Genomic DNA, 72,089 nt, shown 5'->3' on the forward strand with positions numbered 1-72,089 from the left:
ATATATTCTACCTTGGCGTTATAAGCTCGGGGTTTCATTATAGCCCTTCATAGGCACGTATGAGTATAACAGCCCATAGGCACCTTTAGCATCATTATTATCACCATCATCGTTACTATCATTATCGTTATTGTTACTTCTATATCGTAGTCTTACTCGTCACCTGAGGTGCGTAGCGCATTCGTAGTACCAATCAAGGATAGTGAGCTTATGAGCTCGGAATGTGAAACATTTGTAGTCAACATACTCATATAGAGGGATTAGGAGTTTGGCCAAAGAACCATGCCTTATGAAAGAAAGGTTAGCCTTACATACCTCTTTGTCGAATTATTCTACACTTGCACGTACTCCTTCGATGCTCACGTTTCTACCTTCATTAAGGCCATACTATCATTAGTATCGATAACTAGTGCACATGGCTAGAACTAGAGAAAATTGGACAGCATCTCCTTTATCTATACAACATTTGTCCATATCATAATTCAACCCCAAACGTCAACAACACATTTATAATATCATTTCCATGGCCATTAATTATCTACATTATCCACCTTCTCAATTCACTTCCATTTGTCCCTATTTATGGTCACAACACCCAACTTCGTTCATCCATATACAATGTTTATTTCATGATCTTAACGTCATTTATAACACACTCATATCACAATACAACAACAATCATGATTCAATTCAAACTATGTCTCAAAAACGTCACTATTCATCATTCATGTCCTAGTGGACCATGTTTTCTACAATCCATGCATTTTAATTCTCCAATACCGTAAACATCATATAAAAATCATGAATCTTACCTTAGAAGTTGTAGGGACAAGCTTTTGTTGATAATACTCCACTTTGAGTAAAACCCTAGTTTTTCTCCATTTGGGTTTCTTGACCTTAGATGATCCTTGATGGGTTTCTACCTTGGATTTACTTGTTTAATGTAGTTAATGGATTAATACCCTTGAAAACTTGTACAAAAGTTGTAGAGAGATGTTTTAGAGAGAGAGAGGAAATGTGGAAATGATTTTCATGAACTTGGTCTTTATTTATTAAATCATCACCGAACTGTCGGGTTTCATTATACGGTCCATTATACGGTCCGTATAATGGTTATAAGGTCCGTATAATAGACCGTGAAATGGGTCTGCCCAGCACCCCTTCACTGTGACTACTTGACGGTCCGTTATACGGTCCGTAAAACAGTTTTACGGTCCGTATAACTGACCGTAAAACGATACCAGTGAGCAACCTTTCACTGTGACCATTCGACGGTTCGTTATACGGTCCGTATAAATTTTATACGGTCCGTATAACTGACCGTAAAATTCCACCAGCAACCAACCTTCACTGTGATGGTTTTACGGTCCACTATACGGTCCGTATAACATTATACGGTCCGTATAATGAGCCGTAGAACTCATCAGTCACTGAACTTAGTTTCGCCACTTCGTTTGATCTCCGATCCTCATGGAACCTTCTTAACACTTGTTTAACACTTCAATACTAATCTAAGGGACGTTATAACTCTTTCCCAAAATGTCCTTAAGTCATCATTAACCCGATACTCGTATTTCGCTAGTCCATTCACTTGCGTACCAACGGAAGATTTTTCCGAGGTGTAACACTTAGCCCATTGTCCAGGGTGGTCTTTAATTTTTGGGAAAAGGACATACAATGGCTAATAGGCCAAAGTAATCCCACATTTGGGCCTAATACCATGAGATGGCGGGCCGGCCCAAACTATTCCCAAGAGCTGGCAGGCCTAGCAGCCCAAACGCCTTATATAAAAAAAAAAGACTTTCTGTGGCGACTTTGTCGCCACTAAAGATCAAATTTTTTTTTTTTAAGTGGCAATTCAAAAAGTCTCCACTAAAGGTTAAAATTCATATTGAGCCTTCCACAAATGTTTCAAACCATGTATAATATATGTATACTTATACAGTGATTGAACTTTCAAAAAATATTTCAAAACATGTATGGGCGTATATTTATATGTTGATTGAGCCTTCAACAAATATCTCAAAACACTTTTGTGGCGACTTTTAAAGTCACCGCTAAAGGTTCGCTGCAAACTTCCGTTTATTTTTCTATCTTCTACAAGGGATTAAAAAAGAAGAACTAAATAAATAAACTAATGTAACCATCATCTAGAACTTAACAAACTGAAATATATCAACTACAAACTAATAAATTTAGTAAGTATACATTTATTAAACATAAATTATACGTTAATTATACATATATTATACATTAGTTATATGTTAATTATACACATGTCATACAATAATGATACATTTTCGATACGTATGATACATTTTCTATACATAACAGTAGTGATACATATCTATGCAACAATGATACGGTTTCTATACGTACATGTATGATATATTTTTTATACGTATGATACAGTTTCTATACAGGAATGATACAGTTTATATACATATGCTGGAACTATATATACACAAGTCTCACAAATGTTGCACCCCGGCAGCAAAGCCGGTATTTGACGAAGATCTTTCTATCTGTCAGCGAAAGAAGTGGCGAGGGCAGAAGAAAGGGTTTTCAATTCAAGGTTCCCGCTCCTGAAAATGGGAGGTAACACGATGTATAGAGTCTGACACCTGCCCGGTGCTGGAAGGTCGGAAGGAGAAGTGTTATAAGCTTTGAATGGAAGCCCCGGTAAACGGCGAAGGAATGATACAATTTATATACATATGCTGGAATTATATATACACTTTTTATACAAGAATGATTCAGTTTATATACACTTTCTATACAAAAATGATGGAAAAACTCCTGTTCGTTGTAAGATTATTGAAGGAAAGGTTGGTCATAAATTTGGAGAGTTTGCTTCTACACGGAACCGAAGACCTTCGAGAACAAATATTGGACCGGGAAGAAAAAGGGGGAAAAAGTAAAGTCTAAGCGCATATGGCACGAAAAGGAAATCCTATTTCGATAAGACTTGATCTGAATCGTAGTTCAGATTAAAGTTGGTTTAGTGAGGGCGACCGCGAAAGTCGCAGGAAAGGGAGGGAAACGGATACTCAATTTAAAGTGAGTAAACAGAATTTCATACTCGATCTCATAGATACATATAGAATTCTGCGGAAAGCCGTATTCGATGAAAGTCGTATGTACAGCTTGGAGGGAGATATTTCATATCTTTCGAGATCCACCCTACAATATGGGGTAAAAAAGCCAAAATAAGTGATTTTAGCCCTCATAAAAAGAAAATTGATTCTTGAACCCCTTTCACGCTCATGTCACGTCGAGGTACTACAGAAAAAAAAAACAGCAAAATTCGAATTTTTGCTTTGAGTTGGGACAACGAGCTTAAGTAGTTCCGGTGATAAGGGGTAAAAGAGGCATAGACCCACGTTATAGCTCTCGTAACTCGGTCATGGATTTCTTTTTAGTTACCCCGACCGGAAGTTCAAATGAGTTAGGAACCTTTACTTGAAGCCTTACTTTTCCCCTTTTCTCTTTCTTGTCTAGCGCAGAAAAAAAAGATGGTTTCGCTGATGGCGCAATCAGACCACAAGTTGCTTAGGTCAGCTGTTCCCCCTCAAGGTACAGTTATATATATTGCATATGCATGATACATTGTCTAGACGTATGATACACTTTCTATACAAGAATGATACAGTTTATACATAAATTATACAAAAATGATATATTTTCTATACTTTTGTATGGAATACGTATAATATGTGAATCATTAGTGTATAATCAATGTCTAACTAATGTATAATATGTGTATGATCAATGAATATACGTTGATGATACATTTATTATACACAACTTCCACAACAATGATACAAACCTGTGATACATTTTCTATAGATATACATTTTCGATACATATGTGAATCATTAGTGTATAATCAATGTAAAATGTACATACTAATGTATAATATATGTATGATTAGTGATTATACGTTGATGATACACATTATGTATGGAATATGTGAATCATTAGTGTATAATCAATGTATAATTTACACACTAATGCATAATATATGTATGATTACTGAGCATACGTTGATGATACATTTCTTATACACAAATTACACAACAATTATAAAAACCTATGATACATTTCCTATATATATAGGTAGGGATACATATTCTTACAACAATGAAATTTTTTTATATGTATAATACATTTCCTATACATAGTTGATCTTCGGTGGCTTTTAAAAATAAATAAATAAATAAATTGATCTTTAGTGCCGACTAAAGCCGCCACAAATAGTCCTTTTTTGTTGCAGCGGACTTTTAGTGGCGACCAAAGTCGCCACAAAAGGTGGCGCTGACTACACTTTGGGTTTGGAGAAACATGGGCCACCCGGAGGAAATAGTTTGGGCCAGATGACCCTTTATGTCCTTTTCCCTTAATTTTTTGTCCCTCAAATTGGCGGTCTTTAATTTTTACGCTTCGCTTAATTCCCTGAGGTCCTGCGTTCGAATCCAGGCTCAGTAAAAAAAAATAAAAAATCGCAAGGCATAAGTTGGACCCAACTTATACCTTAAGGTAGAGGTTTGCCTTAGGGCAAATTTTTAACAAAAATTAGGCCTTATGGCAAACCTCTTCCTTAAGGCCGAACTTTTACCCAAAGTTAGGCCTTAAGGCAGAGGTTTGTAAAATTCCAGTAAAGTTTTTTTTTTTTTTTGGCCTTAAGGCAAAGTTTGAAACTCTTGCTTAATGCAGAGTTTGAAACTCTTGCTTAATTCAAAGTTTGAAACTCTTACTTAATGCCTTAAGTTGAGGTTCAACTTATGGCTTGCTAATCCAAATTATACCTTGCGTTTTTTTTTAAAAATTTTTTTTTTGACTGAGCGGGGGTTCGAACCCAGAACCAAGGGGCTTTTAGCGAAGGACAAAAATTAAAGACCACCAATTTGAGGGGAAAAAATTAAAGACCAATCCTTTTGAAGGACATTTCGCGAAACAAAAAGTTGTCTTGACGTTGAAAAGAAAAAGGGTCATTTGCATGATTGTCCTTCAAAGGCGCTGGTCATTAATTTTTGCCCTTCGCCTAATATCCCGAGGTTCTGGGTTAGAATCCCGGATCAGTAAAAAAAAAAAAAGGAATTTCACAAGGCAGAAGTTTGTAGCAAAATTAGGCTTATTCGGGCAAAAGTTAAGCCTTAAGGCAGAGCAAACTTTTACCCAAAATTGGACCTTAAGGAAATCTCTGCCTTAAGGCCCAACTTTGCCCAAAATTAAGCTTATTCAGGCAACAACTGGGACTTAAGACAGAGGTTTGCCTTAAGACAAACTTTTGTCCAAACTTTGCCTTATAAGGTGCAAACTCTACTTAAAGGTAGAGCTTGAATCCAAAACTCTGGCTTGCGAATTTTTTCAAAATTTTAACTGAGCGAGGGTTCGAACCCGAAACTCATGGGTTTTTAGGTGAAGGGAAAAAATTGAAGACCAACAATTTGAGGGCAAAAATTAAAGACCAGTGCCTTTGCCAAAAAAAAAAAAAAAAAATTGAAAAAAAGAAGAAGTAAACTTGGGTCATTTGCACTTTGTCTTAACCTTCTAAAGAAATATTTGAGACAACTTTTTATGGAAATCACCACAGATAATGGAGACGGAGAGAGTAATTTATATCACTCCCCCCGTCTCAAAATATTTGTCGCATTTTTTATTTACACGCTCATTAAGAAAGCATTTATAAGGGTAGCATTTTGATTATTTTACCCTTTATCCTTTACCCTTTAACATATTTCATCATGTTCTCTCTCTTTGATAAATATTTACTCCATTAATGATGAAACTTCTTAAATGTATGTGAACTCACAAACTCAGCTCATTGATGTAATTAATACAAGGGTAAAATGGAAAAAAAATCCTTAATTTTATCTTGCGTAAATAAAACTATAAATATTTTGAGACAAGTATATTTAATAAGGACGACAAATAAATTGAGATGGAGGGAATACTAAAATTATACTTATTTTAGAAGATCCAGCCAAGCACAAACTAAATGAAAGTGTTAATCTGTGTTCATATTACGCATTTTGTTACAAATTTAATGCAATCTAGGGGAAATTACAACGCTCAATGCTGTAACAAATTCTTGACTAACTTTAATCAATAATGGGAATTCGTGCTAAAATTAAATTTGAAGGTCGTATAACATGCGTGATGTGAAATACTGTGAAAAATTGTGAAAATCATATGACATGTTGCTTTATTGGATCATAATTTCAAAAGTAAAAGGTTTGCCATGCTGTAAATTCGCATGGACTATTTGAGAGGTAGTCCAAAATCAGTTCGATAAGCAGACAAATCCACAACCAAAATCCAAAATCAAAGTCGAATCTCGATGCTTGTATCTGCATGGTGTAACATGTGTCTGCATGTGAGGGTTTGTAACATTTGTTCTATTTGGTTGTTGAAACAAACACCAGTAGTTGAGGTTTTTTTTTTTTTATTTTTTTATATATATATATATTAAAAAACTAATGACTTTATATGGTTATTCAAAACATATCATACAATGTGGAGATACACTAGTACTAGTTAACAACTCACAATCTACGTAGACGAAAATAAACATTCAATTATACTACATACCTCCGTCTCATTTTAATTAACTGTTATTTTATCTCTTTTAAATTAACTAAAAAAGTAATAAATAGTGGGCTCAGTTGTTTCTATTTAATAAAAGTACATTGATCTCTTCTTAATTACTTTGATGTTAGTTGAGAGTAATTGTCAACTTTAGTTATGAATGCTTAAAGTAACAATTATTCTGGGACAATTCTGAGATGGAGGAATTACTTACGTGATCAAATTTTGATTTATTCATAATTCCAATTTATGTAACATAGTTTAACTTCAATTTTGATTCAAATCTTGATTTGGTGACAATTACATTTCACAACTGATTTTCTGTCCTTTTTCTTCTAAAAAGAGGTTAAATGAATCACAATCTAATTCGTAATTGTAGTTTGTTCAAGCAAAAAAAAATAAGTCCGAAAACAATTCAATGCTTTGTGCACAAAAATGGAGTGATGGTTGAGATTTCTTTGCACCGGCAACAGGTGTCAAACCTGCTTTGCATGTAATACGCTTGTTTAAGGCTAATCAAGTTTCTCTTACAATTTTGGCTTTGTTTCTTATAGAGTTTGACATATTAGAACAAAATTGAAGTGGAAACAATAGGAATATTGTTTGTATCTTCTGTCTTTTACTCTGTAAATTGTCCGCTCTTTCAAAAATATAATTAAGCTCCAGCTAATTTTTTCTACTGATTTAGTCATTAAAGAATATGCAGTTAAAATAAATAGTTATTAATCTAAAGGATTAAAAAGAAATAATAAATTAGTACTTCATTACAGGGGCGGGCGCTCAACGGATCTCGTGGCCTAAGGGCAACCATATTGAGATGCCCTTTAATTTATTTAAAAAAATTTGTACCTAACCAAAAAAAAAAAAAAAACTTTCTAAAGAACAAATTAATCATTTAGGACAAAAAATCGCAATTTAAAAAAAAAAATTAAGAAGAAGATCACAAAATATAAAGTGGTGGATTATCAGATGTTAGGTCCATAACTCAAAGTAAGAATTTGATTTGGCTATCATCACAAACAAGAAAAATAAAGAACGTGCATAATGTAATAGTTTAAGTTTTAAGCATTGACAATGCAAAAATATTTACACCTTTTGATCAATTTAAACAATAATTATAGCTCATTCTGTTAAGTAACACTCATTGATGAATATCTAAAATAAATTGTAAAAAACCTAATATAATATGTTGAATTACACTAAAAGAAAACCGGTGCATGAATGCTTAGGTGTCCATGCAGTTTCAGAGAAAATTGTAAAAGAAATTTGTTATGTTGTTGATGTATATAACTTAATTCCTATATAAAAGAATAAAATTAAAATTAAAGGGTGAAGCAAATATACTAATTAACGACTGAAGAAAATTATCAAAATCTATGAACTTCTTGGTATAAAATAACCTCAATCAAATAAAAAAAATATAATGTTACACTGTCATTTATAATAATTATTTACATAAATTATATAATATATATATATATATATATATATGACTTTAGCTGAAATAATGGACTGCGGCTCTAAGGCTAGGCCAGTGAGGCCATTGCCTTAGGCCCTCAAAATTTGAAGGCCCAAATTTATTTTAAGGCCCAAAATTTGAAGGCCCGCAGTCCATTATTTCAGCTAAAACTTTTTTATTAGGCTAGAATGATGGAAGTCGAATAGTCATTGCATCTAAAGAAAAAAAAAAGGGAAAGTCACACAATTATAACTTTTTCAAATGGTATTTAAAAATATTATAATTACTTTAAAAAAATTACATAAGTACAACTTATTCAAAATTTTAACTTCTTAATTACAAGAATACAACTTTTTACATTCTTAAAATATTAATAGTACTTAATTTTAGGGGTTACTAGTTATTACCGTTAAAGCATATTCACTTTTTACTTTTTTTTTTTTTCAAAATCATTAGAATGTAATTTTCCAAATAAACATAACAAAATAAACTTCAAATCCCATATTCCATCTACTGTTTTAAAAAGATTTTTTTTTTTCGTTTCCTCCTTTTTATTCTTCCTTTTTTTAGTTTCATTTGATGATGATTCTATTATTGTTTTGTGACTAAAAGAAATTATTTGAATATATTAATATTACGAAAAGTACATGAAAATATATGGTATATGGAAACATGGTATAAGAAATGTACATGAAAACATACCTCAAAAAGTATATGGTATATTTAAATTGGTATATTTAACTGAAAAGATGATAACAAAATATTTGTGAATATAATAGTAGAAATTAGTATATTTATATTTGTATATTATGTATAGTATATAATATAATAATGTTATTTGTGTATATAGTATGTAATATTACGATATACCCAATCTATGAATATACTACTCTATGTGCCAACCGATTGTACTCTACAATAACATATAAAATATACAATATATAGAAAGAATAATATAATTACTTATGGATTACTATTAAAATAGGATCTTAATTAATAATTGACGCCCCATCACACAAAACTTGCCTTCCTTTCTGCCATCACATATTAATTATTCAATTTTTTTCTCTCTTCCATGAAATAGGAAAATTAACTCAATCAAATTTATATTTGTATATATTTAATATAATAAACAATAATGCCTAATATATACAACAATGTATGTGCTCAAATATATATATATATATATATATATATATATATATATATATATATATATATATATATATATATATAATACTTTTTGTTTACTCTACATAAGAAATTATTTTGTATATAGTATATACTAGTTAATATACATACATAAATAATAATATATATAGTATATAATAGTGAAATATACGTAATATATAAGTAAAAGAATATATATATATATACTTGTTCAAGGAATTGTATAATATATATCATATAAATAGTAGTATACTATTTGATGGATTAAAATGCTAACTGATTATATTGAGATGTTTAGAAAAGTAATTTAATGTGTTCTGATATGTATTTAATTTGGTTATCACTAACACAGGAAATTCCTTATTATTAGACTTTTATTCATGGCAACATTTTTTTAGTTATGGTATAAAATCGTACATATATCCTAAATATAGAGTATATATTGTAGATTATGTAATTTAGTTAATAGTTGTAGATTACTAATATTTTACTTATTTACTTGTATTTTATGTAACTTCCAAAAAAAAAAAAAAAAAACTACAAAATAGGGGTAAAATGTGTGTTGCATATATATACATATACAGATCAATTAATAAAGAAATATTGCATATGACTATGCAACTGCTAATGGTGGGAAAATATCTTCCTTGAAGTTGAATTTTCTATTTTCTTAACTATCACATGCATAAAAGATAGTTCATTCATGCTCTATGTCAACGTTCAGGGATAAAGACTATCAAATAATCGAGTTGGGAAGGCAATTAGGGTTACAAATAATTTGGGAATGCATTGAGAAAATGGTAGCAAGTTAGGAGGATAATTTTGCACGCTGTCATTATAATTTTTGTATAATAAGGTATTCTGACGGCTTAATAGTTACTCTCTAAATTGAAACCAAAAAACTGAAAGAACTTTGTGTGCATGCTTCCCTTTATTTAATTTGGTCACACTATTGAAATTACCCGAATTTTGAGCGGCCAAATTTGTTGGAACTTCGTCGGACACCCAAGAATACAATATTATACATTAGAGGTTCAGCAATATCGTTACCAGTTAAGAAATTTCTTTACCTCAGTATAGAATTAGCGGAAAAGGTTTGAAAATACCTTTAAATTATGCAGAATGTAGCAAAATTGACTCCGTTGATAGTTTGCTCCAAAAATGCCCCCGCCGTTAATAGTTTGATCCAAAATTGCCCCTAATGAGTATTTGTTGGTCTACTCATACTATACTGGTTGCACCCTATGTGCTGGTATGAGTTTGAATTTGCAGAGTTCGGGAGAAAGCTTCGGAGACCTACCAGTGTTCTAGTGTTGAGATGCCAGCTAGTTCGTGGTAACTAGGGTCTTAAACTTTTCTTTCTTGTATTCAACAAATGATGTATCATTCATATAAGAGTTATTTTTCTACTTTCACTAGCCCATGATTTGTGACACCGGTTCTTGGGGTGATAATATTAGTTTTCACAATTTTTAAATCCTTTATTTATATCGCGTACTGTCTTCATATTGGGCGTACTTTGTCTTCATATTGGGTGTATATGTGTTGTATGGTTCTCCTATCAGGTTAGAGTTAGGCTTCATCACGACTTAGTGAGATTTGGATCGTGGCATCATTTTACATATCGATTTTATTCCTCACTTAATAGTGCAACAATATGTATGTTTTAGTAACTAATTAATATCGTTCTAATTAATGACTAGGCGACAACTAACTAGATTTAAATTAAATGAACTGAACTCTTCATTTATAGTACAGATCAATTTATTCCTCACGTAAGAATTAAGAGCGTGACAATATGTATGTTTTAGTAACTTCATAAGTTGTTCTGACGCTCAGGCGGCTACTCACTAAATTCAAATTAAATAAATCAATTAACATTTTAAAACTTTTGTATGGCAAGTAAATTCAAATATTTTCAATCAGAACGGATGATGTATCGATTTACCTTTCACCTCGCGACAATTTTTACTATAGGTAATTGTTGTGAAACATTTTCAATATATTATCGAAAACAAAGAATACCTTTTGAAAAGTGCTATTATAAAATATGGTAAAAAATAATTATTTCTTAATTACATTTTAATGGTGACAAAATATTAACAAGCAGTCTATAAACTGATCATCAAAGCTAATATTTTATATTCTATTCACTTCATCAACATCCCGACATTGCCCTATCCCACCCCGTCAAAGCTAATTTCTTTTTTTTTACTAGACAGTAACAGTAGCCCTCTATTCTATTTAATGAAGTTGCACCTCTCTCTTCATCACCTTATATATAAAACACCCTCTTAGTTCTCTATTTCATTGTTTCTTCATTACATATTATCAGTTCTCAAAAGTCTCTCTTTTCTCCAGCTTCTGCAAAAGCTTAAGCATCTCAAATAAAGTACGAACACAAAAGTCATTTTTTCTTCTTTCTATTTTGATTATGGATATACACTCTATATACGTTTTATTTTTTTAGTAGATATAGCTTGAGTTTTTATTTAATAAGTTTCTTGTTATGTTCCATTTCTGTTGCAGACGCATTTCTAATTTAAAGGTTAGATGATTATAGTTTTTTATACACATAAATCGAAAGTGGGACATGTAGATCAAGATTTTCTTGAGAGTTATATGCATTTCATTTATCTTTTTAAAAGCAAAACCTCCGGATGAAAATTTAATATGATACCCTTTTAGTTTTTAATTGGTTTCTTGAGATTCTCTTTCCACAAACCAAAAAAAAAAAAAAATTGAAAAATCATATAGCTGAACTAGAAATAATTAACATAAGTCAAAAAGTTTCTAGTTGATATTTTTATAATAATGCTACACTGTTTTAGAATTTTTGCAGATCATGAATCCGGCTAATCAATTTTGGTCGATGATCGAAAATGATCCTGGGTTTGTTTCTTCTTCGTCTAAACTGCCGCATGGTCAGGTACTATGTAATTCTTTATTTCTTTTCTTTTCTTTTTTAGTTTTCTATGTGACTTTCTTTGATGTCCTCGATGCAACTATGTTACTGGCTGTACTACAGTAGCAATTCATGTTTGTTAGCCTCTGTCGAGGTCAAATTTGCGGGCCATTATTTCGTTAATTTGTCATCAATGATAAGTTTTAATTATTTATTAATTTATCAACACATGAAGTCTAATATATATTCTTTTTTAAAAGAGTGTTTTCTTATGGTTTTCTGAGTGATTAATCTTACTATTTTCTTATTGCTAGCAACAGTGTAGAACTTAACTCTATTTGGATCTGTTAATTATATTAAAACGTTTTACAATTTGTATATGTCAGTCAAATAGCTTCTTGAAGAGTGAGCTTAATTCACTGGACATAACGCCAAAGATAGTATCGGAAAAAGACATAATGTTGCAGTTAGGAGACGATGAAATCGACATCAAATCCAGTGGCAATGACAATCAAGAAGGCAAATCCAGTAGTGAAACAATCGTGACTAATGGTCAGCTTGCTAATAGGAGAAAGCTCCATCACCGCCACACACAACATCGGATCCAAGAATTGGAAGCGTAAATATCTTACCCTATAAACTAATAACAAAAGGACAAAAAGAAAATAATTTTTTACAATTTTTTCTTGTAATTTGTTTATGATATTAATTTGTTATTTTTGTGATTAAGTTTCTTTAAGGAGTGTCCTGATGACAAGCAAAGGAAGGAGCTCGGTCATAGATTAGGGTTAGAGCCCCTGCAGGTCAAATTTTGGTTCCAAAATAAGTGTACTCAAATAAAGGTATAACAGTAGCACCCTCCATGCCAAAATACTTGTCATGTTTCCTTTTTATAGAATCAATATGACTAATTTTCGAAGCTAAATTAGATTAAATTAGTTTAATAGTTTAAAATAGAAATTTAGATATCGATAAAAATCTCAACCACATCCCATATCTTACACCAAACTACACTAATCCATGAATAATGACAAAATATAAGTGAGAATACGTATTAACTGACCATAGGAAAACGACGAATCAAGTGAGAACGAATTTATTAAAAGAGTGGAAATTTTTCTAATTACATGCCTCAAATATTTTGACAGACAAGAACTACAAACTCTGCCAAGTTTAGGGATTATTGTTATGTGCATTGGCAATGTAGACACTAAATTGAAGATGTATATTCGAACAATAATCTCTAAACTTGACATAGTTTGTAGTTCTTGCCCGTCAAAATATTTCAGGCGGTTAGAATTCTTTGACGTTTTTAATAATATCATTTACACTTGATTCGTCATTTTCCGACGGTTAATTGATGCATATTCTCACTTTTATTTTATCATTATTCATGGATTAGTGTAGTTTGGTATAATATAAATGAAATATGGTTAAGATTTTTATTGATGCAATTAATTGGCTAATCATTTACGAATAGCACTAGCTAACGAGTCTTTCTAACAATTTTATTTTGTGGCTTTGAACTATTATTCCCTTGCAGAATAAAGGACAACACAATGATAACGCATCACTTCGAGTTGAAAATGACAAGCCTAGGGCTGAAAATGTGCGGCTTGGTGAAGCTCTCGACAATGGTTGCGCTCATTGTGGCCACCCTAGATTAAATTTAGGTGAAATGTCATATGATAGACATCACTTGAGGCTCGGAAATGCTCACCTACAACAAGAGGTAATAAAGAGAAAAAAACTTAACTATGGCTGTTAATTCAGTTTGGATTTAAGTTATATATGTCGACGTTTAATTAATTTACATTTCATATTATTCTATTGTAAAAATATTTTTTGAATGTCAGTTTATAGAACTAAAACACAATTTTAAATTTTCTTTTCTATTTTTACTAGCATGAGCGCATGTCAGAGATTGAGAAGTCAAGTATTATCGAAGTAGCGGTGGAAGCTATGGAAGAGCTTCTTCAAATGGCTCGAATGGGAGAGCCACTTTGGTTATCTAGCATATATAATGAAACTATTTTTCTGAATGAAGAAGAGTATATGAAGAGATTCCATAGAGGAAGTGGGCGTAAAGCTCAAGAGATTAAGACCGAAGCTTCTAGAGAAAATGCTATAGTCATCATGAACCACATCCACTTGGTAGAAATTCTCATGGACACGGTATTCATTTTGCTCTTATATTTTTTTTTATTAATCATTTGGTATTCGGTTTTACTGGTTGACTAATCAAAATTAATGGTCGTTATAGGGGGAAGCGATATTAGGGGTTTCTTTATTTTCAACACTCGAACCCAAATTTTTCTGGCTAAGGGTGAAGAGATCCCATTTAAATTCATACCATCGCATCACTTGGTAGTTATTGTACTCCTATTTATCATTTTCAACTGTAGGAACTTGTGAACTAGTAATAAAATTAACATTGGATGCAATTAGAGATGGTCTAGAGTCTAGATAATTTTCAAATTATAATGACTAAACCCAAATCATTTAATAATTGTTGAATCGAGTGGTTATATATATGCCAATTAGTTTGTGAAAACTTGTTTGTTACTATGATTTATTAGTCCATTGTTACAAATTGAGAATAATGACAATAACATACCTTTTGTGATCACCAGAATCACTGGGCAAGTTTGTTTTCCAATATTGTGTCGACTGCTGTTACGTTGGATGTCATATCAACTGGAGTAGCAGGAAACTTGAACGGAGCAATGCAAAAGGTAATAATATCTCTTTCTTCCTCTATAGTTTTACTTGGATGCCTTTAATTTTATAAAATTGGTTGTACTGCCCTGTTGTATCACTCATTCTTTTTTTTTTTTTGATAGATATATGCAGAGTTTCAAATGCCCTCTCCACAGGTTCCAACTCGAGAATGCTACTTTTTAAGATATTGCAAACGAACTGTTGATGGAATATGGGCAATTGTCGATGTTTCCCTGGACCATACACCAACTACTAGCTGCAGGAAAAGGCCCTCAGGATGCTTAATTCAAAAAATGCCAAATGGTTATTCCAAGGTAAATACTTCTCAATATACACAATATGTTTATGATTGATTAAGGGGTGAGCTGATTATTTATAGAGTCTCAAACCTGGCGCCAACCGGCTCTTGTAACTTTTCTCGATTTCCAAACGAAACCATTTGCCTAAATTAATTGTCATTATATATATATATATATATATATATATATATATATATATATATATTCTGAGATGATAAATTTGAATTCTCAATAATTAGTCAACACTCTACCATGATCTAGGTCACTTGGATCGAACATGTGGAGGTTGATGATGTAGTCATCCACAACATATACAAGCCCTTGGTGACTTCTGGCCTAGCATTCGGGGCAAAACGCTGGATTGTTACTTTGAATAGACAATGTGAACGACTAGCAAGTGCAATGGCCATAAATTTACACAAAAATGACATCTGTCAAATGTGTAAGTACAATTAACCCCTCTTGAACTGTAAAAATTAAACGGAGTTCTTGAATTTAAGTGTTGGAACTCGTGGTTACAATCATTGGCTATACAGTGTCAACAGATAAAGAGGGAAGAAAGGGTGTGTTGAAGTTAGCGGACAGAATGGTCATAAGCTATTGTTCAGGAGTCAGTTCTTCAACAACACACAATTGGACAACTCTCACGGGAAGTGGCTCTGATATTAACGATGTACGAATGATGACCAGGCAGAGCATTGACGATCCAGGGAGGCCACATGGCATTGTGCTGAGCGCTTCAACTTCCCTATGGCTACCCATTCCTCCGAAAACTGTGTTTGATTTCCTCCGTGATGAAAACACTAGGAGCAAGGTACGCTTAATTTTTTTAAGGGAAAATCATACCATATATACTTCTTCCACTTCCAATTTAAGTTGACATTATTTGTTATTATGGGCAATTGAGTTCATCTTTACAACAATTTTCCTAAACATTCAGTTACATTTTATTTTTAAAAAATAAATAAAGATAAGTCATTTTATTTCTCAATATCTAAAAATTATGTGATTGCAACATAAGTGAATATTATTACAGTGGGATGTTCTGTCCAATGGGGGTAATGTTCAAGAGGTGGCTCATATTGCTAATGGCCGGGAAACAGGCAATTGTGTCTCCGTTTTGAGAGTGAATGTAAGCAAATATAATCTTCACTTTTACTTTCTTTTACTATATTATGATTTTTGACACACACACACTCAATAAGCACTATGGCATCATATATTATTAATTAATGTTATTGAAGAAAATAATGCGTCAATTTCAATCATTGGTTCATGAACTGCAGAGTCTAAACTCAGCTCAGAGCAATATGTTGATAGTGCAAGAGAGCAGCACCGATCCAACAGGGTCATTTGTTGTGTATGCGCCTGTTGATGTTTCTGCTGTGAACATAGTATTATGTGGTGGAAATTCTGATAATGTTGCGCTTTTGCCTTCTGGATTTGTCATACTTGCGGATGGGCCCTCAGAGAGTTCTGTTGGATCTCTCCTCACCACTGCTTTCCAAATTTTGGTAGATCATGTTCCCACCGCGAAGATTTCTCCTTCATCAGTTGCTATGGTCAATAACCTCGTATCTTGCACCATCAACAAGATAAGGGCTGCTCTTTTATCAGACACCCTGTGATCGGTAGACTGTAAGTATATGATCAAGAAAGATATAAAATGGACTAGGTTGGAAGTTCTACGTATCATTTGCTTAAGAGTTTTAGCTCTGTGACGTAAAAACTAATTTTTTTATATTATCATATTATCTCAAAGGTAAGCATATGTAGCTGTCCATGGGAGGTAGCACTAGTTACCTTTTTCCAAAACTGAAGTTAATTCATCCACGCAGGCTGTTATCCCCGACATGGTGGGAGGCTAGACATATATATATATATATATATATATATATATATATATATATATATATATATATATATATATAGACACACACTCTCTCTCTCTTAAGGAGGGGAAAATAACTTTTTACGCATGATTAGTCACCTGAAAAATTAAAATGTATTACCTACTACGATATGTTATAATTTCCTGACAGTATAAAAATTCTTTACACTATCAGTACATATAAATTATATCCTTAAAAATTATATGGTATTACCTTGTTCTTGACTCTTCTGTTCTGGTTGCTCTTTTATCTTTGTTGGTTGCAGTTATGTAGGGAAGGAGCAGTATCGAAGACGTTGGCACAGGAATAAAATGCATTCAAGAGCGCACCTTTTTCCTTTGATTGTTTTATTGGTTGCATCTTCTTCTTAAAGTTTTAAAAGAAGAGTTTATTGGATTTTCTTGTTTGTGCTTTTGGTCGATGGGCTTATTGCTGAATCTTTTGTTTAGGTATGCTTATTTTCATTCCAATAACTATCAAATGGTTGTTAGCTTCATTTGCCTCATATCCTCATATTGCTTATACAAGCTTTTTCTTTAAATTTATTTATTTTGATAATCGTGGTATTTGAATCAGTTTATGCGCAACTTGATAATTTCACGAGATAATTGTTACAGTACAACTTATCAGCACATGTATTGAGTAACTTTGTCTATAAAAGACCAAACATATGAGAAAAATCACTAAGTAGAGGCATTTCTATTGAATTTCTTAGAATTTATTTGCAAGTTTATATTCATCATTTGTGCATGAAAAATGCATTTTCATTAATCAATCGTTGGAGTTGGGACATTACGAATGGGTAGGGGGACGTAACTCAGTAGGACTATGCTTCTTCTAGACTAATTAAAATTTTTACTCATTGTAGCTTCTTTTAAGACCTAATTATTAATATTAACTACCCTTTTATTTAATTATATTTAGTAGTTAATTAACTTTTCTAAATTACAAATGGTAGCTATATCAAAAAATACATACCCAAACACATATATCTTTCTTTTTCCCAATCACTACCCATTTCAGATTTTTCATTTCTCAAAACCCTAAAAAATCTCTCTCCCCTTCTCTCAACCACCACCACCATGGCCGCACCGCCCCCCTCTCTCTTCTCCCTCTCCCTCTGTGCTCACCCCTCTCTCTCTCTGACGCCTCTCTCTCTCTTCTCCGTCTCCCTCTGTGCTCACCCCTCTCTCTCTCTCTTCACTCTATCCGGTGAGGCGATGGCACAGATCTGGCCGTGCGCATTGTTGGTGGCGGCGGTGATGGACTGATTTTGAGATGGCGGCGGAGAAGATGACGTAAAGGTGGAGAGATTAGGGTTTTGTTAGTGATGGAAAGATTAGGGTTTTTTGGTGGTGATAGTGTCTCAGATCTGGCCATGTGTATTTGTTAAAAGCCAAATACAAATACATTCAAAAATCTACATCTCACAAATACACTGTTTTTTAATGTATTTGTCTTTGTATTTTTTGAGTGCATTTTTTAGTGTATTTTGTTAATAGCTAAACACATTGTTTTTTTGAATGTATTTGTCATGTATTTGAATTTTTTGGTCTTGTATCTGAATGTATATGTTGCAATCCATTCAAATACATGAATATTTGAATATATTTGGCTTCATAGTAGTTGGAATGTACACAATGTATTTGAAATACATCAAAAAAAGCCACTGAAATACTTCAAAAACAAAAAATAAATCGTAAAATACATTAAAAAAAATCACTGAAATAGATAAAAAAAAATCACTAAAATACATCAAAAAATATATATTAATATCTAATTTAATAGCTCCACCGTTAAAGGCTAAAATCAAGGATCATGTTTTTTTTTTTTTACCTTGTTCTCATGTATTTGTTGGCAACAAATACACGCGAAAACATACACTATTTTGCCAAAATATAGCTACAAATGGTAATATTTAAAAGGGTAGCTATAAATGGTAGGAAGCTACAGTAAGGTAGGCATTTGAGTAAGTATAAATTAAGGATATCCTTGCAACTTAGCCAACCATCCATTATATTATTATATATAAGGAGAGTTGAGAACCCACTTCTAAGTATACAATGTTTTTGTAATTGTATTAAATTTATCCGAATTTTAAAGTGAGATTCCAAATTGTATTAAATTTATATGAAAGATGTAAATAACGTTGTTGTAGTCGTATTAGATTTCCTAAAACCTAACATGAACTTTATACTAATTTTATACAATTATATACATATTTTATATATTTTTATACAATTTCCATACATGAAAAATGTGAGAATTCTAAGCTTTGAGCGAGATATACATACTTCATACAGTTTTCATACACAAAATTTGAGCCAAATTTTTAAGCCTTGGCGAGATATACACATTTCATACACAAAATTTTGAGCGAATTTTCTAAGCCTTGAGCGAAAATTTTCATGTATGTTTTGTAAGAAATCTATTGATATGTTTTGTAAACTAAAAAATATCGTCATATTTTGGGAATGTAACCTATTCTTATGTATATATGCGTCATTCTCCCAGAAGATAAAGGTTACTCTTCTAAATTTGGGTTATTTTTGGGTAGAAAGGATAAATATTATAGCAAGCAAAATGTGAGTTCAAGTAACAAAATTATAGACCATAGAGGGTCACTGCCCCTTGAATGAGAAGAGTTTGCTTCAAATAATACTAGTCGAAATTTCTGGGAAAAGTAGTTCCTAAAATGACTCTACAAATTTCTTAGTTGACAAACAACTGAGGAGATAACTTTAGTCTTTCTAAATTTGGGTTATTACAATTGTGTTTGAAGTTATGAAACCAAAACAAACCATCTTCTAGTCCAAACAATTAGGCTTTGGCATAATTTAATTGTCAGAGTTTTGCTAGGTCGAAGTTTATTTTCGAATAAAATGAATGGGCGGCCTTGAATATTTTGCCCTTTGTTTGTAATATTACTATATAATATAAGAGGGAATGTGAGGACTTTTGTAGTCCTCACAAGAGTTTCCCAAATTTTTAAAAACTTTTTAATTAATTACTTTTATGTCCTAATTTTATTTATTTAAGTAAATTTTTTAATTTTTTATTTTTAAGGTCTACTTTTCAAAAGCTATCGAACCTGGGGACTTTTGTAGTCCTCACAATAATTTCTAATTCTTTTAAAAAAAATTTAATTACTTTTAGGTCCTAATCTTATTTATTTAAGTCAATTTTTTTATTTTTTATTTTTAAGGTCTACTTTTCAAAAGCTATCGAACCTTCTACCTCATTTTTCATGTTCTTTGATTTTCTGGTTCGTGCTCGATATCCGCATTTAAGCCCAATTAATCTAGATAATTAGCACTGTATCGCGTCTATTCGGAGGGAACGCTTCCTCCAAAGATTTTTTCCATATCCATGTTCGAACCCCTAATCCCTAATTAAGAGAGGAGCAGCTCCATCCGCTGCACAAGTTAAATTATGTATTTGTCTTAAAAGTTCATTAACTATGTATAGATTATTTATTTAGAACTAAATAACTTCAGAAAATTAGGATACATAAGTTATAAATGTCAAATTCTGGCTCCGCATTTGATTTGAAGTAAATAATTTTATCAAAATGGAAGTTAAAATATTAAAGCAGTGGAATGAAAATTTTGCTTTTATATAATTACCCACTTGTGGGACTACAATGGGTATATGGTTGTTGTTGTTGTTGTTGTACACTTGTACTAACATAGATTATATTATTTTAGTTAAAATATCTACTTTTATATCTTAAGTTTGGGTCCGGGCTTAGCACGGGCCTCACATAACTAGTATATATATATATATATATATTTCCCTCTTTTCTTTCTGTGTTTTTTTTTTTTTTTCGGAAAAGGAGGTGGGGTGTTACCTTCCTACTACGATTGTCTTTTCTTTATTGAGTTCCAGTAACTTGTTTGCGAGCCACGTTTGGTCAGTTCAAAGAACTGAAATAATAATTTGGCGGACAAGCTGTGCAGAATCAGTTACATACTAAAACTCTGTAAGCATGACCGAAAATGATGAATTTATAATTACAAATTAACTCTTCATAGTACAACATTGCTATATATCAATCCACAATCATATGAGTATATTACAAAATCTTGGATAGAGATTTGCAGCTTTGAAGGGGCATCTCTATTTTTCTTTTTTCGACTTCTCCATCACTCAAAAAGCCAAAGTCATTCATACATGAACATTTACTTCTTATCATTTGGTGCATACGGAGCAATACTGCTTTTAGTTACTGGACTAATATTTTATAATGTCCTGTCAATCTTCAATTATACAAATGTTAGCCCACTATTGCCCATATTTGTACTCCTAATAACTTAAGTCAGAATCTCCTCCCTTTCTCCATTTCATCTTACTTGCCAAACTTCTTATTGCTTTGCCTGCATGAAAATTAAAATAACAAAATCAATCAGAAAAGGACTCAGTTTCAAAATTGATGTTGAATATTGTGCGACAATCTCATCTAAAAGCTTAAGTTATTAGAGAGAGCAAACTTTATCTATTTAATTATGTTATCAACACACTCTGTCACATGTGGGGTTGATGCTTTTTTACAAGCTAAGCACGTAGAAGTTCTTTTGATAACGGTTGACGATGAGACTTCAACCAGGACCTCCATCTACTCTGTTAGCATAAAGTTGGTCTGTATTGATTGGTCACAAGTCTTATTTTCAAAGTATGGAGCAGTGATGGTATCAAGTATGAAAACAGTTAACAAGTTGTACATGTGCTAGATTCATTTGGATCTTTATTGGTCCCTAGAGTAACATGAAAAGTCATCTATATGCCTAATAGGAATGTACCTGTGAGTAGAGGAAAGTTCCAAAAATTGCAATGGCAGCACCAAGGGCATTGACTGGTTGAATTGGATTTTGGAAGATGATAATGGAAGAAACTATGACAGAAATTCTCTTCATAGTGTTACCAATGCTAAATGTCAGTGGGGAGATCTCATTTAGGGACATGTAGGACATTTGATTGTACAAGTGATAGAACACACTTTGTGCCACCACCCACCTACAACAAGAGAAAAATTGTTTCATAAGCAAATGACAAATCATACATATAAGTATTTAAGTCTAAGAATTGACCAAACAAAGTTAAATAAAATCTTGTAAATCTTCACTTTTCTTTAAGAACTTTTAAAGATCTTGCAAGTGGATGGTCCACCTAAATTAAGTTCATCAGAACCATATATTAGATATAAACTATGTGCATCATGCCAAAGGGAAACATGTGAGAGACCCAAGTATTTGCAGTTGCAAAAGAAACTGAAAGTGACGTGAGATCCTACATCAATTAGGTACTTACAATTTGTATATGATTCTCTGTTTCTTATGTCAATATCAATCTTTGTTTGAGCTGATGAAGATACTTAGCCAAAGATTTAATTCCATTTCAATTTCATCAAGAAGCTAACTTGGAAAAAAATAAATTTACCAGGGAATATAAATACTCGTAAATGTTACTGAGTTTGTAAAATGAATGTGCTCACCATACAAAATTAGGACCAAATTGGGATACTGCATTCTGCCATCCAAGTGCCCATACTTGTGGACCCTCCACAGCAATGGCAAAGGGTGTAAGTATCAAAAGGGACATCATGGAAAGACAAGCATAGTAATTCATCCCTCCAACAGACTTCCCCTTCATCCCTTTCTTTGAGAATATGTTTCTGAATACAAATGCCAAGTTTGATATCATAGCCCCCATAAACCCTGCATGTTATAAACATCAAGAATTGCATTAGGAACATAAATAAATCTCATATAAGTCTAAAACTTGACATCTACCATCAACGAGTCTGTTGGTATAGATGATATCGCTTGTGCTTGTGGTGTGAATCCATACTAGTGGGGCTAGTAAGCTCCCACTATTGAATGATTAAACCAAAAACATATAAAACTTAATAACTAAAACAAGGTTGATCTGTAATTTACCAATTAGATTGAAATTGAGCTCAGTAACAGCAGCAAGTGCACAACCACCAATAATTGGCAGAAGTGAAAGGTAAACTGGCAATGGGAAAGTTTCACCCAAAAGCAAACTTGAAACCAAAACACTGAAAGCAGGCTCTCCACTCTTGATTATGTGTGTGAATGAAACTGCAACTTTTGACATGCTCACTGTTGCAGCAACATGTCCAATTGTATGTGCCACAGCAACCTATTAAATTAAACACATCACATTATTATAATCCAAACTGAACCTACTTAAGTAATTTACAAGAATGTTTTTGGAGATGACTGGTTTTGAACTTTTGACCCCGCTTGGCTAGAATTTCAAATTTAACAAATTTTGCCCAATGGACAAACTTCTTTACCCCACTTCACTACACGAAAAGAAGTTTTTAGTGGCAATATATTTTCTTCTTAGCGCAATAGTTATTGCCACAAAAATATTTACCAGCAATTAGTTAATACCATTAGATCCAAGGTCGCTAAAGCCTTTAGCGACATTTATTGTTAGGACTAAAGTTGGTATTGTTGGTAATAATTGATTCTAGAATATAATTAACAGCAATTAAGTTATTGCCGCAAATTAATTGCTGCTAAAAACATATTTTGCTGTAGTGCTTGGCCCATGGTAAAACTTTAAATTTAATTAGCAAATTTTGACCCATGGGCAACAATATATTTTGACTTTTGACGTTGCCCATGGGGAAAGCAGAGGTCGAAAGTTCGACTGTAATTTCTTGTTTTAAAAAAGAGTATCATCATTTACTTACAGGAAACAATGCTTTCCAGAAATCAATGTCTGTCTTGGGAGTTTCAGCAATTCTGGTAGCCCAAGAAACCAACATCATTAGTGAGCCAGCAGCAAGTGAAAGAGTAGAAGTAAGCCATGGAAATGGAAATGCATTCAACACTTTCTTGTTATAAATGTTGAACACCACATTCAGAGCCCACCATGTTGCAAAGTAAAGCCCAATCTTGAGTTTCTGAGCAGCAGCAACCTGAGTTTCTTGATCAAATTCAATGTTAATTGGTATAGATTGTGGCCTGCTAGCTTCATAGGCATTGCATTGGACTAACTGGTCCTTAGATTTTGACTCTTTTGGTTCATCAACATAACCAAATCCACTTACTGCTGAAATATACAGAGGCTTTTTGGACATAATATCATTGGCCTTGTCATACTTTGGCAGGGCAATTTTCTTGGAGAAAAATGACGTAACATAAGGCTTAGAATTTAAGAATTTTTGCTGCAAGGGATCAAAAGTTGTGGAAAGTCCAAAAGATTTTCCTGCAGAGAAGGCCATTTGTATGTTTTCCTTAAGGTAGTAAGTAGTAACAAAGGAAGTGTAATGATACTAACAAATTAAGACTAATGGTAAGAGGTGAAATTGTTAGATTGTGGAGATAGATGCTCTATTAGGGGCTTGAATTTATAGTATTTTTTAGGGGGGGGGGGGGGGGGGTAGGTGGTAGGGGCCAATAAGGTGACCGACTTCTCGAAGTTGAGAAGGCTAGTTGTAAATTTGCCGTCCATAAACATGTTGCCAAAGGCAAATGGTAAAAATCTAAATAAGTTGCAACTCTGAACAAATTGAATTTGGATTCTTGGCTTTCTTTCCTATTTCTTAACAGTTTCCTCTTTAATCTAAGTATTTTTATTATGTATTTCAAGATATTTTTTCTTAATATATTGTCTTGAAGTTACATGTTGACTCGTCATGACTTATAGTCAAATCCAAAGCTTCGTGGCATATTTTTCTTCTTCCATTTTAAGTGAACAATTGTATAACATGGGTAGTTATGAATCATCCAAATATTTAAGCACGAATTATAAATTAATGAAAAAAATTGGTAAACGATTCATCGAGTAACAGCATTTGCCTCACGTGTAATTTTGCATAACACAAAAGAATGAATAATTCGTCCTATTTTCTTTGGAACCATTCATTAGTTCTCATGGCTGACAGCTTCATTAGAAAATTTTACTAAATATTCTTATAAATGTTATGCAAATATATATTTATAGATACTATAAAATGATACTGGTCTGTCAGCCAGAAATTGACTGACCTCCTCCTTTCTTTATTTACAGATACAAGAGGTTAAATTCCAATTGTTGTGAAAGTTATTAAACGAATATATTTCATTATAATTTTAGCCTATTTAATTAACAAATTAACACTTGTAAAATATTGAACCCCTAACCTCCTCTAGAGCAAAATTCGACTAAGTCAATATGGCGAATAACCCTTCATTAGTAAATCGTATGATCTCGCTAGTAATTTATTTATTTGTTCACTTCTAAAATGTTAATATTACTTTCTAATTTATTCTATACTTCAGAATGTCGGGCTAAAAAGTCTCGTTCTTAAATGGGCTCCGAAAATTCAAGCCCAACTCTATCATATCATGAGTTGGGATGGGTCGACCCACGGGCCTTAGCCGATATTGACGGCTCTAGTTTTGAAAAAGTTGTTCTCGAGTTTCACTTTTAAAATCTCTTTACTTAACAAAAAAAGTGGGAGATAATTTGTTTTCTCCTTAATCTCATTTTATCAATATAAAATTACCCCGTGTACTTTTTTAACTAATAATATAGGTCATACATATAAGATCATAGTAATCCTATCACTAATTTTCATTTATATAACGATAAAATTCTTTTCTTAATAAAATAGAAAATATTTTTATTTCTTAATCTTTTCCACATTAAAGTAGTATAGTCATTTACTCGATATAATCTTTGGTTTTAAAGTTTACAACAATCATAATGCCATAAAACAAGTAAATTTATTACATTGCTTCAAATCACAAAATCTTTAAGATATCGTCGATGGAGTTATTGACTATTTTTCAATTTAACTTGAAACCAATGATTACATCAACAAATGCTTATCGTACTTCAATTCGGAAAAGATTAAAAAATAAAAATATTTTCTATTTTATTAGGAAAAAGAAATTTATCGTTATCTGAATGAATATTAATGATGTGGTTAATATGGTCTTATATATATGATATATATTATCAATTAAAAAAGTACACAGGGTAATTTTATTTTAATTGATAAGATGAGATTAAGAAGAAGAAAAAATTTCTCCCACTTTTTTATTAGGTAAAGAGATTTTAAAAGAAAAGAAACAAGAAAAAGTTTCTTTTAAAAACAATATTTTATAAAAATAATGTTTCAAAAAGAAAAGAAACAATATGTTTATTAGGAAAAGGGCATTTGGACCCAATTAAGTAACAATAGGGACATTTTTGTTCAATTTTGTATAGTTCATGAGCGTTCTTGGACCAAACTATGAACGAAGGTCATTTTTGTTTATCTCGCATAGTTTAAGTGCATTTTTTATCCTTTACCGTTTTCTCTATGAACTTTTGAAAATTTTGACACTTTCACTATGAAATTAAAACAAGCTTTACACGTAGCTCATACAACTTAGCAGTTAGAAATTTAATCTTTCCAGGATAAAACACCTAACAAATTTTAAAAGAAAATACTAAGAAAGAACGAATAGGAGAAAAAGAACAGGAAAGCTTTTACCCCTTGATTCTAATTTTGATGTCGGTTTTGTTAGGACACTTCGGTTACGGTAAAATTAGGGTATATGTATATGAAATAGATCCAAAACTGAAGATAAAGTTGACTGTTCGACGCGTTTAAATATTGTTTAAGGGTAATAAAGAAAAAAAATTCTTATTTTTCAACAAAAAAAAGAAGCAAAAAAGATCTATTTTCCTAGATTGAGTACATCAAGAATATAGTGATCAGGCTCATCATCTCCATCACTCCACCCATCTATTAAAAGCCAATGGGGTATCAGATATTTGACCCTCACTATCCACATGGGGCCAATCTCTAAGGACTTAATTTCTTAATTTAAATATGAAATGGGCCCATGTCTTCTTGTACGTTACTCTCAGCCGTTAAAATCATGGAAATAACCTCAATGACTTTGAAAATAGCTGGTCTAGAATTTTTGACTCTTACTAATTGCATTATGGTAGATTTTAAAGCTTAAAAGTAAATAATTATTGGTAAATTTAAAATTTTATCTATGGAACATGTGGGTTTAAAAATTCAAGATCACTCATCTATATTGTCATTCTTGTAAATCACTCGTTAAATGCCCCCTTGATATTAATACGTCAATAGCTTAAGGGGCTCCTTGATCGGGGTGATTAAGTGGGTTATCTCGATATAACATTTATAATTAAAATTATCTAGTGTTGGTTGAATGTATTAGCTAAAATCGGAATAAATTTTAGTATATCATAATAATGAGATTATTTTTATATGGAAGGCGGGATAAATAATCATGATTATAGTCCAGATTATAATCTCAGGATAACCTGTTTTGAAGCAAACTCCCAACGGGTTGTTTGATTGGAGGGACTAAGTGAGTTATGCCAATATAAAAATTAGAGTAAATTTATCATATGTTTGATCGAGGATAATAGCTTAAACTAGGATATATTTTATACACAATCATGGATTATTTATCCATATAGAAGGTGGGAGTATTTATCTTGAATTCTTGATTATGATTCTACTTATAATTCCATGATAATATGGGTTTTAACCAAATATAATGCCCCTAGGAGTTAAGCTATATACACGGTTAGCATAAGAAAATTTTAATTTATCCTTTTGAATTATTTGATAATGTAAAAAATAATTAATGGATATTAACTCTATTTTTTAGTCAAGAGGTTGGTGGAAACGCTGGATTGGTTGAATGAATCTTCTTTTCTTTTAGAGTTGGGAGGGATGGGTGTTGGTTGGAACTTGGAAGTAATGAACGATCACTATTGAAGATTCAAGTCAAGTTTCTTTACGCAGAAATCTTTCCCAAGGGTAACAAAATATACTGACATATATGTCTGCATATGTATACAAGAGAAATAATGTGGTCATTTATACAGAAAGAAATCAATAATGTCTGCAATAATCTAGTCTAGGAAAATGTACAACTTGGGCAAATGCATGGCCATCGTTGCAATCACCATCATAGCCCAAGTAATTATACTCACCAAAGCCTTGGCCACTCTCCCTCGTTCCTGTCGTCCTTTTCAACATCCCTTTGATTTCCTCAAGTTTGGTGTGATACATATGCCCAACTTTTACCTAAGTGCTTGATGGACATATGTGTTATACAACTATGACCAGCTTCGAGACTACTTGTCAACAATTTCATGGAGGTTTCCTATATTGACTTATAATTTGGAAGTTCAACTTAGATACCATCAGATCTCGACTTCTTCAACATGCACTTTACAAGGATTGTACATACCGTCTGTGAGGTAGGCCGTATTTTTCCCAAGTGGTGTTCATATTTAAAGGAAACAAATAAAGAAATATATCTATTTTTTTCTTGTTTTATGATGACCGGAAAATGTTAGTGGACCCAATCCTCTGGCAGCCTTTGGAACTCGGAAATGATGGAGCACCCTTCTCCATTTAAATACTGAACTTAGTTTGTTGGCTCGAACTTTAATTTACCTATAACACAATTCGCTCACTCTTTGCCAATTCAAATAATCCCTAGGGGCGATGCAGTGTGTATATATATATATATATATATATATATATTTTGCTATCTACACTTGTGAGAATAACATAGCTCCATGCTTCAAAATATATTGGCGCTCTCCAATAGAGAGAGCTACAGATTGTGTTTCAGTTTCAAATTGGAATTTCTTCCTCACAAACAAAATTCATTCTCGGACAAAACAAGGCTAAAAAGAGCATTATTTGTACTATATGCAAGAGAGACATCAATATACTAGTCATAGTGTGGATACTTAGGTTCTCTTTTGGCATAATCTATCAAACAATCTTTGAAGGTTGTGGCTCTCAAGAGTGTGGTATATATAGTGATTAATGAGGTGGATTAAAAATTAGATTTCTGATTAATGAAGTGAATTTTTCTCATCTGTCCAAGCCTTAGTGAATAGAATAATTTTTAGGTTGCACTACCTACTTCCTATCCTATGTCGTATTCAATTTTCGCCTATAGGATGGAACACGTTACTCTACCTGTTCTATGCTAGCGTCTTGCAGAATATAAACAACAGGTAAGTAAACAACACAATGAGTTTTATGTGGAAACCATCCGGCTCACAAAGGCGATTTAGACCATAACCTACACCTTTGTAGGATTTTCGCTAAAATTCTAATACGACAATGAGCCTCTGCAAATCCAAGTTACAAACTCTGTAACCTAGAAACTAACCTCTAATTCACTAATCAACCTCTAACTAGCAAGCAACCTTGAAGTTGACCTCCAAATTGAAGTTGAATTTACAACGTTTATACTAACTGTGTGCTTCTATGAAAGCGGATAAAGTACGACTCAATAAACAACCTAATACAAGTTTTCTAGACTCAAGAACTGTAAAATATAAACTCTATTTGATAGCTTCTTCAATCGTATTCTCGTACTAGGGACGCACGCCTAGATTCTGAATATTCTTGTTATCTCCTTGATCGCTTAATGAAATCTCTCTTTGTGGGTGCGTAAACCTTATTCTTGGTAAGACTTGGATATTTATAACATTGAGTGCACATCATGTCGGCAAACACAAAACCCTCTCTGAGTAGGCCCATGAGATGTAATAGGGTTTGTGTTGTATTTGGATTCTTGCCTTGTTGAGTCCCTTTCTTGTCCGTGTAGAAGTCTTACTAATCCTAACAATTTTGGAAAGGAAATCTGCATACTTGACCGCCAAGTCTTTACCATAAAACTGCAAATCTTAGTTGTTGTAGGACTTGCACTGGAATGAACTTGTTTCTTCCACCTGGTTTGTCTCTGAATCTTTGCACTGTTTGAGATGGAACATGTTCACAAACCTGTTTCATTATCCCCTTCTTGTTCATTCCTAGGACTCTATCTTGATCCTGTTTTTGTGATGGATGATGGAACATGTTGATAGACATGTTTCATTTACCAAATGTTGCTCTTTGTCTGTCCTCTTCAGTCAGATTTAGTCATTGTTTGAATCAATCATGTCTTCAGTCTTGTCTCAGTCTGTGGCTCTGATTATGTTCTTGCTCAGTGTTGAATATGTTTGCAGACTTGGTTTATGTATTTTGTATGTAATTTCTCTTTACTTGAATAATATACTTCTGAGTGTTGTCTTAATCACCTTCATCTTTCTTCATCATTATCTCTGTTCTCTGATTCATTCATGCCTTGAACCTGATGACTCTTTGTGATAAAACATGTTTACATGCTTGTTCTATTCTCCAATGAATTGTGCTGGGACTGAGTCATCTTCATCCCCTTTGCTCTGTATCTGTCTTTGTAATAGAGCATATAGGTGATAGGTTCATTCCCTCTCTGATCTACTCATAGCACTTTTCTTTGCATTGATACACATATATTGGTTATCTGTGTTCATGTGTCTGCATTTGTCTCTGCTTCTTCTTTGCAATGGAACATGTTTGTGGACTGGTTCTAACCATCTTGTGCTACATATCACTGTGTTTGGAACATCTTCTGAACCTCAACCATCTGTCTAACTTTGTTCAAATACTTTCTATAGATCATGTTTCTTTGCGTTGTAGGTTCACTTTGTCAATCATCAAAACTTCACACATGACTTATGCCAACAAATTTCTCTCTTTGATGATGACAAACCCTGTGCTCTTTACGCCATGTACAACCAGTTCCAAACATCTCAGAGCCTCAAATTTGAACTAAGATTAAACCATGTTAGCATACGAGTAATAAAGCAATTAAGCACAGTGATCATCTTGCCCCATTTGTCATCACTAAAAAGTTAATCTCTGAAGCAATAAGCAATTTTTAATTTTAAACTTGTGGCCACTGGGGCTATCGCATGTTCACAAAATAAGAACATTTACTTATTTAAGTCAAAAAAAAAAAAAAATCACATCACATTAATGAGGCACTAATTTGTAAGATATGAAATAGCTTTTTTTCATTAACTTCAACAAGTACAATTCAAGTCCCTTAGAGTCCATTCATACATAACAAATGATTGGAACTACATTCTAGGATTTATACATGGATAAAATTAGAGAGAATCTAATCACTTGGAAAGTGAATGTGACCAATTAGGAGGTTACAATCTAAGTCTTAGGGGGTTCTAGCTAGGAAGTGCAGAATGACGTTGGTTAGAAACTTAGAATGAGAGGATATCTCTTCGTCTAGCTCCCTCTAATCTTCATTTGAATTGGTCCCTTATCTTGGGTAGATCTCCGTCTTTACCCTGTTTTTTCCATGAGGACCAAGATCCGTATTGATCTTTTTCCTAGATGGTGGAGGGTTCTTATCTGCTTCAACCTTCCATACTTCCCCATGAACCCTAATGTCCCCATAGCTCATTTTTTGTAATACCCAATTGTATCATTTTGAGACGAGCTAGCGGTGTCAAACAACTTATTTTCTCGAGGAGTTCTTGTATTACTAATCTTCCCCATATTTTCCCTTGTTTTAGGGTTTTTAATGTATTCCCCCTTCCTATGAGCTCCAACCCGTTTTCTTTCTTCTTTCGCTTTTTCAGTTTGTGTATATATCCATATAATAGGGAAAAGTGGGTTAATAAGAGTGAAGTGAAAAGTATAATCTCGTTTTGAGGAATCAATGGAGTGTTCGGAAGAAGGAGGTTGATCAGAACCTGAAGAGGAATAAGACTTTTTTTTTTCAATTTGGTTCCGTGGTGAGAGAGTGTAATGAATGAGACTTAGATGAGTTGTAGCCGATCTAAATAGTGATGAAAAGGGTAATTGGAGAGTCCTTTTGGGAAGAGCGTGATTTGATAGTGGTAGTTTTTCAAGATTATCATCATAACTCACTTTTCTCTTCTCAATACACGCTTAATGATTGCTAGGCTAGACTAGGATAGGGAGAACAGGTTGTCCAAGTTGTTCCATGATCTGAGCATATAATTGACTGTAGGAAAAATAATACATACCTGAAGCATTTGCTAACCATATGCAATCTTTGATTTTAGGCTTGCTTCTGTGACAATCATAATATTAGACTTTAAAAAGATCATGAATCTATTATGGTATAGACGTACAACCAAATGTACAAGACTAAGTAAAATATTTTGATTACTTGAAGAATTACACAGTTTGAGACAACCTTCCTAACCAAATTTGAGAAACCTATGTGCATCTTTAATCATTGCCAACATCAACATAATTGTTTATTTTATAAGCTATTTGGGAAGACTTCTTCAATTTAGTCAGCCACTGGGATTAATCTAACCCCCCTTAGTGTGTCATGCCACTTTGTGCTAAGTTGGAGATCTAGCAATATTGACATTTATTTCTATTTCCCAGGGAAGGAGCATGCTAGACTCCTTAGTTTTGGCCGTAACATATGCTAAGCATATTACAAAACCTGACCACATGTATTTGCCTTTACCAAGAATTATGTCTTCTGGTTTTGCTTCCTTTGGGATCCTGAATTTTAGCCCTTAATCTCAGGAGTGGACAATACCTATTTCAGCTGACCATTTCCTTTATTTTGGGGAACTGGTTCCTGCACCTGCTTGATGGACACATGGGTAATAACAATTTGTTGATCCTCCATTTTGCTCTTGTCAACAATTACTTTCTCCCTTATTATAGCTTTTGCTTTTTCACATAATCTCATCATTTGTAGCTTGTTCATTGGTTCCATAGTGGCTTACATAAGATGTTCCCTGTGTCTTTGAGAAGTATTCTTTCTTCATAGGAGGTGTTTTCTTCATCTTTGATTTTCACTTGAAGTCCTGCTTAGAGTGTTTTGCTAATTTTTCAGTGGTGAACCATGGTCATTTACTTGTTTCATCTAAGGTACCCCTGTCTGATTTCTTTCTCACTTAAGTGGACTAAATGAAATTTCTTTTGCATTACCATTCTTTTCCTTTTTCTAAGAGTTAGGAGAATTAATTTTCTGATTCCCTTTTTGACTTGAGCAAGCACTATTCTTAGGTCATTAAAGCTTGCTCTTCTACTCTTCTTACCTGCAAAAATATTCAAGGGTAGGTTTAGGCACCCAAGCAAGCTTGGGTCCTTTTCCTTTAACCATCGGATATATCAGCTCTTTCTTTGTCCATTCAGGCAAAGCCCAAGTGAACCTATTTCTAACACCAGTTATACCCTTCTTGATTGGCTTGGTGCTTGTAGTTGCAATCTTCAGATTTCTCTCTTTTTAGGAACTTCTTGAAGATTCTTGTAATCAGGGCTATGTCATCTTCATCCTATCTATTAGTGACTTTGAGCGCCTTCCATCATTCTTCAACCCATTATAGAGCCACATCTGCTTCGTTCGCTGCAAGATGGTATATTTCGAGAGAGTGATTGGTTCTACCTAGTCGAGGTATGCACTATTACTTGTTTGCGGATTTTTTTATGAAAGGGCTGCGTTTGAGACCGTTAAATTTAAAGTCTTCAAGTTAGATGTAATCAAAGGTGAACTGATGGAGGAGCCGAGGAGGAGATTAACACCTTGGGAGATCCAACAATTTTTTTGGGTCTTGGTGGTGCAGCAAGTTTCGTCGACTCCTCTAAGTTTACCGGAGTCAAGGCTAATCACATATACTTTACTGATCAGTTGTATTACCAAAAAAGGCTCGTCACGGGGGAAGATGGTGGTGGAAGGGATATGGGGGCTTACAATCTTGAAGACGGAAAAATTGAATCTTTTTATCCTGGTTTGTCAATAAGCCCGATTTCTCCACCTGCTTGGGTCACACCTTCACTCTTATAATAATGTGGTGATTGCACTCACCTCCAGTTGTTGTCTCCTTTTCAGTTTGGTGATTAATTATTAAGTGTTCCAGAATTGTATGTTTGAAGTTACCTTGGATATAATATTATCCTATGGATGGTGTTTGAATTGCAGTCTTTAATCAATTCTAGTAGTGCACCGGGTTGCCCTTTTAATTTGATTGCCCTCCCACATTCGAGCATGTCGGTTTAGGTGTTTGTTGTGTGCTTTTATCCATCTACGTCAAACTTTATAATTAAGAGAAATTCATGACCTGGTTCATCAGTTTAGTAGCTTATATCATTAACGATTTCCTTCTCAATCTCAATGACAAACAGATTTTCTAGAATGCTGCCATCAGATCATCAACAATGTCCACCTTGATCTCATGGTTACACAGATTTTCAGTGCGCAGCATCCTTATGCTTCCACAAATGCTCAACATAAATTTCTCCGACTCCTATATTCACATCATTTGCAGTAAGCAGACCTTACCCTGTTCTGGGAAATCAACGGAGGTTGATAGAACGTTTAAATGATGCTTTCCTCTGGTGTAATATATTTCATGATGACATCTGAAATTTATTCAAAGATATCTTCTGGTTGTCTGTGTACATGTGATTTGCCATTGTACTGCAAATGAACTTTAGGCTTGGCATGATTACAGCAGAAGAATATATTCTTGTGGTTAGTAGAGTAATATTACACAATGAATGTTAGAAAGAATGTTCTTGTGGTTGTTGAGCCATTTTTTCTTAACTCAAAATTTGTATTTCTCTTTTTAATTTTTCTAACATTCATTGTGTAAAACACACTAGAACTTTTGTAATATATTTCATGACGACATCTGAAATTTGTTCAAATGAACCTCAGTCTCGGTATGATTACACAAAGAATATGTTCTTGTTTAAGTTCTGCTTAGCATAAGTTGCTGCTTTTCTTTTCTGTCACCTCACTGGCTCTTTTATTGCATCGATATGGTTTTCGTTGCCTTGCCGGCTTGCTTTGTATTTGGTACTTGCTGCCATCTTTATGGTTTGTGGGTTCTCCTCTTGGTTGAAGTTCTCTTTATCTGGTGATTGCTTCACAGTTGATGCTGTTACCATTGCTTATTTCTGGTGTTAAAATGGTTGTATATCACAAGCTTTACTGCTTTATACTGGTAAATATGGTAGCTAGAAGTGCATTTATTTAGCTAGGCATAATACATAAACAAGCCTTCAAACTTGGCTTCAGCTGATAATTATGCCCTCCAATTTAGTGTGTACACAAGTAGGCACCTCAACTTGGCTCCACTTTTATCAGCTGAACACTCCAACTTACAAAATGGTCATCTAGACACCTCCAAACTTATGTGCCATGTCAGTGTCACGTCAGCATTTGTGTTTATGTGTTCAACTTTATACAAGTTGAGGTGCCTACTTGTGCACACCCAAAGTTGGAGGGCATACTTGTCAGCTGAGGCCAAGTTTGAGGGCCTGTTTATGTATTGTGCCATTTAGCTATGGTACATTCAGTGAAAGATTTGAATTGTTAACCTTCAAATCTGTGGTATTTATTGAACAATATCATCTGTATAATGCAGGCAATGGCTGCAGATTTCTTCTAAATTCTATGTTTGAATTTTTCTGTAACAGTAAACAAATGGGGAAAAAGGGGCAGAAACATTTTAGTTGAACAAAACCAAAGGAATATTTGATCTCTTCCCATGTTATTTATATCTCTTATGCTTATGTTATGTTTATGCTTACCGCCTTACATACTTGGTACATCTTTCGTACTGACGCATTTTGTCTTTTCATTATTTTTTTTGTTTCTAAAAAGATTCTTGAATTATGATTTGGATTATTCTTCCTATAAGATTTGTAGGACAAGAATCTGCATCTTCATCAAATAAATTTAGTATTAACAGATCTTGGCCGGAAATTTTTCCGGCAAGCTTCCATTTTTTCCATTCAACCTTCAGTCTCTTTTATTTTTCTCTCACTTTAACCTGTTCTTAATATTACATTGTTAAAGATCATCGATAATTATTTGTAAATTATTTCGGTGGTGGATTTGGTTGGTGGCGGGCTGGCGGCAATGGTGGTTTAACGGTGGGATGATTTAGTGATGAAGGAGTTAATTATTCGAGGATTTTAATGTTTAATTAGGGATTGATTAGTGTAAATATAATTAACAAAAGAAAATCAAATGAATAAAGAAAAGGAAAAGAATATAAAATTAAAATTTAGCAGATTTCTAATGTGGCGCTGATGTGGCATTGATGCGGCGGCAAGTGTGTAACACCTCCCCTTTGTGCAACTGGTTGTATGTGTATTAGGCCGTTATTAAATTCACTTTTAAAATATTTAGGTATGTAATAGATCGTCTATATAGTTTGAGTGTGAACTAGACATTTTGGGTATAGTTTAAGTGTGCTCTGATGTATTTTGCCTATACTGTTTAGTGAAAGTTAAGTTGTGTGCACTCTTTAGAGCTAATTTAGGTAGAAAATTATGTGGTATATCTTTTCCGCAGAAAGTAAATGATTACGTTAGTCATAAAGACAACTGCATCAAGTTTCAAAGAAAAACAGAAAGAAAAAAGGGGAATGGTCAACTAGCCTACAATCACAAATTCGGGTTATAACATTAATTAAGGGGTTTAAGTTATGGAAAATTATCGAAAAGTGGGTTAATGGTGGCAATGGTGGTGGAGGGAGAGGAGGTGCTAGTGGAGGGAGGGGTAAAATGAGTTGGGCGGTGAGATGACATGTCACATGGCGTCCACCTCATCAAAGTTAGTGTCATATGGGGATTGGGTGTCTACCTTGAACAATTTTAACGGATGAAGGATATATTTGGACAATTTCACTAACAACAGGAGTATATTTGTGCCGATATTACAACAGAGGGTATATTGGATCCTTTTCACACAGTAGAAGAGCAAATTTGATCCTTTTTTTTTTGATATTTTATTAATTAAAAAATAAGCTAAATAATTTCTTAAAAAGAATATGTCAGCGAAATGATATATTTGCACTATTATGTAATGGGAGGGATAATAAACACCACTTTTTTAACGAGAAATATATTTGTTCTAAATCGCAAGATGAAGGAGTATATTTACACTTTTGTCCAAAGTCAAATATAATCTACTTTATTTTTATTAGTTAACTTTATTCTCAGGCTAAATAAGCCACGGTCGTCTTCAAACTAAACCCTTATACCCTATTCGGAAAAGGCTCAAATATGCCATCGAACTATCAGAAAAGGCTCATTCATGCCACTCGTTAATAGTTGGGCTCAAAAATGCCACCGCCGTTACCATTTTGGGTCATATATGCCATTATCACTAACAGAACTCTACTACTACCAGATTTTGCCACGTGGCATTATCTAAACCCTTCATTTTACGAGTGGCATATATGAGTCATTTTGTAGTTCAGTGGCATATTTGAGCCTTTTCCCAATTCCTATATAAACCTCAATCTTTTCTAATTTTATGTAACAAACTTATAAGGACAAATTTTGTCCCTTATATTAATAACATTATTATTTAAATAGAAAAATTATGCTCTCTTATTTAATTAAATTGAATGGCTATAAAATTAGTGCAATAATCTTATATCATAGAAAGAAAGTTCTCCAAGTTTTACAACTTATCAAGTAAGAAGTTGATAAATAAAATATTCATGTAAAATTGGACAATCATTTTACTCTTCCAAGTGAACACACCTGTAAAATTTGTGTAACACTAATTAATAGGTATAAATTCTTTTATTACTAACCATCATTATACTCTTTAATGTAACATTAAATTCAAGAAATTCTTATGGCGATACTTAACAATTACATATCAAGTTTAAATAATCTAAATTTAGAAGAGATGAAGAGATTATTATCATAACCTTGTCATTTAATTTATTTTTAATAAGCTTATCACAAAAGAAAGAAGAACCGAACACCTTAATAGTTGGAGGCAGGCAAAGTCAAAAATCGCAATAAGACATCTAACAACTTATGTGGACAGAATTTTGTCATATAATTAGTTTTTTTATACCTTAAAATAGGATTACATTATATTTATATAATTCTATAAAAGTATGTTTATTAGCAAGGTATACACGTGTAACACACGTGCCCAGAAACTAGTTCAATTAAATAATAGAACACAGTTTTTCTATTTAAATAATAATATTATTAATATAAGGGACAAACTTGTCCTTATAAGCTTGTTACATAAAATTAGAAAAGATTGAGGTTTATATAGGAATTGGGAAAAGGCTCAAATATGCTACTGAACTACAAAATGGCTCATATATGCCACTCGTAAAATGAAGGGTTTAGATAATGCCACGTGGCAAAATCTGGTAGTAGTAGAGTTCTGTTAATGATAATGGCATATATGACCCAAAATGGTAACAGCGGTGGCATTTTTGAGCCCAACTATTAACAAGTGACATGAATAAGCCTTTTCTAATAGTTCGATGACATATTTGAGCCTTTTTCGTACCCTATTTGAATGGAAAATCCAAATCTTCCTAAATTAAGTGTCAGACGATGGGGATGCATTTAGCCACAATGGGTAACCAAGATAAACTTAGGTAATAAGACAAAATAGAGGGTATATTTGGCCTTTTACCGGTAGATAGGTACGAAGTTGACTGGAAGCTGCTTTACATCACTGGCTACTTTGTATCTACTTGTTCATTAACCCTAAATCCCGAAATCCAGAACGTATGGTGAACTGGGCAGAACTGCCGGGCGATCTCATCGGTCGGATTGCAAAGCGGGTTAAGGTGATGGAAGATTTCATTACCTTCCGTGCTGTTTGTACCTCTTGGCGAGCTGCTGCTTCCAAGGATCTCTTTGATGTGCTTTCGCCCCAAGTTCCGCTGCTTATGTTGGCTGACAAAGATGATGACTATCGAGAATTCTACTCTCTTTCCAAGAAGAAAGTTTCACGCATATTTCTACCTGAAGCGAGAGGACGAGACTGTTTTCCAACAGAGGGATGGCTCTTTACCGTGTCAAATACGGGGGAAATGAACTTGTTGCATCCTTTCTCCCGTACCCAAATTCAACTTCCTCCAGAAGAATCCTTATTGGATTTATGTATTCCTGATCCAAACCACGAAGACGAAATACCCGGTTACAGAATTGTCAACGCCGTCTTATCTGCCAACCCTTCTCACACATCAGATTATGCACTGGTGGTTTCCTATCGTGCATTAGAATGCCTTTTAGCTTTTTGGCGACCTGGTGACCTCAAGTGGACTTGTATTATCTATGGTAGTAATGTTTGTCTGGTCTCCAGTATGATTTACAATAATGGCCGATTTTATGCCGCGGATGTTCACTCTTGCGAAGTCTGGGTTTTTGACATTCTGGGGCTGAGGTCTTCCATCATTCTTCAACCCATTATAGAGCTACATCTGCTTCCTTCGCTGCAAGCTGGTATATTTCGAGAGATTAGTTGGTTCTACTTAGTCGAGGTATGCGGTGCAGTATTACTTGTTTCCCGATTTATTGATGAAAGGGCTACGTTTGAGACCGTTAAATTTAAAGTCTACAAGTTAGATGTAATCAAAGGTGAACTGATGGAGGAGGAGATTAACAACTTGGGAGATTCAACAATTTTTTTGGGTCTTGGTGGTGCAGCAAGTTCCGTCGACTCCACTAAGTTTACTGGAGTCAAGGCTAATCACATATACTTTACTGATCAGTTTTATTACCCAAAAAGGCTCGTCACGGGGGAAGGTGGTGGTGGAAGGGATATGGGGGCTTACAATCTTGAAAACGGAAAAATTGAATCTTTTTATCCTGGTTTGTCAATAAGCCCTATATCTCCACCAGCTTGGGTCACACCTTCACTCTTGTAATAATGTGGTGATTGCACTCACCTGCAGTTGTTGCTCCTTTTCAGTTTGGTGATTAATTATTAAGTGTTTCAGAATTGTATGTTTGAAGTTACCTTGGATATAGTAATATTTTCCTATGGATGGTGTTTGAATTGTAGTATTTAATCAATTCTAGTTGCGCTTTCTGGGAGTGCAAATATTATTAACTCTTTAATTTGATTACCCACCCACACTTCAGCATGCCGTTTTAGTTGTTTGTCGTGTGCTTTTGTGTATGTACTTCGAACATTATAATTAAGAGAAATACATGGCCTGGTTCATAAGTGTAGTAACTTATATCGTTAACGATTTCCTACTCAATCTCAATGACAAACAGATTTTCAAAGAATGCGGCCATTAGATCATCAATAATGTCCACCTTGATCTCATGGTTACTCAGATTTTCAGTGCGCAGCATCCTTATGCTTCCGCAAATGCTCAACATAAATTTCTCCTACTCCTATATTCCCATCATTTGCAGTAAGCAGACCTTACCCTGTTTTGGGAAATCAACGGAGGTTGATAGAACATTAAAATGATGCTTTCCTCTGGTGTAATATATTTCATGATGACATCTGAAATTTATGCAAAGATATCTTCTGGTTGTCTATGTACATGTGATTTGCCATTGTACTCCAAATGAACTTTAGGCTAGGTATGATTACAGCAGGAGAATATGTTCTTGTGGTTAGGAGAGTAATATTACACAACGAATGTTAGAAAGAATGTTCTTGTGGTTGTTGAGCCATTTTTTCTTAACTCAAAATCTCTTTTTCTCGTTTTAATTTTTCTAACATTTATTGTGTAAAACGCACTAGAACTTTTGTAATATATTTCATGATGACATGTGAAATTTGTTCATATGAACCTCAGTCTCGGATTACACAAAGAATATGTTCTTGTATAAGCTCTGCTTAGCATAAGTTAAAGCTTTTCTTTTCTGTCATCTTGCTTGCTCTTTTATTGCATCGATATGGTTTTTCGTTGCCTCGCCAGCTTGCTTTGTATTTGGCACTTGCTGCCATCTTCATGGTTTGTGGGTTCTCCTCTAGGTTGAAGTTCTCTTTATCTGGTGAGTGCTTCACCGTTGGTGCTGTTACCATTGCTATTTTCTGGTGTTAAAATGGCTATATATCATAAGCTTACGGTTTTATACTAGTAAATATGGCAGCTAGAAGTGCATTTATTTAGCTATGGTACATTCAGTGAAAGATTGAACTGTTAGCCTTCAAATCTGTGGTATTTATTGAATAATATCATCTGTATAACGCAGGCAATGGCTGCAGATTTCTTTTAAATTCTATGTTTGAATTTTTCTGTAACAGTAAACAGATGGAGAAAAAGGGAGAGAAACAATTTAGGCGGATAAAACCAATGGAATATTTGATGATGGAGATCCTAGCTGATGAAGTGAAGCAAGGAAATAAATCAACTTTCCGTGCTGTTTGCCAAGTGGGTTAAAGTGATAGAAGATTTCATTAATTTCTGTGCTGTTTGTACCTCTTTGGCGATCTGCTGCTTCCAAGGATCTCTTTGATGTGCTTTTGCCCAAAGTTCCGCTGCTTATGTTGGCTGACAAAGATGATGATTATCAAGAATTTTACTCTCATTCCAAGAAGAAAGTTTCGTGCATATTTCTACCAGAAGCGAGAGGGCGAGATTGTTTTCCAACAGAGGGATGGCTTTGTACCGTGTCAAGTACGGGGGAAATAAACTTGTTGCATCCTTTCTCCCGTACCCAAATTCAACTTCCTCCAGATGAATCCTCATTGGATTTATGTATTCTTGATGAAGACGACGAAGAACAAAAATTCCGTTACAGAATTGTTAATGCCATCTTATCTGCCAACCCTTCTCTTACATCAGATTATGTACTGGTGATTTCCTATAGTGCATTAGAATGCCTTTTAGCTTTCTGGCGACCTGCTAACCTCAAGTGGACGTGTATTGACTATGGTAGTAATGTTTATGACGTCTCCAATATGGTTTACTATAAGGGCCGACTTTATGTCTTGGATAATAACATTTGCCAAGTCTGGGTTTTTGACATTCTGGGCCAGAGGCCTTCCATCATTCCTGAACACATTATAGAGCCACATCTGCTTCGTTTGCTGCAAGATGGTATATTTCGAGAGTGTGGTTGGCTCTACCTAATTGAGATATGCGGTGCACTATTACTTGTTAGCCGAATTCCTGATAAAAGGACTGGATATGAGACCGTTAAATTTAAAGTCTACGAGTTAAATGTGATCAAAGGTGAACTGATGGAGGAGGAGATTAACAACTTGGGAGATTCAACAATTTTTTTGGGTCTCGGTGGTGCAGCAACTTCCGTCAACTCCTCTAAGGTTACCGGAGTCGAGGCTAATCACATATATTTTACTGATCAGCTAGGTGGTGGTGGAAGAGATATGGGGGCTTACAATCTTGAAGATGGAAAAATTGAATCTTTTTATCCTGGTTTGTCAATAAGCCCGATTTCTCCACCAGCTTGGGTCACACCCTCACTCTTGTAATAACGTGGTGATTGCAGCTTACAATCTTGAAGATGGAAAAATTGAATCTTTTTATCCTGGTTTGTCAATAAGCCTGATTTCTCCACCAGCTTGGGTCACACCCTCACTCTTGTAATAACGTGGTGATTGCACTCACCTCCAGTTGTTGTCTCCTTTTCAGTTTGGTGACTAATTATTAAGTGTTTCAAAAATGTATGTTTGAAGTTACCTTGGATATAATATTTTCCTGTGGATGGTGTTTGAATAGTAGTATTTAAACAATTCTAATAGTGCACTGGGTTGCCCTTTTTAATTTGATTGCCCTCCCACATTCAAGCATGTCGGTTTAGGTGTTTGTCGTGTGCTTTTATCTATGCACTTCGAACTTTATATTTTAGAGAAATACATGGCCTGGTTCATAAGTGTTAGTAGCTTAGATCATTAACAATTTCCTCCTCAATCTCAATGACAAAAAGATTTTCCAGAATGCGGCCATCAGATCATCAACTATGTCCACCTTGATCTCACGGTTACCCAGATTTTGAGTGCGCATCATCCTTATGCTTCCGCAAATGCCCAACATAAATTTCTCCGACTCCTATATTCACATCATTTGCCGTAAGCAGACCTTACCCTGTTTTGGGAAATCAACGGAGGCTGATAGAACATTAAAATGATGCTTTCCTCTGGTGTAACATATTTCATGATGACATCTGAAATTTATTCAAAGATATCTTCTTGTTGTCTGTGTACATGTGATTTGCCATTGTACTCAAATGAACTTTAGGCTTGGTATGATTACAGCAGGAGAATATATTCTTGCGGTTAGTAGAGTAATATTACACAATGAATGTTAGAAAGTTCTTGTGGTTGTTGAGCCATTTTTTCTTAACTCAAAATCTCTTTTTCTCTTTTTAATTTTTCTAACATTCATTGTGTTAAAAACAATAGAACTTTTGTAATAGTTCTGCTTAGCATAAGTTACTGCTTTTCTTTTCTGTCACCTTGCTGGCTCTTTTATTGCATCGATATGGTTTTTCGTTGCCTCGCCAGCTTGCTTTGTATTTGGTGCTTGCTTTCATCTTTATGGTTTGTGGGTTCTCCTCTAGGTTGAAGTTCTCCTTATCTGGTGATCGCTTCACTGTTGATGCTGTTACCATAGCTATTTTCTAGTGTTAAAATGGCTGTATATCACAAGCTTACTGCTTTATACTGGTAAATATGGCAGCTGGAAGTGCATTTATTTAGCTATGTTACATTCAGTGAAAGATTTGAACTGTTAACCTTCAAATCTGTGGTATTTATTGAACAATGTCATCTGTATAATGCAGGCAATGGCTGCAGATTTCTTTTAAATTCTATTTGTAATAGTAAACAAATGGAGAAAAAGGGAGAGAAACAACTTAGGTGGACAAAACCAATGGAATATTTGATGATGGAGATCCTAGCTGATGAAGTGAAGCAAGGAAATAAATCAACTAATGAGTTTAAGGTCATTTCATTCAATTGTGCTTCGGATGCCATTAATCAACAACTAGGAGTACACTGTTCAGCTAAACATGTGGAGAATCATCTTAAAACAGTACGTAGCACATGGAATACCATATAAACTCTACTAAACTAAAGTAGTCTTGGATGGGATGACAATTTGAAGATGATTACTGCGAGTCCCAGAGTATGGAGAGCCACATTCAGGTATGCTGATTCTTTAATCCTATGTGTTGGTTTTGGCTTGACTGCTCCCTTTATCTGGTGATAAGAGATGAATTTTGTTTATTGTCAACCAATGAAGAGGAAAGGAGAATTTTGAGGAAGCTCCTTACTCCATACATCTTAAGACTTGAACTAGAAAAAGTTGCATTTCTGTACAAAAGCATCGTGACAGAAGAAAGGGGAGAGTTTTAAGTTTTTGGTTAATTGAGAAGTAAACAAGTATTATATCACTACATTGTCTCAGGCTTGAAATTCAGATACACGTGTTTTAGTCTAGAAATGTTGTCTTTCTAACCTGGTTTCTTCTGATGGTTTTGTAGGATAAATGTAGTTTAGTATCTATGTACTTTCTGTGATCTTAATGCATGTGAGTCTGCGGGTACATTATCGAGTTGAGCGCATAAACAACCAGGCAGTTCTTATAAGGAAGAAACGACTTGGAAGATATATAATGTTCAGAGGACAAAAAGTTATTAGAAGCAGAACCTGAAAAAACATTTAAGATCATTAGGGGGTTTGAGATTTGATCTGCAGTTGATTGTGGGACTTGAATCGTTTACCGGTTTAGCTAGAATTCTTTGTGGCTTCTGCTAATTCAAACTAGAACTTCATTGAGTTTAGAATTTGGTTCTTTGTGTAGTCTGTTCACAGTAGAAAGGGTCATGCAGCTGTGACTGTCCAGAATTGCTGCTGATTTAGTTTATGCTACTGGTTTGGCAGAAAAAAAGAGTAGAATCTAGTGTTTTTTGGTTTTTGATTTTATGGGACTGTGACTGATTTAGATACTGTTGTGCTGCAATTGAAGTGTGATAAGACCCAGTGGCGTATCTTGCAAAACAAGTGGGGGTTCAATTGAACCCGTAACTTTCGACGCGGCGTATAAATTTATGTGTAAAAAATAGTGAAAATTGTAATAAATAATATATATGAACTCATAACTTTAAAAATATAATGTGTTCGATACTAAAAGTCTTAAAATTGAACCCCTAGAATTTAAATCCTAGATCCACCTCTGAAATTAATACCGACCGTATAAAAAGTCCCAGGATTTGCCTAGTTTGTAATTTTTGGAACTCTCCTCAGTTTTCAAACTCTTGTTGTCTTTTGACCTGTCTTTAGAATCTGTCCAGTTTCGTGCTATTTGTTTTTTGCTTTTCTCTTCTTCTTTTTTTAATTGTAGCTCAAGTCAATTTGCTTTGTTTCTTCTTCTTTTTTTTTTTTTTTTTTTTTTTTTTTTTGTATCATTGCTCTATGGGCACGTCCTACTCATGATAAACTCATCAATAAGAAGATTGATATGTTTGAAGAAATGTCTCTTGTGTGTGAGAATGATCGAGCTAGGGGTGATTGTGCTAAGTCATTTGATGATATAAGCTTGGATTGTAGTTCGGAGAAAGGCAATGATATTGACATTGAAGGACCATCCAAGGAAAAAGATGTAGTTTTATTAAACTTCTCAAGGCAAGTCGGAAAATGCGCAAGATGTGGTCGGTGATATATCAACAAAGCTCGGAGAATTGACAGCAACAATCAATAAGATTGCTGATAGTCGACTAGATGTGACAAGGTTGTATGAAGAAATTATGGCAATGGAAGGTTATGAGGAAGAGTTCGTAGGTGACGCTTTTGATTATTTGGTGCAAAGTGACACTTTAGCTAAGGCATTCATGGAAAAAATCAAAATCTCCACAAAGTGCGGTTGGAACGATTCAAACGACAACGATAGAATACACAAATTGGTTGAACGAACATAGCTAGATAGGCTTTGAAAACAATTGTTATTCTCACATTTTCATTTTTTAACTTCAAATTCCAATTTGGTTTTTAATGTTTTATAACTATTTCTGATTTTGTTTGTTTGATGAAAGATGGGTTTCTTTCAGAACAGTTGTTGTGTGTAGTATTAGTAAGTTACTAGGACTCTCCTAAAATGTAGTCAGGTGCGTGTCGGATCCTCCAAAAGTAGTGTATTTTGAGGATCTGACACGGGTGCGGCAACACTTTCGAAGAGTCCGAGTAACTTAGGTATTAGTCTCATTCTAAGATGAGCTATGTTCTTTTTTCAGATTGCTATCAGAGAAATGTCAGAGAGAATAGTCACCTGGTCATATGGTGTGTATTAACTAACTTTTCAGAAAGGCTCAACATTTTGGTTGCGAAAGGAACTTGCTTGCCTTTTTCCCTTTTTTTTTTTTTTTTGGGTGGGTGCAATGTGAAGATGTCTAGACTAGCTCGAAATGCAGTGGCTTGAATAGGTGATGTATTGTGTCTACTCATAGCGCAATTGATGGATATGCAATGAAAATTGACATATCTTGGTTCCTTTTCTATGCTTTGCAGTATATGAAATTTTTGTGGTCATTTAATTTCGTTTGTTTGAGGAAACATAGGAATATCAGTACGTGAATTCTTGATTTTCCACTCACCAACGACCATGAGAAAATAATTAACAAATCCACTTATTTTTCAAGAATACATTTTCGAAAAAAACATTTTCCTTCGTACTGAACACACCCTAAGAATGAAGTTGGTCAGAATGTGAAAAATTTCTTTGCCTCTATCAATTTATTAAATGATTCATATATACCCCTGTACTATTGGAAAAGGGTCAAATATACCCCTTTTCTCTTCGTTATAGTTTGGGTTCAAATATATCCTGTCATTATACTATTGGTTCAAATATACCCCTCTTTCATTAAATTTGTTCAAGGTGAATATCCAATCTTACGTGGCACTAACATTTGATGAGGTGGTCAGGTGAATACCATCTCAGCACCCTTAACCCATTTTACCTCTCTCTCTATTTGTTCTTCCACCAATAAAACTTACTTCCCTCCATCACCATTACCAGCATTACCGCCACTAAAGTTGGCTTCGTTGCATTCTATTATCCCGATGGATGACGCTGGGATGACATTAGGGCTCATACAGTTGAGTTCTATCCTAGCGTTACTAAGATTGCAATCCGAGGAGATAACATTTTGGATTCGTCTATGGATGAATTTGAATTTGACTCGTGGCGCTTCCGTCTTCCGCCATCAACTTTGCTGGAGTTGGCTACCGCCGATTTTAATAGTGCGGGCATGTATAAACTACATTTATTTTTGTTCACACTTCCTCTATTTGGGCTTTCTTAAATTTCCCTTTTTTGAGTTTATATATGTAAACCCAAGACCAAAAATCAATTGAATCACTGTTCATTTATTTTGTTGAGTGGCCTTTTTAGTTTCTTTCTGAGAAGAAAAAAGATTGAAGCTTTTGGTTCTCAAATTTAATGGGTTCTTGTATCAGTGTTCGAATTAAGGCAGAGGGTCTCTTCATGCGGTAATGGTGACAATGGTGATGGAGGAACAAACAGATGAGAGGAGTAAAATGAGTTAGGGGTGCTGAGGTGCAAGTTAGGGGTACTGAGGTGGCATGTCACGTGGCATCCACTTTATCAAATGTTAGTGCCACATTCGATATTCAGCTTGGACGTTCTTAACAGAAGAGGGGTATATTTGAACCAATAGTATAACAACAGGGGTATATTTGGACCCAAAGTATAATGATGGGTATAGTTGATCCTTTTTTCAATAGTACAAGGGTATAGTTTGCGTTTTTCCGGTTATTAAATCATATTCTTCCTGGTTTTTCTGATTTGATGAAATGACAAAACTAGTGGATAATGTAGGGACAATGAGTACTTTTGCACTCCTTTAAAATTTTTATTTTGTGATGAAACGACAAATATGGTCCCCCCTGTGTAGTGCTAGTGAATCCTTTTGGTCTTTTTTAAGGATACTAAAAATATGCTTCCCTATGTAGTGAGTGGTAGTCCTAAAAAGGTTGTTTTTGATATATTGAAAATGCATGTAATCCTGGATTTAAGATAAGAAAAGGATATGTTTACAAAAAATGACGATATTTTTTCAGCTTACAAAATATACCAATAGATTTCTTACAAAATATATACAGAAATTTTTGTTCGAGGCTTAAAAATTTCGCTTAAAATTTTGTATATGAAAATGTGCATGTCCTGCTCAAAGCTTAAAATTTTCGCTCAAAATTTTGTGCATGAAATATGCATATCTCGCTCAACGCTTAAATATTTCGCTCAAATTTTTGTGCATGAAAACTGTAAGAAATATGAATATCTCGCTCAAAGCTTAGAATTCTCACATTTTTCGTCCATTAAAACTATAGAAAAATAGTATGAAATATGTATATAACTGTATAAAATTTGTAAAAAGGTTATGTTAGGTTTTTGGAAATTTAATACAACTACAACAACATTGTATATAACTTTCATACAATTTTTTTTCCAGTATACAAATGTTTCTTCTTGTTAAATGTACAAATAGAGAATTAACACTAAAAAGCTAAATTTACGCCTCCCTTTGTCTGATGAGCAGGTCTCTGATATGGTAGACCCACAGTTATTGTGTGCAATGAAACAATAGCAGTGGGAAGAATTACTCTTTTAATTCATTGTACCCATGGTGGCCTAACAAGAACAACATAATGACCGATTGCAAATCAATTTCATTTAGTAATCCTCCAACTCTGAAGCCTAATCTGCAGGGAGCCAGCACTGTACGGAGGTTCAGGAGACAACAATCATGCCATATTGAGTTCAGTTTCAGAAGACAACACTGCAATCACCGTTCTCACTCAACTCAAGTAAATCAGTAGAACTAAGTGCCTCCGTTGGCCGCTGCACTTCCGCTCTCAACCTCCTCCGTCGTTTCCATGTTTCTGACGCTACTTCCCGCTCTGTTGTCAACCTCCTCCACTCATGAAAAAAGGGAAGATGGAGAGAGATGTTTCTGCCTCTATATTTTTTTTTCCAGATTTGTTGTGTGAACAGAAGGGGAGGGAAGGATAGGCTTTTAATAGCTTCAGATCCGTTGTGTTTTGTATTTTTGCTAGTATATTTTGTAAATAAGGAAAAGTATCCTTATGTTTTGTAATATAGAGTCTAAAGTAGTATTATTAGGTCATTTTCCCTTTTTCCAAAACCAAAGAGTTAAGAGATTAAATGAAATTTACAAAAATTGACATGAACATAAAAAGTGGTAATGAGATCCAATAGAAAATGCTGAATTCAATACTGCCAAAATTAGTCTGACTAACATGGTAACCGAATTAACCCAATAGTGGGTAGCATTAAATAAACGGAAAAGGCTCAAATATGTCATCAAATTATTGAAAATGGCTCATTTACGCCACTCATCAATAGTTTGGCTCATTTCTGTCATCGTTACCAAAATGGCTCATCAATGCCATTTTTCATTAACATCGGTTTTACAAAAACAGATATGACATGTGGCCTCTTACTAGAGGTCCACCTCATTTAATTAAACCAACACAAATTAAATCCTAAATTAAACTAAAACCCGACCCATAAATTTGTATTGGTTTACTAAACGACGTGGACCTCTAATTGGAGGTCAAGTGTCATATTTGGTATTGTAAAATCGGCGTTAATGAAAAATGACACAAATGAGGCAAACTATTGACGAATGACATAATTGAGTCATTTTCCTTAGTTCGATGACTTATTTGAGTTTTTTCAGTTAAATAAATAGGTTTCAAGTAAATGTCCAAAAACAAGTTTCAAAAAAGACCCAAAGGGAATGCACAATTTCTTTTGTTAATGCTTACTAATTCCAGTAGGTTTGATTTTATTTTATTTTGGTATGTAGGTTGGAAGTGTTATGAAATTATAGAACTTCTTAAAGGAAGACTTGAGATCTTCTTCTCCATAGACCATATCATAAAAATCTCCAAATTTGGAACCTATGGTGAACTAGGCAGAACTGCAGCGCGATCTCATTGGTCAGATCGCAAAGAGGGTTGAAGATTTCATTGCTTTTGGTGTTGTTTGTATCTCTTGGTGAGCTGCTGCTTCCGAGGATCGCTTTGATGTGCATTGGCCCCAAGTTCCGCTGCTGATGATGGCTGACAAAGATGATGATTATCGAGAATTTTACTCTCGTTCCAAGAAGAAAGTTTCGCGCATATTTCTACCTGAAGCTAGAGATTGAGAGTGTTTTCCAACTGAGGAATGGCTCTGTATTGTGTCAAATACGGGGAAATGAACTCGTTGCATCCTTTCTCTGGTGCCTATTTTTTTAAAAAAAATCAAGAAAAAAAGGTGAAGGAGAAGAGCCCTTATTGGCTTTATGTTTTTTCCCCCCTTAAATTAACGAGTCATGATTCTATTGTCACTGTCAAAAGAAACATTTGTCGAAGGAGGACTAGACCTTGCCTTCTTGAGTACAATGAGCAACTAGTAATCCAGTAAACATTTGAGCAAAATTACGCCTATACAAGTGACAACAAAGGTGATACTTCAAGGTGGATCATATATGATAGCACCATGTTTTCTCCTCCTGACTCGAAATGATGGAAGCTGCCATCTATTAGTGTTAAGCAGACCTTTCATCTGTCTTGGTAGAGTATCATATTAGTGTAGATAGAAGTGTGACCAGTAGTATGGTTCAGGGATGCAAGTTTTATCTGTGACTTTATTTGCCTCCCCAAAGCAATGGTTAGTAATGACTTGATTAGGCTCCATCAAAAGCTTGATCTTGTTGATTGTATCATCAATCCTCCAGGGGCTTTGCCATTTACGTTGGATGCAATTATGCAGCAAAAGTGAATCAGTATCACCTATGACCATGTTAATACCATTTTGAATATACCAGTTCAGTCCAAACAGTAGAGCAGTTGCCTCTGCTACATAACTTTTTCCTCTACGTAATGGTAAGTAGAAGGCCATGATGAACTTGCCATCCTTGTCCATCCTTGTCTCTGACTACACCCCCTCCTCCACAGTTACCTTCAATGCATGATCCATCAGTATTCAATTTAACAAAGGGATGCTGGGGTTTGGTCCACAAAATGGCAACATAAACGGTTTCAAGGAGTTTCAATTCCATCATTGAGTAATATCAGACCAGCTGTTAGGTATTGGATAGTTGGGAAATTGTAACTTAGCAAGTTGTGTGACAATTTCAGTGATAAGGTTGATGGTTTTGTAGAAGGAAAGCCTTTCATTCTCAAATTTAACACTACATCTAGCCCTCCACAATTCCCAAAGAATGATAGGAGGTAAAAAATTTAGGATATAGGAGGCTATGGAGTTCTTGCATTTGAAGTTCCAAAATGCATAAAGGATTTTTCTGCATGAAGCCTGTTACGAGTAGCTTTCCATGCCAAGAAGTTCATTTTATAAGGCACTTTAGGAAGCCACAGTCTTGAGTCAAATTGTGATTTTGATTTTCTTTGTCTAACTAACTCCCAAGCAGTTGCAATATTGAAGTTTCCCTTGTCTGTGCAGGTCCAGACTGAAGAGTCATCCTTGTCAAGAGCAATGCCAATGTGCAGGTTGATTATACTCTCTTTGTTGGCATCAGAAAGTTGATGATCAAGATTATTCCAGTGCCAATTACCACCAATAAGAACTTCATTGAGTTTGATGTTTTAGAAGACATGAATCTCATCTATGAGGAGAAAGGTCCTAAGTCTGACCAATTATCAAACCAAAAACTGATGTGCCTTCCAATCTTCCACCAGATATTTTCCTCAGCTTTATACCTAAGTTCACACATAGACTTCTAGTTATGGGAGATACCAGGTGTTGGGTATTGATGTGATGCATATTTCCATCGTATTTAGCTTTGACAAAGTGGGACCAAAGACAATTTATGGTCCTGAACTTACACCAATGTTTCACAGTAAAAGCTTTGCAAATATCTTCCATGCTTCTGAAGTTTGAACCACTCTCCTGGTAAGGGTAACACAGTTTATCCCATGCCACCCAGTGATGTTTATCACCAGTTTCATTTCCTGACCAGAAGAACCTTGCAAGATAAGTCCCAAGTAACTCAATAGAACCCTTAGGTGGATGACTGTAGCTAGAGTATGAACATTAAAGGCCATAAGCACATGCTTAGTGACAACTCTCTTTCACCAACAGAGAGGAACTTGAGGTCCCATCCTTTGACTTTATTGATAGCTTTGTTGACCATACCTGAGGAATAGCAAATTAGTTTCCTGCCCGAGTATAAGAGATGTCACGCCCCGAACCATGGCCTGCGAGTAACATGACACTCGGTGCCTTACTGCATGTGACCGAGCGAACCACATGGCTTGCTGAATCATCATGAGGCATAACATGAGCGGAATATAACGTGAATTCATGATGAGCCTTTATAAAATGCAATAAGTCATAATACTTAATCAAAATACTTATTTAAACATGAATGGGGAAATAACATGAATGAGCCAAAATGGTTATACGACTCTGAAAGTGTGATATGACATAACTGACTTGTCTAGTCTATGAAACCTCTAACATAAGTTTGAACATGGAAAACATACTCGCTGGGACAAGGGCCCCAGCATACCTTAGATACATAGCTAATCATAAAATAAAGAGTTGACTAAACCCCGAATGAGATGGGGCTCACCAATAAGCTGATACGAATGTTGTCCTACTGAGCAGATACGTCCTCCTGTAAATCAGTACCTGCATCATGAAATACAGGCCCCCGGGCAATAAAAGGGGATGTCAGCACATTGAATGTACTGGTATGTAAAGCAACTGAATGAAATAACATGGGACATGAAATAACAAGATAAGAACTGAAACTAAAACCCTGTACATAAACGTGGGCATGAATACATATATAACATGAGTAAAACATGGTAAGTCGGGAGAGCATTTCCTAAACCGACAATAAGATATCTCCACGTGGGTACGTGGAGTCTGGGTCCTCGCCGGACCAGCAGAGCCCCTATACCTTGCCAAGGTTATAAGGTAGTAACGTGCTTGATTAATCCATTCAGTGTAAATTAAGGAATCGTCCTAACTGGGCGGAGCGATCCTTGTCCTACGGTGGCTATATAGTTTCAGGCTATCTGAGCCTTTTCGGTAATTCGTGCAACTCCCAAAAACATGAACATGATATAGTTGGCTAAAAAGCCATGATTTTCGTGAAATAACTTGTAATCATGATTTCATGAAATAACTTGTAACATGGTTTTATGAAATAACTTGTAGGCATGGGTTTCATGAACTAACTTGTATTTAGCATGTATGTATCTTGAATCATGGCATGAAGATAATTATATAATACAATTGCATGAAAACTTGTAGACATGTAGGATAGTTATGAAATAAGCATTTTTTATTTAAAAACATGCATGCAAGAACCCATGGAAATACGAGATATGGGTGTTCATGGATTACAGACGGATTCTCAATAATCATAAAGAAATATTAAGAACTCAATGATGGAATTATAACAATTCATACATAATATAATCATGGACATGGACCTAGGGTTATCATGAGCATAGTATAGAAACCCTAGTTTTCGTAAAGAATCATAATCTATGGATTATGAGGCGTGGGGAAGAACAATGATATTCCCACACGTAGATAGTAACTCTACATACCTGGTAATGCTCCAAAACTTGAATTAAAGACTTGAACTTTAAAGAAGATTTCCAAAATCTTGAATCTTGAACCTTGTTGAGATGAGTTTTCTTGAAAACCCTAAGTTAGGATTGATGATTTCTTATTTAGATCATAAGGATATGTATTAGAATTGACTTGGAATAATTAGAGTAGGCTTACCTTGTTGTTCTTGATGATGGGAGAGGGTAGGAGGTCGTTCTAGGGCTTGAAGTAATGAAAAATAATGATTTGAACTGATATGGACGAATATATACTGTTCTGAAAAATTAAATTTTACGCCCAGTATTATTTTACGCCCAGTAAAATACTGGCCGTATTTTGAAAGACGGGTGTATTTTGAAATACTGTCCGTATTCTGTGTGGATTGTACTCCGTCTCTTCAGTAAAATGGCCATAACTCTTTGTACAGATATCCGTTTGACCACCATAATATACCGTTGGAAAGGTATTTCAAAGCTCTACAACTTTCATCGAGAAAGTTTTCCCAAATTCCAAACACATTTTGAAATACGGGCCGTATTTTTAAATACGGTCTGTATTTAACAATGTAACCTCCAAATGCCAAATTCCAGAATGCTCAGAAATCTTTGGTACCAGTTTACGACTTCAAATACGGGTTGTATATTGAAATACGATCACTGTTCATAGGCGTAAACGACCATCTTACAATTGAAGGGTAAATTTCAAATTCCCACATTCTTTATCTGGTTTTCTAAGTGTAGGATCATGGTCAAAGCTTAGGTTAAAGGTACAGGGTGTTACCATATCTCCCCCTTCGGATCATTCGTCCTCGAATGATGGGTCATGGTTAAGAATATGGCTAGACATAGCTTGAATGCATGAACATGAAAGAAACATGACGTAAAACATAACAGTTTGACAAGGTTACGTGGAAACATGGTCATGGATCATGAGAACTGAATATGTGATTACATGGAAACATGTACATGGGAAACATGAAACTGAGTAGCGCCTACATGAATGAGAATCATGAAACATTTGTCCTCGATTTATGACTAGGGGTTAAGAATCGCTACTAACTCTGGAATCTACAAAATTTATGGTAGGACTTCCTTCATAATTCAGACCCTCACGACATTTCTCAAAAGCCTGTCAGCTAACTAAAGTACCGACACACAACTCATACGGTATCTTAATATGCATGATGTGACATAACGTGATTACTGCATCTTGAATGTAGCTAACATAAATACTGAGCTGGCTTGAACACATGAATATTGGTTGAATGATTACATGATTACTATACATGGGGTTTGGAAGAAAATTCGTAGGCACGAATGACATGAGTACTGGAAAGAGGCACGAACATGACATGATTACCTGGGCGTGAGACGCATGACGTATGACATAAATACATAAAGACTGGATGACATGAATACATGAGTGCTAAACTATCATGAGATACCAATATTTGTAAACATGGATATCGTAACATGGGATCTGAATGTCGAAAACATGATTGTTACAATATGAGGATTGAATACTAAGCGCGGCTAGGATTTGGATACTTAGAGACTTAATCATAGACGTTCGTATGTCACCATGGTAATATGAGATAGAAGTATGACTTAGGCTTTAAATGTAAGCGCAACTCGATGTGAATGCGACAGACTTGAGTCGTATAACAAGAATATAATCCTAACATAGGTGTTCATAAATCTCTAGCATTGGTATGACATGAACGCGTCGAATCTGAGTAGAATACTCCTGAGATAAGTACCACAGGGTACATGAAAAGATATCTATTTGAATATAGGAATGCACCTTACTTCTGATTATCTTGTTAGTTGTTACTCATGATTATGAATACCTTAGCTCATCTTTCTCATTCTCGTGAGTGAATTATAGAGGACTGAGAGAAAATTAATTATTGGTACTATTCACATTAGATACTTTGCTTTAGATAACAGACATGACATTGTGCATTGTACATGGAGGACGTAACATGAAACATGTGTACATGGGAACGTGATTCATATGGCATGAAACGTGAATAGCATGACATAGGGCATGGGACCATGAGCAACCTGACATTTACATGAGTACATCATAGATGCATCTTGTGGAATCTGGACCTGATTTCATGAGTATTGAGCTAATAATAAGAAATAAGTGTGATTTGCGTGGAGTACAATTGTAGGCTCACCCTTGGGTCAGAGACATAAGGCATGGATAATACATTACCTTTAGAATTTAGATATACCGAAAGAATAGGACATGGTTCAACATAGCTTACTCTTATCACCATGAGTAAACGCCCTTGCTATAAATAAGGCTCATGAAATAATGGATTATAGGCATGTATACTTCGTTCCTCGAGCATTTAAGACATGGGTAGAAAGTCACTTTGAACATAAAAATGGCATAGCTACTTCGGAAAAGATAAGGGCATCCTTTGAGATGGTTTGAAACATTATCCAAAGAAACATAAGCACGAATTACATAGAATCATGGGTAGGACATCCATCTTGGTTCACCTTCATTATCATCTAACAACATCATTGTTACGATACCACTATAAGTGGGATGCATAACGAAATGGATTGGGGCACGAGTATGTGGTAACATGGAGAACATAATCATAGGGGTCAAGATTGTAACACCCCGCATCTTGGAACTGAGTTTAAGCTCATATCATTAGAGTTCTAGTGGAAACACTGAAGGTTTGAACGTTTTGCGAAAATGGTTGATAGGCCTATTTCGGGCAGCGATAAGTCCTTGATCGGTTTGGAATTTGGGAAAGTAACCCCAATGAGGTTGTAGTATGTAAAAATACCTTTCTAACGATATAAGGACCAAGCCAATAAGAGATCGGAGCAAGGAGATATGATAGTCTCAATATGGCTAATAGTAAGGCACTTGAAATCCTATAGAATCGGCTAAGTTTTCGATACGTCTGCCTTCTAGTCAAATTCGTGAAAATCCGTTGGGAATTTGAGAAAACTTCCTTGATGAAATTTGTATCCCTTTGAAATAGATTTCCAACGGTATATTATGGAGGTCAAATGGACATCTGTGCAAATCGTTATGCCCATTTTACTGAAGCTTGTTCGCTGGAAATTTCACCTGAGTTACGGTCACTGTTACGGACCGTAACACGTGTTATGGGCCGTAACAGTGGACCGTAACACACCAAAAATTTCCAGAACCTCACTGGAAATTTTCACCAAGGTACGGTACCAATTTACGGTCCGTACTTCGTGTTACGGGACCGTAACAGTGACCGTATCTTGGTCCGTATGTACGTTTCGGGTCACCTGACTTCGGGAGGCCATAACCCTATCATAAATTGGGAATTTGGGAAAACTCAAAGAACGAAAGTTGTAGATAATTGAAATACCTTTCCAACCATAGGTCTTGGGTTCACAGGTGACATCGGGATAGGGAGATATGGACGTTTTAAGACAGAAAGGTCCCAACCCATTTTCAAGTTAGGTCAAACCCATTTCCCCTTGGTATATATGGGAAATGATAACCCTAGCAGCCCCATTTTTCCAGATTTTCAGATTTTTAGAGAGATAAAGTGAGAGAGAGGAGAGTAGAGAGAGAAAGTAGAGAATCAACCAAGTTGAAGGCCCTGAATCCCTAGGCTCGTGAAGGATAAAGTGTAGTACAAGTTGTTGCCGTCATTCTAAGCTAAAGATCAAACTTGGGGGTGTTGATTTCGTGGTGACTACTCATGAAAGGTAATGTTTATACTCCCTAATCATTTATAGTTGTGAATTGATGAATTCTTGGGAGAATAATAATTGGGTTTGATGAAGAGAATTATATGAATTATGCTAGAGTTGTTGGATTGTTGACTTGGGATTGTTGTATTCATATGGGTGATGAAGAATGATGTTAATTACATCTAATTGAGATTGTAGAATTAGCTAGAAGTAACAAAATGGGGATTGGGTGAAGAAAACACCATTAATGAGGGTATAAAGCTTCATGCCCACTAAGTGTTTGATAAAATGCTTAGATGAACAAAACATGGATATGGTTGCTAATATAGAATCCCTATGGCTTGTATTGCTATAGATTGAAGTTGAAGGGATTGAAGGACATTGTGATACGCTCAAAAGCGGGAAGTTAAGGTATGTAGAACTTCCATCCACATGTGGGAATCTCTACGTTTTTCCCCATGATCCGTTTCGTAAAATCTATGAAGTTCAAATCCTAGGGCATTAAACCCAACATATTGGTAGCCCGTAATTATGTATGTATGTACATGAATTTCGTATCTATGTTCGTTATTATATTCCTAATCTTCCATTACGGATATTAGGAATCCTAGCTTAATCCATGAATCATGAATTCTTCCTCATGTGTTCTCATTATGTTCATATGAAACGGTATGATTTTATTTTGCAAGTTATAGCATGTTTTCAAGTCAATTACAAATATATGATTATGAACTATTGTATTACTCATAAATCAAGAAACATGTTTACAAGTTATTTCGTGAAATCATGATTTCAAGACAAGTACAAGTTAATTCACGAAAGTCATGGGCTTCTTAGCCAACTATATTATGTTCATGTTTTTGGGAGTTGCACGAATTACCGAGAAGGCTCAGATAGCCTGAAACTATGTAGCCACCATAGGACAAGGATCGCTCTGCCTAGTTAGGACGATACCTTAATTTCACACTGAATGGATCCATCAGGTACGTTACTACCTTATACCCTGGCAAGGTATATGGGCTCTGCTGGTCCGGCGAGGTACCAGACTCCACGTATTCCACGTGGTGATATCATGTGTCGGTTTATGAAATGCTCTCCCTACTTATCATGTTTTACTCATGTTATATATATATATATGTACTCATGCTCATGCTCATGCTCATGTCCAAGTTTTCAGTTTCAGTTCTTATCATGTTATTTCATGTCCCATGTTGTTTCTTTCGGTTGCTTTACGTACTAGTACATTCAATGTGCTGACGTCCCCTTTTATTGCCCGGGGGCCTGTATTTCACGATGCAGGTACGGATTTACAGGACGACGCTTCTGCTCATTAGGATTTACACGTACCAACTTATTGGTGAGCCCCATCTCATTCGGGGTCTAGACATTGTATTTCTTTATTTAGTTTTGCTTTTAAAGGTATGCTGGGGGCCTTGTCCCAGTAAGTATGTTTTCCAGTCAGACTCATGGTAGAGGTTTCATAGACTAGACAAGTCAGTTATGTTATGTCAGACATTTGGAGTCATATAGCCATTTTGGCTCACTCATGTTTAAACAAGTACTTTATTAAGTATTATGACTCACTACGTTTTATAAAGGCTCATCATGCATTCACGCTATATTCCGCTTATGCTATGCATCACGATGATTCAGCAAGTCATGTGGTTCGCTCGGTCACATGCAGTCAGGCACCGAGTGCCGTGTTACGTCCAGGCCATGGTTCGGGGCGTGACAAAGATCATCATCAGATTTTGAAAAGCACTTAAATACTAGAACATGGACATGAGTATAAAAGAATAATAGATACGTGAGACCTGGATGTGGTTTTTTTTTTTTTTTTAACTTTAGACATGAGCACAACCTGATGTGCAAAACATGAAAGAATATTCCTTTTGCATGGATTACTATCATTATGGAGTCTTGGTTCTTGAATTATAAGCATGGAGTGCAAAACGCTAACTTGGGCATGAAACAGGTACGAAAGGCACGAGTAGAGTACGTCTGGGCATTAGTACCAAATAGTACATGAATTGCTCTGGAACTGGAACCCTTATACACTTAAAACCCGCTATTCGATCTAGAACTTTATCTCATAACATAATTACCTAGTACTTGATCTCAACGGGCATGATAAAAATTGCATTCTACACACCTTATCTTGGCTACATAAAACTGTGATCCTCTGATATAATCTCCTTAACACCTATCAACTTACGAAACACATAATCTATATCGGTACCTTATCGTACGATCTCCCCTTTAGTTCAAAAGCTGACGTTGTAAGACTGAAGATTCCTTAAGTCTAGCAATAAGTCGCTATCTGATCATTCTTCTGGTTCTGACTCTAAGACTATCGCCATGAGACTTACCTGTTTAATTTCCTTATTTAGCTTTTCTATTCCCATTGAAATAATCCTCTCAAGACAACTTACTAACATCACACACCCTATAATGCTACCAAAACACTTACACAAGTTGGGACTATACCAAGAGATTCAATATCATCTGATTATACCTTTTGGTCTACCACATCACTATTTCCTTTTAGCCATGTACACTATCATCATAAAGTCGGTCTACATCCTTAAAGGGAAGATAACAAAAAGATAGAAGAAAAAAATATACTCTACTTTGAACTTTCAACTGCACAATAACCTCATAGGACATAATAGATCTAGGGCATAATATCTCATATGTGACAAGGGGAAATTATTGGCATACCTATGACACATGTGATGGCACCTCGGAGTCCTGGCGATCTACCATATCATGATAACGTGTTTGATCCCCACTTGATCCTAATACTTTCTCCCTATCTGTGCCTTGGTCTGTTAGTGCCTGTGTACTATGGGCTGTGAAAGGTGTTGTTGAATTAGCTACGCCTAGTCTGGGGAAACGAATTGCACCACCACCCTTGGTGTTACTACTATACTTGACTGAAGGGCATTCTCTTTGCATGTGGCCTTGAATACCACAATTATAGCTCATATCCAAACCCATCCAACACACTCCTACGTGTCTTTTGCCACACCTATTGCAAATGGGGTGCGAAAAACCTATGTTACCCTGTTTCACTCGTGGGCAGCATTTCAGATAGTGACCCTGCCGGCTACACCCAAAACATCTATGGGTGCCATAGTGGCACACCCCTTGATGTCTCTTATTACACTTGCTGCAAATAGGATTATGAAAACCTCTCTTCCTCACATTGTTCAGAGGTGGGGCATTAGTGGTAATTGAAGCAGGTTCTGATGACCTACAGTCGCAAAATTGAATAATTAGAACTTTCGAAGTCTAAGAGTCCGTCTCTGGGGTCGCATCAATGGTGGCCCTCGGGCTCAAAGTTTCCTTTCTCTTATTGGACATTTTCTGAAAGGGCACAATATGCACGAATTAGAATAATTCCTAATGACTCCATCTAAAATTAACACATCAATAATGATTAGATTTACATCTCTTCATCCATTGAGACGAGACATATTCGGTAGAACGGGAAACAACACACGACTCTGACTGATATCTGAGAACATAACTTTATGCACGATCTAGAGTTGAAAGAAGTGAGACAATCTTAAATGTCTTGGTGGTCAACTGTTTATATGTGTGGGCGCCACACACATATAAAAGTGATCCCACTGGACACGGTTTCATAGACTCCCTAAGACACTTGAACCTAGGGCTCTGATACCAAGCTTTGTCACGCCCCGAACCATGGCCTGGGCGTAACACGACACTCGGTGCCTTACTGTATGTGACCGAGCGAACCACATGGCTTGCTGAATCATCATGAGGCATAACATGATCGGAATATAACGTGAATGCATGATGAGCCTTTATAGAGTGCAATAAGTCATAATAATTAATCAAAATACTTGTTTAAACATGAGTGCGGAAATAACATGAATGAGCCAAAATAGCTATACGACTCTGAAAGTATGACATGACATAACTGACTTGTCTAGTCTATGAAACCTCTAACATAATTCTGAACATGAAAAACATACTCGCCGGGACAAGGCTCCCAACATACCTTAGATACATAGCTAATCATAAAATAAAGAGTTGACTAAACCCCGAATGAGATGGGGCTCACGAATAAGCTGATACGAATGTTGTCCTACTGAGCAGATACGTCCTCATGTAAATCAGTACCTGCATCGTGAAATGCAGGCCCCGTATTAGTATTAGTATTAGTATTAGTATTAGTATTAGTATTATTAGTATTATTATTATTATTATTATTATTATTCTTATTAATATTAGTATTTCACTAAACCATGCAACATCTCAAGTTACTATTGTATTTTTACTATTGCATTTTTCAAGTAGTAATACTGTTCTAGTTTTGCACTTTATAATAGCTACTATAGTATTTTTACTATTGCATTTTTATTTCACTAAACCATGCAACATCTCATAATTTATTTAAGTGAAGAGTGACTACAGTATCTCATAGCATATTAGATAATTTAATTACTTAGTTAAGATTAGTATCAGTGTAATATATCACAAAATTATTTTTTAAACCTAATTTAGAAGCTCAAAAGGAAATAGGAAGGAAGGGTTTAAAATTCAACACCAATTCCGCAATTCCAGCAAATTAACCATAAAGGACCTCTAGATCTTCCTCAAATAAACGAAAATACCAAAGGGCCCTCATTCAAATATGGTCAAGATTTTCTTTCTCTTACTTCACGTGAAAAGTAACTTTTTAGCAATATTTTTGACTTTGGGACTCTTTCTCAAACTCTCTCTCCTTCCCTTTGTCTTTCACATGCTATATTTGAAAAACTTACCTATTTTCTCTAATCTTGCTCTCTTCACTCTCCCATGGCAGACATCTGCTAACGTCAAAAGCGATAATGTGACCGTTTCAAATTTGAAGCCAACATCAAAATCCCGCCCAAATTTTGAACCCTTTCAAACCCCAAAATCTTTCTATAAATACTTACCCGTTGGCCATTTTTAGAGACGGTTTTTTGCTTGCTGAAAAACATCTTAAATGTTATTTCTCATATACTCTTAATACCGTTCTTTTTTTTAGAAAAACGAAATCCTTTAGTTTATTTTTTATCTCAGCCAAGGCTTCGAATCTGGGTGTATTCAAGCTCGGAATTGTCTGTATTCGAGCAGAGATCTAAGACCCCGTACCTTAGTTTGCTGCACCCGAAAAAGGTAATCTTCTTCCTCATTTTAGTTTTACTTTCTTTCCATTCTGTTTATTTTCGAATTCTTGTAGATTAGCTATGTTTTAGTTTAGTTTCCGCTTTAATGAATAATCCTTAGTCTCTTTTCCCTTAATTTTAGTACTAATTTATGTTTTTTTGAAGGTGATTAGTGTGCTCAGTATCTGTTTGCATTGTTGTTTGATTAGTTTAAAGTATTGAAACTGTTTAGTGGTGTGATGAAGGTTATGTGTGCATTGGTTTGGTGGCTAACTGTTAAGATGAATTAGTTTCAGTTCTGATAGGTTTGGGTAAATACGGATGTGAGAACGTAGTTATAAATTAGGTGTCTAAGTTCAAAGTATTCACTATTTAATCATAACTGTGTAAGTAGCCATTTTTCAGTTTCTTTGTTATATGCACAAAAATTTGAAATGTCATCTAGATTTAGCTCAAGTGAAATGTTTTATTAAAATGGACTGTCCTGTTGAAATATGTTTCAAGTACTAATATGGCATAAAGGAAAAGATTTTCTAGTTATCATGGTAATTATAGTTCAAAAGTCAGTCACCATTTCATACGCTTAAAAAATGAAAAAGAAAAAGTGTTACTCCTACTTTCTTGTTACCCTTTTTGTCATCACCATGATCTGTTTTGAATTTATGTTTTACATGTTTAACTTTATTCATTGATTAGATACTAATCCTTTTCCTTTCGTTTTATGCATGACCATCGCATACGAGTCCGAGAGACTCGTTCTTCTTCCGCATTCGGTGTTGGGCTAAAAGCCCAACGTAATCTTCTCGGGTCATCCCCCATCAGTTCTGTCCGCAGCAAAGGAAAAAATAGAAAATAAAATTCTGGGCCTAAGCCCAATAGACAGGAACAACCCGCAGCAGCAACATATAAAATTTACTGGGCCGAAGCCCAATAGCAGGCAGATCCGTAGCAGTCCCTAAAAAATGGGCTGAGCCCATTTAATTTTATTTATGCCTCTACTTTATTTTTTGTGCAGTTAATTTGTATTATACGACTAACCCTTTGTTTTATTTTGTTTTCTTAAATTAGATGAACCTTAGCGAAATTAGTGGGGGTTTAGTTTTAGTAATGGGTAGTTAATTTAAGGAAAACCAACTATTAATTCCATAAGTTTCATTTTCTTCTTTTTATTAAAGTTATTTATGGTATCTATAATATTTACTTTTAGAATAATTGATTTTCAATAGCGAAAATTCATATTTTTGAGTTAAAGGAATCATATTTTATTCTTATTATTTTAGAAATTTTAAAACGTCACTAATACGCAAATATAAATTCAAGTATATTTTATAAATAATTCTTCAAGTTTGAATCAATCATACATATGTTTTAGCCAAGCACAATTAATAAGAAATAATAAAAAGAATAAAGAAAACTTTCATTAGCTATTTTTGTATCTTGTTTATACTCCTAAAATACAAGAATCAATTAATACCTCGCCATCTGAGTGACTTCAAATATTTATAAAACGCTGCATAAACCCGCATTTTCCTTTACTTATATGCAAATTAGTATATAATTTCTGCAAGTCTTATTTTAAATAGAATTTTTTATTTAAAGCCTTAGCAACATTTATAAGTTTTATTTTAAATGGCATTTGAAGTTTCCTTTTATGCAAATTATCATATTTTCTATAAGTCTTATTCTAAATAGCATTTTTCATTTAAAGCCTTAGCAGCATTTATAAGCATTATTTTAAATAGCATTATTACATTTTCCTTTAAAAACCTTACCAATATTTACAAGCCCTTTTCTAAAAATTGAATGTTACATTTGCATCTTTAACTTTAATTAATTAACCTAAGTTTGACCGGATAACCGTAGTTAACGGATTCTAAAGGATGCCTAACCCCTTCCCTTTAGGATAATCTAGAACTCTTACCTAGAATCACTCTAATTAAGCAGATCATTAACGGAGGTCTAGTTTTAACTTTGTCTTAATATTTAGGTGCCTAATTCACCGTTAAATTAATTAGGTGGCGACTCCTTAAAAATAAAATGATACAGGAATCACCAATATGTTGTACTCTAATTTAACCCGTTTAAAATGGGGTATAACAATAATCATGGACATGGACCTAGGGTTATCATGAGCATGGTATAGAAACCCTAGTTTTCGTAAAGAATCATAATCTATGGATTATGAGGCGTGGGGAAGAACAATGATATTCCCACACGTAGATAGTAACTCTACATACCTGGTAATGCTCCAAAACTTGAATTAAAGACTTGAACTTTAAAGAAGATTTCCAAAATCTTGAATCTTAAACCTTGTTGAGATGAGTTTTTTTTTTAAAACCCTAGGTTAGGATTGATGATTTCTTATTTAGATCACAAGGATATGTATTAGAATTGACTTGGAATAATTAGAGTAGGCTTACCTTGGTGTTCTTGATGATGGGAGAGGGTAGGAGGTCGTTCTAGGGCTTGAAGAAATGAAAAATAATGATTTGAACAGATATGGACGAATATATACTTTTCTGAAAAATTAAATTTTACGCCCAGTAAAATACTGGCCGTATTTTGAAAGACGGGCCGTATTTTGAAATACGGTCCGTACTCTGTGTGGACTGCACTGCGTCTCTTCAGTAAAATGGTCATAACTCTTTGCACAATTATCCGTTTGACCCCCATAATATACCGTTTGAAAGGTATTTCAAAGATCTACAATTTCATGAAGGAAGTTTTCCCAAATTCTAAATAAGTTTTGAAATACGGGACGTATTTTGAAATACGGTCCGTATTTAACAATGTAACCTCCAAATGCCAAATTCCGAAATGCTCACAAATCTTTCGTACCAGTTTACGACTTGAAATACGGGTCATATATTGAAATACGGTCACTGTTCATGGGCGTAAACCACCATCTTACAATTGAAGAGGAAATTTCAAATTCCCACATTCTTTATCTGGTTTTCTAAGTGTAGGATCATGGTCAAAGCTTAGGTTAAAGATATTTCATTGGTAGGTTGTCATACCTCATTTCAGAATCCTCCCCACTCTTCTAATGGACCTTTGAGTAGTGTCAGAGTAGCAAAAACTGTTAGTCTCTGTTAATAAGCTGGCCACTTTTTCATAGTTGTCCAAGGTTTTCAAAATAAGTTGAAGAGAAGGTTTGTGACTACTGCAAAAAATGATGGTGTCATCTGCAAAAGAAAGGTGATCGATGATGGGGCCTTGATTGCTCATGAAGAACCCTTGAAATCTTGGGTTGTTACGAAGGGGATTTGGTATTTGGGAAAGGAGTTCAGCTGTCAGGACAAACAAAGAAGGTGATAGAGGGTCCCCTTATCTTAAAACCCTTCCAGACTCAAAGAATCCTTGCCTGCTCCTATTGACAACTAAACAATACCAGTTGTTGGAAATATATCTATAAATTAGTTCAATCCATCTTTCAGAGAAGCCAATTTGTCTTAGAATAAAGCACAGAAAAAGCCATGACACTCAATATTATGCCTTGGCCATGTCAAACTTAATTACAATATTTCTCCCTTTTTTTGGTTTAGCAATGTCAGTTATGATCTCTTGGGCAAGAAGAATGTTATCAGAATGGCCCTATCTTTCACAAATCCATTTTGGTTAGGACTTATGATTTTAGGAAGAATTTTCTAAATCTATTATTGATGACTTTGGCAATGATCTTGCACGAAACATTGCATAAACTTATAGGTCTAAAATCTTTGAAGTCTTGGAGGGGGGATTCAATCTTAGAAAGTAGAGCAATGCAAGTCTGAGTGAAGTATTCAGGCGGATTTTCCCCTTGAAGGAAATAATACACAACTTTATAGAGATCTTTAGCAATAATATTCTAGGTAGCTTGATAAAATTTTCCATTAAGACCATCCGGACTTGGAGCACTATCAGGATCTATTGAGAAGACACTGTCTTTGAGTTCTTGAATGGTAAGATCAGCATTAAGCTCATCCTTGTCATCATTACTTACTGATCTTCTCACTATATCAAGAATGTTTTGGTTTTCAGGAGTGTTCTCAACACTAAAAAGATGTTGATAGAATTTAACAGCAACTTCTCCCACGTCACTATTTCCTTCCACCCAATTTCCATCCATATCTTTACTTTTTTGAATAGTTAGTATCTTCCTTTTGTTTTTGAGAATTCCATGGAAGATAGAAGTATTTGCATCTCCCTCTTGTAACCACTTCACCCTTATTTTATGTCTGAGAATGCTATCCTGAAGCTTAAGGTATCTTGTATATTCAGCCCTGGCCCTTAACAAGTTCCTTCTAATGCTTGGATTGTTGTCACCGAGGAGTTGTCTTCCAGGATTCTTATAATAGCTTCCAATTTCGTAGGTTCTTCATACATGTCTCTAAAAGCATTCCTAGACCATGTGCTATGAGTTTTGAAGTAATCCAATCAATGGATCACCATTGACAGGGTCTGACCAACTTTGATGGACAGTTCAAATGAAATCATCATGCTTTACCCAAATGTTTAAGAAATTGAATTACCTAATATAATCAGTGTTGTCCTTCTTGTAAGTAATCAATAGAGATGCATGGTTTGAGCAGGATCTAGAAAGATATGTGATTGCGGTTCTAGTCAAACTAGTGGCTATTGTACACTAGCATATCAAGTCTTTTCCATATTGTGTTAGGAGGCTCCCTATTATCACACCATGTGAACATTGCCCCCAAGTACCCCCCCCCCCCCCCCCCCCCCAATCTTGTAAGTCACAATCTGAGAGGCAATCTAGAAAATCCATGCTTTCATTAAGGATATATGATCTTCCTCCAGTTTTTTCTTCTGCACAAGTGATGAAATTGAAGTCACAAACTACCCCCTCTGGACCATTGATTGTGTTAGCAGTTTCTCTTAGTTTATCCCACAAAACCATCCTCAATTGCATATCACATTTGGCTTATACCAAGTAAGATGGAATGAAATTGGACCACCAATTTCTTTGACGAAGACCAGAACCTGTTAATCCATATCTTCTAGAATTTGAATGTCATAATCAGAGGACTAGAATATCCAAATTTTGTTGTTGGAGTTGTAGAAGCAATATTGATATCTTAATTTCATATCTTCCTTGAACCAACCACAGGTTCTTGAATGAATATATATGGAAGTCTATATTGTTGTTTGATGAGACTAAGTCTGTCCGCAGCTCCTTGAGACCTTATACCCCTAATATTCCATGAAATTGTGTTAATCATGAGAAATATGGTAAGGGGAACAATTTGATCATTGTTATTGTTTCTCATCTCTTCATGTGAAATTATGAAATCCATTCCTAGATCAGAAGAGTAGTCACCCCTAGGAGATAGATTATTGTTAATTGTGACCTTTTGTCGAGTTCTTATAGAGCTGGGTCTGTCTTGAACATCACTTAAAGGGCACAACTAATTTCTGTCGCATTCATCATCAGACTTGGAAAGGCCTAATTCCTCTGTCATGTTATCCATCATCATATCAAGTTTTTTGTCCTTGTAAGCAGTATCCTGATAAATTTCTCTAAAATTAGATAATGTACCGGTGGTTTCCTATCGTACATTAAGATGCCTTTTAGTTTTTCGGCGACCTGGTTACCTTAATTGAACTTGTATTGACTATGGTAATATGTTTTTGAGGTCTCCAATATGATATACTATAAGGGTCAACTTTATGTTGCGGATAATAACACTTGCCAGGTCTAGGTTTTTGACATTCTGAGGCTAAGACCTTCCCATATTCTTGAATCCGTTATAGAGCAACATGTGCTTCATTCACTACATCATGGTATATTTCTAAAGAGTGGTTGGTTCTATCTAGTCGAGGTATGCGATGTACTATTACTTGTTTACCGATTTTCTAATAAAAGGACTAGGTTTGAGACTATTAAATTTAAGGAGGAATAGTCTGTGAGGCCCCTGTACTTGTCCATTTTTGTCATGCCGGTATCCGTACTTATGAATTTGCCAACTAAACCCCTCAACTCAATCACAATAAGTATTTTAAATCTCTCTGGCCATTAACCAAGCTTATGTGGCAGTAAATTGGTTGAGTTGGATGAAGTGCGTGAAAAACACTCATATGAAGCGAGTGATTTCACTTATTTTGAGTAAAAAATTAAATAATACTTTTCAAAAGGTCCAAAAAAAAAAACATGTATCCGATGCCACAGCCCACATGTGACCCCCTTGTTCTTCTTCTTCATATCACCCCTCCCCACCCTCACCCTCACGCCCACTTTCAATGCAGCCACCATCTCCATGTTCAGTTTCTTCATCACCCCCCACTCCCCGCCACTTCTAAATTAGGCTAATCTTTCTTCTTTCTTTCAACATTTGAGTTTTCTCAACTGGGTTTAAGGTCTTTCAATATTTGGGTTTTCTCAACTGGAATTTTCGTTTATTGCCTAGCTGCATATGCTAATTTGGAGTTCTTTTCTTCAGAATGCTGCAGCTTAATACCTTAATGGTGATTGTAAGTTGCCTTTGTTATCTTGGAACTTGAAATTTTGAGGTTGGAAATTTTTCTCTGAGCATTATGCAACTGCAAATGTTCATTAATTTTTTTAGAGAATTTGAGTGGAGCTTATGATATCTAATTTCCTCTTGGTCATGGAAATTATATCCGGTGGATAGAAACTCCACAATTTTCTCTCCCATTAGATCTAAGGATCTTATTTTAAGCATTTTTCAACGCTAAAATGGGTAGAATTTTTTTTTTTTTTTTTTTTTTACAATCTTTTAAAACTTCAGATTTTAGGGAGAATTTAGTAGGCTGATCATGAGTTTTCACATGGAGGACAAAGGAGTGGTGGTGTCGTAGTGGTGGGAGGAAAAGAGAGATGGGAAGGTTGAGAGAGAGAAGAGAAAGATTTGTTTTGTTTTGTTTTTTTTTTTTTAAAAAAGGGATATAATTTGATTTCTTATAAAAGTGATTTATATAAAAATAAATGATGATATGACATCAATTTATCCAGGTAGATCTGATGTGTTCTCCACGTCAGGGCGAGTAAACACACATAGCGTTAGAGGGTTTTAAAATACTTGTTTTGATTGAGTTGAGGGGTTTAGTTGGCAAACCCGTAAGTACGAACACTGGCATGACAAAAATAGACAAGTACAGAGATTTCTCAGACTATTCCGCATAAATTTAAAGTCTACAAGTTACAAAGATGAGCTGATGGCGGAGGAGATTAACACCTTGGGAGATTCAGCAATTTTTTGGGTCTTGGTGGTGCAGCAAGTTCCGTCGACTCCTTTAAGTTTACTAGAGTCAAGGCTAATCGCATATATTTTACTAATCAGTTATATTACCAAAAAAGGCTCGTCGCGAGGGAAGGAGGTGATGGAAGGGATATAAGGGCTTACAATCTTGAAGACGGAAAAATTGAATCTTTTTATCCTGGTGATTGCACTCACCTGCAGTTGTTGTCTCCTTTTCAGTTGGTGATTAATTATTAAGTGTTTCAGAATTGTATGTTGATGAGTCGTGAAATTACGCGATATTCGACACCAACTCCTTAAGTTTTTGTGACTCTTTAAGCACTTTTGTTGTTACTCTTTGTGTTTTTATGTTGTTTTGTAGGAAAAGATGCCCGGAGAGCATAAAAGAGCAAAATGGACCAAAATGGAACAAAATAGAGCAAAACAAGCCAAGTAGCTGAAATGAGTGATCGGAAGAAACCAAGTGAAAAGAAAGTCAAAAAGAGGCCAAACTGGACATTTTTGCAACACTGTCAAAACTGAACAGTTTTGCAAAAACGGGACAGATTTGCAAAACTGTCAAAAGTGGACAGTTTTGCAAAAACGGGCAGAATTGCAAAAACAAAAATATGGGGGCAGATTTTGACATTTTTTTGGACTTGGAAAAATTGGGGGAGCTACAAAAGAGAGGCTAGGGCAAAACATTATCATCTTTGGTCATTTTGCAAGTTTTGGAGGCTAGGGTTTCACCTACACAATTGGAAGAGAAGATTGGAGCACTTTAATGAGATAATTCTTAAACCTTTCTTCAATTCCTTGTTTTGTATTGAATATTTTGGTATGTAGTATTTCATTTCTATACTTGAACCTTGTTTATGGAAGTATACATTGTTAAAGTTTGGATTGAAACTCTTATTTTGCTTATGTATTGAATGATTCTTATTGCTATTGAAGTGGGTCTTTGTTGATTTAATTAATCTCGTTCTTGAATGTTTCCAAAGGGATTAGCTAACCCTAGGACTCACCCATTTACTTAGATTGAGCTTGGAAAAGGAAATCTAGGTTGAGAAAGATTAATTAACAAGAATTTGGGTCATTAAACTCATCTAATAACTTGAGCTCGGAAGAAGATAGTTACTTGAGGTTAAATTGATTGTGCCTAATATCACACTCTAAGGCTTGGAAAAGCTTAGAGTGAAATTCATTGATTTGGTTGGAAGACTTTCAATGAGATTTTAGAAATCATTATCTATTGACATAAACCCGTTCTTAGTTGTAAAATCGTGAAATACATTGGATCATTACTTGAGTGTAATCTCCTATTATCCATGCTTGTGGCCATTGATCATTTTACTCGCTTTCTAGGTAATTTTACATTTCCGCATTAGTTATAATTCTCAAACAAAAAACCAAAATACCATTTATCGTTTGGCTTTAGCTTAGTTGGTGAAAGTTCCTTACTTTCTTAATCGCCTAGCATATTGTTCCCTGTGGGATCGACCCCGACTCATAGTTGGGTAAATATATTGCATACGACCGTGTACACTTTCTCTTTGAGGAGTGTATTTGGACGTTACCATATGTTTGAAGTTAGGTTGGATATAATACTCTCCTATGGATGGTGTTTGAATTGTAGTATTTAATCAATTCTAGTTGTGCTTTCTCGGAGTGCAAATATTATTAACTCTTCAATTTGATTACCCACCCACATTTCAGCATGTCATTTTAGTTATTTGTCGTGTGCTTTTATCTATGTACTTCGAACATTATAGTTAAGAGAAATACATGTCCTAGTTCATAAGTGTTAGTAGGCTAGAACATTAACGATTTCCTCCTTAATCTCAATGACAAAACAGATTTTCCAGAATGCGGCTATCAGATCAGCAACAATCTCCACCTTGATCTCACGGTTACCCATCTTTTGAGGGCAGAACACAAATTTTAACTTCGCAGCTTCCTTATGCTTCTGCAAATGCCCAACATAAGTTTTCGGACTCCTATATTCACATCGTTTGCAGACAATATATTTATCTACCACTAGAGTCCTTTCCCCTACTCTGGGAAATCAACGGAGGCTGATAGAACATTCAAAATGACGCTTTCCTCTGGTGTAATATATTTCATGATGACATCTGAAATCTGTTCAAAGATATCTTCTGGTTGTCTGTGTACATGTGATTTGCCATTGTACTCCAAATGAATCTCAATCTCGGTATGATTACAGCAAGAGAATATGATTTTGTGATTGTTGAGCCATTTTTTCTATGTTCCAAATTGTGGAAATTATGTATTGAAAAATAAAGGAAAGATCTTTGTCCCACAATGGCCCAAATGAGGGTAGTTCAATAAATTCACATGGGTACCTAGGTTAAATTTAATAATTTGTGCTTAAACTATGTCATTTTTACCCTTTCCTCTCAAAGTTCATTAATTCAAAATTTGCAAGGAATCCTCTCTCATCAATTCAATTTTGGGATTTTTTCCCACTACATTGAGAATCTCAAAGATTCACACATCCTTTTCCTTCTTAATTACTATAAAAAAAAAATCCATTCCTATATTTAAAGAAACTACTATTAGAATTTTTTTTCATACATGGATTACTTAGTTACTTGTTAGTCATTTTTCCTCTAAGAAATTTTAAAATAAGAAATTTCAAGAGTTTAAGCTATAAGTTGAATTTTTTCAAATGTAAGTTTATTGTTCTTTAACCGTCATCGCGTAGGAGAATTCAAAATTTTGGCAGTCAT

The 72,089-nt window shown here is 34.8% G+C and overlaps 4 protein-coding genes across 7 annotated transcripts; 3 read left to right on the forward strand and 1 right to left on the reverse strand.

Moving 5' to 3' along the window:
* The first annotated feature begins 11,461 nt into the window (after positions 1–11,461).
* On the forward strand, positions 11,462–17,540 carry LOC132619014 (homeobox-leucine zipper protein ROC7-like). The gene is made up of 13 exons (XM_060334003.1): positions 11,462–11,612; positions 12,052–12,149; positions 12,512–12,744; positions 12,856–12,967; positions 13,669–13,857; positions 14,031–14,300; positions 14,759–14,860; positions 14,969–15,160; positions 15,407–15,587; positions 15,682–15,959; positions 16,182–16,277; positions 16,432–16,783; positions 17,303–17,540. The coding sequence occupies exons 2-12, from the start codon at positions 12,066–12,068 to the stop codon at positions 16,771–16,773; spliced, it is 2,079 nt and encodes a 692-aa protein (XP_060189986.1). The 5' UTR covers positions 11,462–11,612; positions 12,052–12,065; the 3' UTR covers positions 16,774–16,783; positions 17,303–17,540.
* Positions 17,541–21,024: 3,484 nt separating this feature from the next.
* On the reverse strand, positions 21,025–24,400 carry LOC132618409 (glucose-6-phosphate/phosphate translocator 2, chloroplastic-like). The gene is made up of 5 exons (XM_060333469.1): positions 23,762–24,400; positions 22,974–23,199; positions 22,529–22,751; positions 21,837–22,050; positions 21,025–21,413 (listed from the first exon to the last, which is right to left on the reverse strand). Exons 1-5 carry the CDS (start codon positions 24,293–24,295, stop codon positions 21,402–21,404), a joined length of 1,209 nt encoding a protein of 402 aa, XP_060189452.1. The 5' UTR covers positions 24,296–24,400; the 3' UTR covers positions 21,025–21,401.
* A 6,662-nt stretch (positions 24,401–31,062) lies between these two features.
* On the forward strand, positions 31,063–45,699 carry LOC132616976 (uncharacterized). Of its 4 annotated transcripts, none has more exons than XM_060331794.1 (4): positions 31,063–33,729; positions 40,932–42,314; positions 43,433–43,796; positions 45,201–45,699. In XM_060331794.1, exon 2 carries the CDS (start codon positions 41,172–41,174, stop codon positions 42,120–42,122), a length of 951 nt encoding a protein of 316 aa, XP_060187777.1. In that variant the 5' UTR covers positions 31,063–33,729; positions 40,932–41,171; the 3' UTR covers positions 42,123–42,314; positions 43,433–43,796; positions 45,201–45,699. The 4 variants fall into 4 exon arrangements, with proteins under 4 accessions (XP_060187777.1, XP_060187779.1, XP_060187781.1 ...); XM_060331796.1 differs by having other exon boundaries at positions 31,063–33,332; XM_060331798.1 differs by having other exon boundaries at positions 31,063–32,535.
* LOC132619512 (F-box protein At2g26160-like) lies at positions 38,446–41,067 on the forward strand. The gene is made up of 3 exons (XM_060334398.1): positions 38,446–39,567; positions 40,603–40,721; positions 40,932–41,067. Exons 1-3 carry the CDS (start codon positions 38,446–38,448, stop codon positions 41,065–41,067), a joined length of 1,377 nt encoding a protein of 458 aa, XP_060190381.1.
* Positions 45,700–72,089: the final 26,390 nt, after the last annotated feature.

The sequence above is a fragment of the Lycium barbarum genome, chromosome 11 (genome assembly GCF_019175385.1).
Source record: "Lycium barbarum isolate Lr01 chromosome 11, ASM1917538v2, whole genome shotgun sequence".
Classification (NCBI taxonomy): domain Eukaryota; kingdom Viridiplantae; phylum Streptophyta; class Magnoliopsida; order Solanales; family Solanaceae; genus Lycium; species Lycium barbarum.

Excerpts from the sequence above, each read along its gene's own strand:
- LOC132619512 (XM_060334398.1), top strand. The coding sequence starts at position 38,446 with ATGGTGAACTGGGCAGAACTGCCGGGCGATCTCATCGGTCGGATTGCA. Across the intron at positions 39,568-40,602 it reads CTATATCTCCACCAGCTTGG|CTTGCTTTGTATTTGGCACT; the intron begins GTCACACCTTCA and ends TTGCCTCGCCAG. Across the intron at positions 40,722-40,931 it reads GTTACCATTGCTATTTTCTG|TAAACAGATGGAGAAAAAGG; the intron begins GTGTTAAAATGG and ends TTTCTGTAACAG.
- LOC132619014 (XM_060334003.1), top strand. The coding sequence starts at position 12,066 with ATGAATCCGGCTAATCAATTTTGGTCGATGATCGAAAATGATCCTGGG. Across the intron at positions 15,161-15,406 it reads TGCCAAATGGTTATTCCAAG|GTCACTTGGATCGAACATGT; the intron begins GTAAATACTTCT and ends ACCATGATCTAG. Across the intron at positions 15,960-16,181 it reads ATGAAAACACTAGGAGCAAG|TGGGATGTTCTGTCCAATGG; the intron begins GTACGCTTAATT and ends ATATTATTACAG.
- LOC132616976 (XM_060331794.1), top strand. The coding sequence starts at position 41,172 with ATGTTGGCTGACAAAGATGATGATTATCAAGAATTTTACTCTCATTCC.
- LOC132618409 (XM_060333469.1), bottom strand. The coding sequence starts at position 24,295 with ATGGCCTTCTCTGCAGGAAAATCTTTTGGACTTTCCACAACTTTTGAT. Across the intron at positions 22,752-22,973 it reads GCTCAATTTCAATCTAATTG|GGTTTATGGGGGCTATGATA; the intron begins GTAAATTACAGA and ends TATAACATGCAG. Across the intron at positions 22,051-22,528 it reads TTTGGTCCTAATTTTGTATG|GTGGGTGGTGGCACAAAGTG; the intron begins GTGAGCACATTC and ends CTCTTGTTGTAG.